General features: G+C 47.1%; 1 protein-coding gene across 1 annotated transcript; it reads right to left on the bottom strand.

Annotated features, from left to right (window-relative positions):
- Positions 1-26,924: 26,924 nt before the first annotated feature.
- On the bottom strand, positions 26,925-43,619 carry LOC146862392 (gastricsin-like). Its single transcript, XM_085641582.1, has 9 exons — positions 43,464-43,619; positions 42,572-42,728; positions 42,160-42,277; positions 31,599-31,717; positions 29,843-30,042; positions 29,412-29,519; positions 28,293-28,440; positions 28,048-28,146; positions 26,925-27,517 (listed from the first exon to the last, which is right to left on the bottom strand). Exons 1-9 carry the CDS (start codon positions 43,517-43,519, stop codon positions 27,365-27,367), a joined length of 1,158 nt encoding a protein of 385 aa, XP_085497708.1. The 5' UTR covers positions 43,520-43,619; the 3' UTR covers positions 26,925-27,364.
- Between the last annotated feature and the right edge of the window lie 28,470 nt (positions 43,620-72,089).

Genomic DNA, 72,089 nt, shown 5'->3' with positions numbered 1-72,089 from the left:
AAGTAGGAGCCCGGAGGGAGGGTCAGCAGGGAGGCGGGAGGCTGGGTAGCCAATGGGCAGTGAGGGGAGGCGGGACTGCGGGGACCGGAACAGGGAAGCGGGAGGAGGGGAAAGAGTGACCGGGGCAGTGGCGGCGGAAACGGCGAAAAAGAAGAAAACAAGCAGGCAGCGAGCGGAGGCCGGTACCTGAGAGCGGCGGAAGGAGGTAAGTGGCGCCAACGGGGGTTGCAGTGGGTGAAAGGCAGCGGCAGGCGTAGGCAGCGGCAGGCGTAGGCAGCAGCAGGGGATAGGAGCGACCGCCTGTGGGTCACAGGGGGGTCACACTGACCAGCGCGGTGAGGATCCCTAAGTAGGAGCCCGGAGGGAGGGTCAGCAGGGAGGCGGGAGGCTGGGTAGCCAATGGGCAGTGAGGGGAGGCGGGACTGCGGGGACCGGAACAGGGAAGCGGGAGGAGGGGAAAGAGTGACCGGGGCAGTGGCGGCGGAAACGGCGAAAAAGAAGAAAAACAAGCAGGCAGCGAGCGGAGGCCGGTACCTGAGAGCGGCGGAAGGAGGTAAGTGGCGCCAACGGGGGTTGCAGTGGGTGAAAGGCAGCGGCAGGCGTAGGCAGCGGCAGGCGTAGGCAGCAGCAGGGGATAGGAGCGACCGCCTGTGGGTCACAGGGGGGTCACACTGACCAGCGCGGTGAGGATCCCTAAGTAGGAGCCCGGAGGGAGGGTCAGCAGGGAGGCGGGAGGCTGGGTAGCCAATGGGCAGTGAGGGGAGGCGGGACTGCGGGGACCGGAACAGGGAAGCGGGAGGAGGGGAAAGAGTGACCGGGGCAGTGGCGGCGGAAACGGCGAAAAAGAAGAAAAACAAGCAGGCAGCGAGCGGAGGCCGGTACCTGAGAGCGGCGGAAGGAGGTAAGTGGCGCCAACGGGGGTTGCAGTGGGTGAAAGGCAGCGGCAGGCGTAGGCAGCGGCAGGCGTAGGCAGCAGTAGGGGATAGGAGCGACCGCCTGTGGGTGAAATTGACTCTTTTTATTTATCCCGTGTGATGTATTTTGCCCCCCTTGCTTTTTATTATTTATATTGCTAACCCATGTCCTACCTTGATAAAAGCCACTAGTGATAACCAAACGATTGCCCACGTATTTTCTACCGGCGCTGCTTTACGCAGACGATGCAGCACTGATGGCGCGAACACCAGGAGCTCTTCGTCTGCTGGTGGAATCTTTTATATCATTTATGAGTGACTTCAATTTATGCACTCATTTTGGAAAATCGCTCACAATGGAGTGTGGACTAGGGAAAAAATATGTACATTTTAATGGTGAAAGGACAAACTTTGAGTTAAGTGAATGATTTTAACAATCTGGAGGTTGTCTTAAGTCACTCTGGTTCTATGCCTCCACAGATTAATCAATCACCACTAAATATCAGTAGGGCAGTGGGTGCCTTATTTAATCTCCCACAGGTAGGTAGTAGTGGAACATTCTTACCCTTTTTGAATATTTATAACTCTCAGTTTGCTCCGGCGGCATTTTATGGATCAGGGATATGGCGATAGCAGGATGTCCCCAGCCTGCAGACGAAGGAAAATCGCATTTGCAGGAAGCTTTTACATCTGCCCCCCCCACAAGCTCACTCTTATAGTGCACTCGGTAAAGCTAGCTCCCCACATATTATGGGTTAGTGTGTGGGCCAATACTGAGGCTAGTCTGTGTAGAGATATTATCATAGATTTCCTCAAAATGGATAGAGGTCTAACAATCCCCTGGTTGACATATGTTAGAAACTATTTTATGAAACAATCGTTTTTATTGGGTGGAAGTCCAAACAAAGGGACACAGCTTCCTGCCTACATCCATTGGTCGGCAGAGCGAGTCTTAGGTAGCACTACACAGCGTTTAAGCCAACAACCCGGAGGCCGGCCACGTAATGAACAAGATTGCTGTAGGTTAGAATGCAACTTCCTAATTTTAAAAGAAGCAAAATGAGAAAACAGCCAGAAAACCTGGCAAAAGGGAAAGAATATCAAAACAGAACCCCTCCTCAACCCTAACTCCCCCCCCCCTCACTTCCCTACCCCCCTCCGCACCAGTTATGGCCTCATAATTGATCGGGACCTGTAACCATTGATTGAGAGCGCAGAACGTTATCATGTCGCCGGTGTGTGGTCATTAGCTAACCTCGCAAAAATACCGGTGGGTAAAGGGGGGTCAAGGGGAAGTTTAAAGACCTGCACGGAAAAAATTCCCTAATCACTATATATCAAACAACAAGGAATCCTTGGGTCTAAAGCAACAATACTAAATACTAATGCCAACAAGTCTGGATGCTCTAAGAAAAACAGTCCTCATAAGGAGGACGAAGTCCCATCACCCACCGAGGTGGCATGCTTCATCATGTTGGGCCTCCTCTTAGCCACACCTAGTGTGGATAGGGAGCTACAACTCCTGCGTTGATGAGAAAGGAGGAGCTCGCTGATGTTTTCTTAATCTTAGCACCCTGGATGGACCAATCTATACAAAGACTGAAGCTGTCTAACGTGTGGTGGAACAGCGTGTAAAGTGCAGTGTGGATGAATAGTGTATTAAAATTGACTATCTAAAGAAAATTATGTTTATTCAGTATCCTTAGATGTCAAAGGATAAAAACATGGTCAACATGTTTCAGCCATTAACGATCACACTCTCTGATCATGGCTTTCTTCAGGACCAATTGTTACTACTGCAACAAAATTAAAGAATAAAGGCAGGGTGAGAAGAATCTCATCCCAAACTCAACGGGAACGATACCACCTACAGAAATACCTACTCATCAAGTAGTAAGTGGAACTGCAAGGGTTCTCGTGTGTCACCTGTTCAAAACAAAAGAGAAAAGCAGAACACGGGGAAACATATCAATACAGCAAATAGTCTTAAGGCATAGCATATAGTGACTCACAAGGTTGATGCAGTCAGGTCTGCAACACACCTGCTTACCCGTATTAAATCGGGGATAATCGCCTCCACTCCTGGTAGCAACTCAGGGCGTGAGGCAGCGCTCTATTGAAACAAACAAAGACAAACTAATGTAGAAAAAAGATCTCGTCGATAGTACTGCGATCTTTGACAAACAACGAAAGCTTGGCTCACTGCCATGTGTGTCTCCAAATCACTCAACAGAACTGATTTAACTTGAGGTGCAAACTGCCGAACTCGCATACCCCAAGGTCGGTCCGTGGTAAGGGCCAAGGCCAGTATAAAACCCAAAATGCAGAAGGGACTGTACCTAGGTACACAACATCGAGGTGTTGCAATGTAGTGTCACCACTAGGTTTACAGTAACAATTCAACTAGTGAAACGCCCGGATATAGGCTGCCACCTATAGAGGTGTGCACACAGTTCAAAAAGAGTAGTTTTCTTACATAAAGGGCGTAAGTATAAAAAACTAGTATTCTGTAAATACGTCTGGGTGCTCAATAAGAATAGAGCAAGCCAATCCCGGTCTCAGACGCGAGGCCTGCTGAAAGCTGAGCTCAGTATCAATCAGCAACTCAACAGCAAATACAAACGCGCAAGAGTTATAAATCTATTTGGCCACAGTATTGTAAGTTCTCAACGGTACTGAACATGCTGGAGATAAACTGTTGGCCAAGAATACACGTATTTAATGGCCTACCTGGCCGTCGCTACCCCGGGCGGTCTTCCTGGTTGTACCAAATGGTACTGGGGCCATGTCCACCGCATCGTAATGTAGCCAGCAATCAAACCGGAAGCTAGCGGGAGGAGCGTCGCAACAGGAGGGACCTCCTCACGTGATCGGAGTAACGCAGAGCTGCATCCGGTACTCGCGCTCCCTGGGATATGTAGTCTAAGTCCCGCGCTGCTTAAGCTCACCGTCCTTTGACATCTAAGGATACTGAATAAACATAATTTTCTTTAGATAGTCAATTTTAATACACTATTCATCCACACTGCACTTTACACGCTGTTCCACCACACGTTAGGCAGCTTCAGTCTTTGTATAGATTGGTCCATCCAGGGTGCTAAGACTAAGAAAACATCCGTGAGCTCCTCCTTTCTCATCAACGCAGGAGTTGTAGCTCCTTATCCACACTAGGTGTGGCAAAGAGGAGGCCCCACATGATGAAGCATGCCACCTCGGTGGGTGATGGGACTTCGTCCTCCTTATGAGGACTGTTTTTCTTAGAGCATCCAGACTTGTTGGCATTAGTATTTAGTATTGTTGCTTTAGACCCACGGATTCCTTGTTGTTTGACATTAGCTAACCTCTCCAGTGGTAGCAGTTGAAGGATCTGCAAGTATTTAGGACAGGTGACTTCTCTCATGCCTTTTATTAACAATTGGACGAAAGGTGCCCAAAGTTTTGCATACTCCTTCCCCTTGCCTTCCACACCAAGAGACATGCGTTCCATAGCCAAGAGGTATCACAGGCGATGTATCCAGGACAGCATATCAGGTGTAGATGTTGTGTCCCATTGTGCTAGAATGACCTGTCTAGCCGCCAGAAGCGCCAAGGCTATCTGCCTACCACGTAAGGATCTTAGTGGAAAGCCCTTGGGGTGAGGGAGGCCAAGTAAGGTATATTCGGGGGAGCAGGGCAGTGAAGTATCAAACGCTTCATCTATGTTGTCCAAGACCTCCGCCAAGTATCGCTGCAGCTTCGGGCAATGCCATAGCAAGTGGGCTAAGGTGCCAGACATCCCATAGCCTCTCCAACCAAGGTCTGTTTTACTCTTGTCCCAGCCGTGGATTCACACAGGAGTGTAATACCAATAAGAAAATACTTTAAAAGCGGACTCAGCTCCAGCTGTATTGTGAGCAGTGTGATGTGTCCTGTAGAGAATGTGTTCCCATTCCTTAGGTGATAGTGGTCTGCCTATTTCAGTTTCCCAGCGGACCTACGTCCTAGTGCGCTGGTCGGTGGGGCGCGCAGTGAGCATAACATATAATTCTGAGATAGGACGGCAGTCATCGTGCTTGCGGAGTAACCATTGTTCAAATGCGGTAAGGGGCCTGGACATGAGAGGTTTTGTGTGATGCAGAGTAGTATGTGTAATCCTGTTCTGCAGGGTGCTGCAGGTGCTGTAATCCAGTGGTATACTTGGCCATAGGGGTATGCATCTTGTGCTAGTAGGCCATAATCACGCTTAAGCGGTTCAAATGGAACCGGTCCTTCAGTGTCAAAGAGGGACCCTACCCTTTTACAACCCCCTCCCGCCAACGCTGAAACACCGCAGATGCCTGTCCTGGAGGAAAATCCAGGTTATCCACGATGTGGTTCATAGGCGAGGGAAAGGAAGTCCAACCTTTCTTAAGAGCCACCCTGTCCCAAACCCTGCGAGTCAGAGAAGTAACTGGAGAGGAGTAGAGACCCCAAGCCCTGTGTTTACGCGGTAACCACAGTTCCCTCCAGATGTTGACGCAAGCGACGGCCTGGTCCATGAAGTTCCTGTGTTTGCTGGACAGTGGTCTGGTTTATTCCACCAGGTATCGGAGGCAGGCTGCCTGATAATAGCCTCCGATCAAAGGTAGACCCATGCCGCCCTGGGCTTCCGGACATGCCATTTGAGCGAGTGAGAGACGCAGATTTTTCCCTCCCCATACAAACTTGTTGATGAGAGTTTGCAATTGTTTTATTATCCGAGGTGGGGGAGACATAGGGAGCATTTGAAAAATATAAAGAATGTGTGGCAGGATCGCCATTTTCACTGCCGCGATCCTACCAAACCACACTAGACGTAGCCGCAACCAGGCATCCAGCGCCTTAGTCGTCTGTTCCATTAGGAGCTTGTACTTGAGCGAAACCGTTCGGGCAATGGTATGGGCAAGCCTGATACCCAAGTACAGAATGTCGCTCTGCATCCATTGAAACGGGAATTGCAGCTGCAAAGCATCCGCCAAGTCTGGGGGGACCGACAGATTCAAGATAAAGTGTTTACCCAAATTGATCTTAAACCCTGATACGTCTCCAAAAGTGGAGAGGGCAGCAAGCAGGACGGGCAGGATTGACTGCGGCTGCGTAAGGGAGAGGATCACATCATAAGCATAGAGGCTTATTTTATGGACATCTGCCCCATATTTCAAGCCGACTATGCACTAGTCCACTCTTATACGTTGGGCCAACGGCTCCGTATAGAGCGCAAATAAAAGCGGGGATAGAGGACATCCCTGAGGCATCCCCATAGAAATTGGAATGGACGCCGACCTACTCTCGTTGACCCTCACGAATGCCGTGGGTGCACAATAAATTCATCGGATACATTTAACAAAGTTCTCTCCGAACCCATAGCATTGCAGGCCCTCGAAAAGATAAGTCCATCCCACCCTATCAAATGCCTTCTCGGAGTCTATAGACAATAAGAAAGCCAGTCTACCCGATCGCTGCACGCTATCTATAAGGTGGAGAAGCCGTTTCGTGTTGTCCCCCCCTTGGCGCATGGGAATAAAACCCAACTGGTCAGGGTCAATCAGATCAGCCATGAGAGGATTTAGCTGTGCCGCTAGTATACCCGTGAAAATGTTCACATCTATATTAAGGAGGGAGATAGGTCTGTAATATCCGCAGTCACGGGGCTCTTTCCCAGGCTTTAGGATGACGGAGATCGCCACCTCTGACATGGAGGGTGTTACCTCCCCCGTGTCTAAAAAAGAGTTAAACAGTTTGGTTAAAAAGGGAGCCAGCTCCTTACAGAAGGTCTTATAGAATGAGGCCGAGAACCCATCGGGGCCTGGCAATTTGGCCAGTTTCAATCTGGAGATAGCCGTGATCACCTCCTCTATTCTAATTACAGAGTCAAGCTCTGCCGCCGTAGCCTTGGGGAGAGGCGTGATCCCACAGTCATCCAGATAAGCACATGGGTCCCGCGCCGGCGGGTCCTGCCCAGTGTATAGAGTATCATAGAACATGGGAAAGGCATCCATGATCCGTTCATCTGCTCTCTGCTCCTCCCAGGAGTGATCCCTTATTGACTAAATCTTATCCGCCTGCGTTCTTGCTCGCAGTCTATGGGCTAGCATTTTACCACATTTATCAAGGTCTAGGTGTTTCAAGAGGCGCTTGCGGTTCTCCAGCTCCCTCCACACCCTCGGGGCCCCAGTGCACTTATGGAGTGATACAAGTTCCCCTACTTCTTTTTCTAATGCGATGTGCTTCTCTTTCCGGAGTTTGCTATATGTTGCAGAAATAGCACCTAGTGACCAATCCAATTTCAGGGCCTCCCATATGGCCGACAATGGTGCAGAACTCACGTCATTGAGCATTAAGTAGTCTTCTATCGTTTGCCTAATTCGCTGCACCATATACTCCGAGTGTAAGAGGTTCTCGCGTAAGCGCCACCCGGGGGGGGGGGACGCCCACGAATGCTGCGCAGGGATGTGAACAGCAATAAGGGCGTGATCCGAGAGAGAGCGGGGTTCTATCGTGGCCGTATGTAGTTGATGCAATAGGGATGTAGAAGCCAAAAAGTGATCTAATCGCGCATAAGTTTTGTGTGATGCAGAGTAATATGTGTAATCCTGTTCCACAGGGTGCTGCGTGCGCCAAATATCATGCAGCCCATTGTCCCCCAACCACTCCTGACCCTTTAGGGAGAATGCCCCCATTTGCTGTGTGCGTTGTCCAGATCTGTCCAATTCTGTATTCATCACAAGGTTAAGGTCCCCTCCCACCAAAATCGCTGCATCCGGAGACGTGAGAACCTCTGTGAGGGCTGAGAGGATGAAAGGTTCCTGGTGTGTATTTGACGCATAGAGTGACGCTACAGTAAGGTAAGTCCCACCCCATTGCACTCTAATTGCGAGCAAGCGGCGTTTTATCTCGGCGATACTCGCCATCACTTTACCCGGAAAATATGCCCCAATCAGGATAGCTACGCCATTCTTTTTGGACGGGTCTGCAGACCGAAATTGGTGTGGGAAGCACCTAGTGCGCATACGTATGGTACCTTTGGAAAGAAGGTGTGTTTCTTGAAGGAGACATATGTCACCCCCGGTATTTTCAAGTAGGGACAGCACTGCTGCTCTCTTTACCGGATTGTTTAGGCCTCTAACATTGAAGCTAACTACTTTAAGGTCTTTCCCCATCTAATGGGTGTGGTGGAATATCTTTCTGACGCATCTACAGTCTGTTTATCAGGCCTGCGCAGAAGCAATTTCTCCCCTGTTATTCCACAGAGGTAAGGCAGAAGTACAAGCTGGTGCGGAGAACCCCAACATAAAACCCCAACAGACCCAAACCCAAACCCAAATGACAAACCGGCAGGCAGAACAAATAACAAATCCCAAACATGACCAAAGTCCGTCAAGGCAAAAGGTGTCCAAGGGGTTATGGCTCGAGCAGCCGCCCGGCCCATATCGGGCCTAGTTCGTACCCGCCCGCCCACGGAAGGGCTGTTACCACGTCTCCTAGGACAACCCTCCCTGTCCCCCCGACACCCATCTATGCGACCACTCCGGTGCAGCTAGTCGTATACCTCAAGGGGTGTTCGGTCGTCCCGACTGCTGTAACAGTGATGAGATCACGGCCTCACGTTCTTTGTCTCTTGCGGCTTGATCAGGCGTCAGGACGGGCACCGCCTTCCCAACCCATTGACACCTTGCCATGAGGTGGACGTTTTGATCCCTGGGCTGCTCTGTGTGTGTCGCAGGTGAGGTATTCTCCAGGCCAAGGACCTCCATGGCTGCGGCCAGCGAACGGATCTGATGCAACTTTCCATGGTGCTTGAAAACAATGCGGAAAGGGTGGCCCCATGAGTATGGAATACCTTGCTAGCGCAGATGTGTGGTGACCACCTAGAATTCACGTCGTTTGAGTAATGTAGAGGCTGCTAGGTCCTGGAAAATGGCCGGTGTGTAGCAGCAGAACTGAATTAGTTGGGCCTCTCTCGCCTTCTAGATAATGCGCTCCTTTAACTGAAAATCGTGGACACACACGAGGATGTCCGGTGGTGGGGCTTTATTACCACGGGGAGGCCCACTCAGTGCACCCTGTCCATTCAAATGACCGTCGCCTCCTCCTCCACCAAGACCTGGTGGAACAGCGCCCCTCCGTAGGCTCTAAGGTCATCTCCTTCTTCACACCTCTGATCCTCACGTTGTTTCGCCGAGAGCGGTTTTCTAAGTCTTCGGCATGCGCCTGAAGATCAAGATACTGTTCTTGGAGGCGCAGCATCTCTTGCTGCAGTTGATGGAGGTCCTCTTCCCTGTTGACATCATGATCCTCTAGTGTGGGTACTTAGTCTCCAACCTCATCCATCTCCCTCCGTATCTCCCTGAGGTCAGCGGCAAGTTGGCCCCTGAGTTCCTGTATGTCCTCTTTGATGGCCGAAAAGAGTTCCACCATGAAGGCCTTGGTAGCAGGGGCATTGTCACCATCCGTCAATCTGGGAGTACTCATGCCTGCCGAGGTGGTCGATCCCGACAGCTTCAGGAGCAGATCCTGTAAGGACTTGCCTCTCTTGTTGCGTGCTGCTGCCATGGCTCAGCTCCCTGTGACCTGCACGTGTTAAAGGAGCCGCCGGGCCTGGCCCCTCTCACTTCCTAGAAGGCCTGCTCACTCGCCTTCTGTGTTCGCGCCAATGGGGTTGCAACCAGACCTCAATTGCCTCGGGCCTCTTCAAATCTCAGCACCCATAAGAGTATCACCCCCACTGCTCTACCTCAGTTCATCAGACTGCGGGCGCATGGATCCGCAATGGTGGGGCACTCAAAATGGCGGTTCTGTCGGTTCCGTGCACCCAATCGATGTGCCGGCAGCGGTTGCCTCTCCTGCTGCCCTGACGCACCCTTCTAGTCCGCACACTGGAGGTCTTCTCCGTCTCAGCGCTCACTGTCTGCCGATTTGCAGACTGTAAGACGCTGACCAGCAATGGCTGTCCAGCCGCTGTTACCCCTCCTCTTTTACCACCGTGTCGGGGGTGTCGGCCGGTTCTTCTCTCCCCCGGGCAGGAAACTCGGCCCTCGAGGATTGCCAGTCCACTGTATTGTGCTTGTCAGTGCCCTCGTACCTGTGGTCTCTCCATGCCGCTAACCTGCAGAGGCCGGGTCTGTGCCACCTGTTGGAGCTCAAAGTCGGCCAGGGCCCCAAAATGGTGGCTCTGATGGCACCCGCCCGCCAAAACCCGCGCTGATGATCGCTACCGCCCCTTCTCCTCTGCCACTCTCTGCCGACCAGCCTCTGGGTATGCACCACTCCTGCAGCACTAGGGGGCTACTAGCTCCGGACCGCCGTGCACCGCCACCAGGCCGCGTCACGGCTCCCTCGATTACAGTCCGCCACTCCTCACACTCGCGGAGCCGCTTGGCCTCCTCTCCGTGTCGGTGCGACGGCCGCTAATTCGTAGTCTTTGGGCGGGAGACGCGTCCCGCTGGAGTTGCTTCACTCTCTAGAGGCAACCGGTCCCCGAACGCGTTCTGAAGGCACCGGGAATGGGCGCTATAACAATGCTTTTGCGTTGCGGTGCCGGAGGGACACAAACCTGCATCCTACCTCTCCGCCATCTTGGCCAGGCCCTTGCCGCCATCTTGGCCACACCCCCAGAAACTATTTTAAAGCACCAAATCTACTTGATTTATTTGATGCACCACACACTTTAAAAAAAGGGAATAAGCTGTTGGTAAATCGTCACTTTCTAGAGCACTGTTACTCTCAGAGGCTACAAAAGGAGTCTAGTAAAATGACTATTAGGAAGTACCTTAGCCTGTTTACATCTGAGGAGACAGTTCAATATCTGGCTAATTCTCTAACTTGGTGGGTAGATCCTTGGTATTTCATTTTAGGGCTGATTCGATGGTGCAGCTTTTGACCTTCCCAGGCTGTGGTGGCTCTTTGGGGTATCCAGCTCTAGTTTGCCCTGCGGTGCACTATCTAACAAGATTATAATGCACTCTATGATTTTTTGCAGATTTTATCAAATGTTTTTTATCTTATTCATTAATCCTATTTTAAAATCACTAAAGATATGTAAGTATAAGGATGCTGTATATTCTCTTCAACATTTCAATAGTCATGATGTCTGTTATGGTGCTTGTGCATTTTTTAAAGCAGCGGCGACGAGCAGAAAGTCAATGGAAGGCTAGATGCATTATGATGGCATGTTCATTATGGTGGGGTCAAGGGCTGAAGAAGAAATTTTATTTGTGCACTTGACAAAGTTCCTTAATTGCGGTTTTAATGTTGATGTGGTATTTTGTACATGATACTGTGATGTTTTTACTTGTGGACCATTTAATGCTCTTTTGTTGTGCTGAATAAAGTATATTTAAATTGAATTGAATTGAATTGAAGTGGAAGCAGTCAAGCAGAAAGATAGGGGCCAGGAAACTTTTTCAAAGAAATACAGCATGTTTACTGCTTACTGAACTATCATACAAGAGAGACATGGAGTGACTCATGAAAAAAAAAATATTTCCCTGCAAAGAAAGCACTGTTGGACGAATATAGGGACAAATGGTAAACAGGCTATGTTCCACAGGAGGGACAAAGTCATGCTGGTTGGTCTAAAACAAATAAAGTCAGTGAACAGAAACCAAGCAAATATGAGTTACAAAACACTAAGCCAATGGTAAGCAATGGGAGGAATTCATTTCTAGGTACATTTTCAGCATGTCCCCAGTATATCTTTGCAACCATACAGCTGTGCTGTCTGGTAGGCTTTGACCTAAAAAGGAGCACTCACGGGGAAAAAAATGCAACCATTTCTTTATTCTAATGCTTTTCAGCTGTACAACCTATTGTTTTGTAGCTTATATTCATGCTCCATTTTCCTTTCAGGCTTTTAACTTAGCATCTTTTTCTAATTGTGATTTCCACATATGTGTCTGTCACAAGAATAGCCTTTGTACATGTTTAGCATTGATAGGCATTGTCGCCCTGCAGTTTGCACATTTAGTTCCAGGGTTGCACAATTGAGAACATGATGCATCGTTTTCTTTTGGTAGTTGGAGATGACTATTTCTCCCCAGACAAAATTAGACGCTGTTCTGCAACTTTGGCATAGTTAAGATTGCCATTTTAATATTTAAACGGTGTCCATGCTGAAATTGTTGAGAGGTTCACTTCTGCCGGAGTCCTTATGGAACAATGCTGTCAACCGTGTCCAAGATACAGTCCTGCTGTCCCCTACATTCATGTTGAGAAGGAATATAGCCATGCCATCCTGCACACACAGACGCGAATTCCTTGATACACTAGGATTGACTTACTGACATGTTATACTAAGTTGTGGGGTTGGTCATCCCAGTAGGCCTGGCAGATGGGAACATCCGACATGCTCTGCTCGGTATAGAAATATTAGCAATAGGTAGGAATAACTTTAGTAATCTTAGTGACATGGTTGAATTGTTTGCGTTTTTCACCATTCTTATAATGCTTATTACAATGATGTGTCTCATCGTTCTGATAATCGCAGTTCATGTTTTATTTACAAAGATTAGAGCTTTTCAATAAACATTTGAAAATGCAATATTGTATCTTTTCTTTATGAATGAGGGGATGAAAAGTGACAAACGAAAGGATAAATCTGTTTCCACAAATTTATTGGTAATTTAGAGTCATGTTAGAGATTACTGTCTACATCTATAAATCTGTCAGGTTAGAAGTTTATATTTAGTACTGTAAAATAGGCAAACAGCCCAACAATTACTGATTACATATGAAGTATTCTTGTTCCAAATATACAGTCCTATTAGATTAGCATGTTTTAGTATTTTATTGCCCAAAATGCAGCGGCATAAAATACCATATCTCACAAGGAATCATGTAAAATGGACAGATGCGTCACTTTCCCTGCTCCACCCTTAGAAACCCTTTCGGCACCATAGGTGCCCCGTATTTACAATACGTCGCATTATGGCGCAAGGATTGACAGATGCGTCCGAAATTCGGACGCATTTGTTGGCAGAAAAGTCACGCATTTGCCGGAGTCGTGTCGCAAGCACGACGCAACTGCAGCAATGCGTGTTGAGGCCTATTCCCACTACACTGCATCACCACTTATGCCTGCTTGAAGCAGGCGTAAGGTTTTGACGCAGTGGCGTCCTAAATGTGGCGCAGTGAAATCTTGTAGATTTCACTGAGTAACTTTTACAAGGCCTTCCTGCGTGGGAACGCCCACCGTGCATACATTATACCTGACGCAGGTATAATGTGATGCAGGACTTTACAATGTGACGCATCTCTCTAGATGCGTCACGTTGTAAATAGGCCGCATTGTTTGCGCCGCTGTTGCATCAAAAAAGTGACGCAACTGCAGTGCAAAAGTCACGCAAGGGGCTTGTAAATCTGCCCCAAGGTTTTCATCATCATCATAACAGCCTCTAAACCACTCTGTAGAGCCATGACATTGTCATGACTAATAAGACTTTTCAGTTTTGAGGGCCAAGTTATATGGCAAGGTTATCTAAATTGAGCTGCAAAAATGCAAATTATTCAGCACAATACTATTATTTTATCCATTTCAGGTAGAAACAATTTTTGGGTGAAATTTGCAAATTATGTAGCAAAAGCAGTAAATCAAAAATCATGCGGCAAAATGCTACAGAATGGCATAAATCTGCTGACCTCACCTTTGCCCCCTATTTATTCAAGTAAGTTAAACAAAACCTAAAATTCTACATTAAATCAGTGCCCGTTGTTAGCTGCACTTTAAGTTAAACAGTTCTATATTGCAATCTTGTAGTTCAGGTTAGATTTACAAACCACTCAGCCTTCAGCTTCATGGTATATAATGTCACCAGAGCCTATCAAGGGCAATATTTATGTCAGGCCAAATAAAATACATGTAGCCCAATAGCACAGTATTTAGTGCAACTGTACTAGTGAACACACATTTATTACTACAGTGGAAACTCAAATTCCAGATTATTGAACATATGTATGTATGTATGTGATATTTCTAAGCATAAACCCAGTCTAAAGGCAGAGGAGTGCGGTACAGGGTCAAAGACAAATATAAGCATATAAAGTCAAGAAGTGATAGGAGAGGTGGCTGATTGTAGACTGTTGATGAAATGTGATGTGGTGTTATTTAAAGAGTTAATCGTCACCATACACTAACATTGAAATGATAAAAAGAACAAGTTACTTAGCTTCAGCATCAATTTTTCTAGTGGATACTCTATTGTCTGTGGAATTGTAGCACATAAATGTCATATATATCTCAATATAAGGGGCAAGCTACACAGGTTATTGATAAGAAAAACCACAGTTTACTATTGAAATTGGAGCTTTGCAGATGGGAAAAGAAGATAGTCAGGAGGTGTACACCTCCAGAAGGCTAGCCACACCCCTAAGGTGGGCTACCTGGTCTGTACATCCAAAGAAGTGTTTTGCCATTTTGAAAAGTGGCAGCATAGAGGGCTCTGGGTAGAAAAGCTGGCACAACTGCCTGGATGTGGTCACTTTAGTGATGGATTAGCCGCTGGGGCTAGTAGTCCATTGGCTACTTACATCCACACCACTAAATATAGGATTGAAGGGGCCCCCTGGCACCAGAGCCTCTGAAATGAAGCAACTTGCGATGAAGAACAAAGAAGAGACCTGAGTCTGCGACTTCACTACTTGAAAAAAACTAACGCATGATACCCTGCACCTGTGGCAACCACCCAGCAACTGCACAACAGCGACTCATCCCGGACCAGAGAGTGGCTCCAAAGTCATGAGGAACATCTCTCAGTGCCAAAGGCAATTCCAGAACTCCCTTGGACTAAAGGTACTTGTCCTCTGCAGCCCACAAAAAAAGCACGCTCCCGGAACAAAAGAATCATTGGCCATCGTGCCCGCTGACGGATCACCCAAAAGTAAATGATCTAGTGAATTGTGGGAAATGTAGGCCTGACCTCCACCAAGTTTCAGGCAGCTATCATTTCCCCCTGGACTCTAGAATGTCGACGAGGCTATACTTGCCTTTTCCAAGGTCTGTTGGTGGTCAGGCGGGCTACGACTTTCTTTGTTCGATGCTCTGTCTTGAGGGAACTCTGCTGCATCTTCATCTGCTAACCTCAGTGGCCACGTTGTCCGATTTTTGCATCCATTTTTAAACCAGCACAGTCTAAGCGGTAAAGCCAGCATTCTTGCAGCTCCCGCTTCAGCACCAAGGACAACCAGGACAACTCTGTACCTGTACCTGACCTATCTTTGGGGTATTTTGGGAGTATTGCTTAGTGAAGCCTAACTAGCCTCACTACATAATACTCCACTTTCCTACATTGGTGTTACAGTGGTGGTATCCTAAACTTGTGTTTTGCCTTCGCACTTGGTAATAAGTGATATTGTTGTTGTTGTTGTATAACTTTATTCGATATAAAAATATCATAAAAGTATGTACATTGAGAAGCATCCTAAAATCCATTGATATACAACAAACATTTAAAAGGTTCAAAAAAGATTATATGCAGGCAATAAAACATAAAAACAATTCGAGATATAGCTGGGACGAATGCTCATATATCTCCAGTAGCCGGGCACTTGTAAGATTTTAACAGTTTGGAACGGGTCAACCAGGCACACCCCAGAAATTTGGCTACCCCGCAAACCACCACCATAGAAGAGGCATCAGTTGAGAGGTAGCGGAGTGCCACCCTGTAGTTCTCGAAACCCAAGTTCCTACAAATGGGACTGAGCCACTTCCTCCTGGCCGCCCTGTACATTGGGCATGCAAAGAGAAAATGGGGAATAGATTCGCTAGGGGCAGAACACCCAGGGCAGTCAGCAGATGTTGGAGACTGACAATTCCACCCTGCAACCCAAGAATTAAGTGGGAGGGTCTCAAACCTAAACTCCATGTAGAGCGTTCTATCGCGGGGGCATTGAATATAATCAAGATATTGCTCAGATTTTGCCACCAGCTTGTGCTCGAGGAACAGGTTGGTGAGAGAACCTCTCTTAGGGTTTCTAGCTTCCTCTCCCTTGACCCAGACCCAATATGCTTTTTTGATGACTTGCTTTGGCGGTGGGGCCTGGTTGAGCCATGCCTCACCATGGCCAATGTCAGTCACCAATCGCTTGAGGTTGGATATCCATTTGAACTTAGTACCTGTATTTAACTTAATGATCTCGTCCAAGGCGTCGGCATAGCTAGCCAATTCGGGGGTGCGTCTCAAGCGAACCCAAAAAAGCAATGGGCGTAGTCTTGCAATGTCTCTAATGGGATGTTTGCCCAGATCCATACGGAGCGGTAGCAGGGGGGTAGAGGGAGGGAGAGAAACCAAACCTCTCAAGAAGTGGTTCTCTGATTTCTCCAGATCGCATAGGTTCTCAAACCCCCATAGCTCCGCTCCGTATAGAGCTGAAGGCAAAGCCTTCCCGTCATAGATCTCGAGTGCCGGGACGACTGGTCTGCTAAAGGAGAGGCGTTGTTTTCTTAGAATGGCACCCGCCACCCTCTTATGGTTGAGGAACATTTTGGATATATGATCGCTCCATTTCATCGACTTATTGATCCTGATTCCCAGATAGTCAAAGGAATCTACGATGTCTAGTGGAGTGCCATTAAGTGAGATCTTATTCTTAAATTGTTTGGATGGAGATAGTGTCATAAGTTTAGTTTTAGAGGTGTTAATTACTAAGCCTCGTACATCACAAAACTGGCAAAACCTATCAAGCAGCTTTTGTAGGCCGCTTGGGCTTTTTGACATCAAGAGGGTGTCGTCGGCAAAAAGGAGGGTGGAGGTTTTCTCCCCTGTCAAAGTTGGAGCATCAGAAGGAATCTCTCTCAGATAGTCAACCACCCCATTTATATAGAGAGAGAACAGGGTTGGGGCCAGCACACAGCCCTGGCGGACTCCACTGTCTACCACCACCCTATCTGTCAGCTGGCCCTGGTTACCCCACCTGATCCTAGCATAATTCCCCTCGTGGAGGCGCATGATGATATCCAGAATCAAGGGAGGGAAGCCCAGATCAGACAACACTGACCAGAGTTTGGAGCGAGTGACCAGGTCGAATGCGGTCTTTAAGTCAATAAAGGCCAGATATAAGCTGCCTTTCCCAATGACAACCGCTTTCCAGTAGATCGTAAAAACCGGAAGACCTGGTCCATCATGCCCACCCTGTGTCTGAAGCCCGCCTGGAGATGGGAAAGCACATTTGCTTCGTCCAGCCAGGACCTGGCCCTAATAAGGAGGACCCTGACAACCACCTTCTGGATGACGTCTATTAGGGTTATCGGCCTATAGTTGGCAGGCTCCTCCCTATTCCCCTTCTTGAATATTGCTACAACTTCGGCGCCCTTCCAAGAGTCCGGGACAGGGTGACCTCTAGCAATTAGATTCAGTATAACAAAAATGAAATCTGACCAGATTTTTGGGGCGCAAAGAAGGAGATCGCCCAGAATGCCATCCGGACCAGCCGCCTTCCCGGATGACAACCCTGAGATGGCGATAGAGACCACATTGAGCTTAGACCTCGGAGGGTGTGGGGAGCATGTCAGATGTCAATTGAGAATGGCAATTAGCCACACTATACAGCCTAGTAAAATGCGTGTGCCACTGGTGGTAAGAGATGTGATTGGGGATGGGAGCCTCGCCCATGCGGCTACCCTTGTCGATAAGTTCCCAAAACAACGTAGCATCCCGCAAAAGAGCCGCGGAACGAAGATCCTGCCAATGCGCTTCCTCCCATGTACGCTTGGCTAACACAATTGTCTTGGCATATTCTTTCCTCGCATGCCTAACCATAGTGATGTTATTACTTTGGAGGGCAGCTGTTAGCTTACGTCTCATCACCCTGCATTCCCTAGAGTACCAAAGGTTGGAGGACCCGCTAATAGGTTTGTAAGTGCAGGAATCTGGGATACTAAGAAGAAGACCCATTTTATCAATAAAATCTTGGTAATGATATATAAAAGGGGAGTTCTGTGCACCCATAGGAGGCTCTAGGAGTAAGCCGAGCTCCCTAGACTTCTGCTCTACCAAAGTTTTTATTTTGGACAGTTTCTCCTCATCTTGTGCAACCTTATGCCATTTAAGGCATCTGTTGCAGTGAGAGGGGACTACCTCTTTTGTTGTCAATTTTATTGCATTGACAGGTTTAGAGACCGACCAGGAGTTGGTTAAAAGCATACAATGCGGGTTGTGATCGCTATCCTGGGAAGGTAGAATTTCCATGTCTATTAAGTCTTGCCAGAGTCGTAAGTTCAGTAAGATATAATCTATCCTGGACGGGCAGCTAGCTCTGTTGTATGTATTGGCCCCACAATTATCAGAGCGTGACCTGCCATTAACGGCTCTGAGATTGTGCTCCAATGTAAGGGCGCACAATTGTGTTGCCCTTTGGGACCATTTCTTGATTGGGGCCAAGCTAAGAGGGGGGATGGCATATTTGGTATCCTGGTCGTCGGTACCCAGGACATCCAGGGTGCAAAGAGGTTCGAAAGTGCAATTAAAGTCACCGGCCACAATAACTGCTGACTTGGGGTTGAATTTGGATAACTCTCTCTCTAATAGTGATATAGTTTGAGAAAATTGACCCCCAGGCGACCCTCTGGCATAGACATTAAAAATGTCCAAGTTGAGATCTTTTTTTGGGCCTTTTATCGTCAGATGCAGAATATCAATCGAGGCGGTTGGGTGAAAAGATACTACCCAGTTAAGATGAACATTAATCCAGATGTGGAGTCCCCCCGCAGGACGGCCTTTCCCTGATCTAGTAGCTGGAATAAAGTGGGTAGCAAACCCAGGCTTATGAAGGGGCACCATGCTCCAAGTTTCTTGGAACAGGCAGATATCCTGACCGTCTATAAAAGTGTTCCACTCGGGGAGCAGCAGTTTTTTTTGTAACCCCGCGATGTTCCAGGAAAGGAAACGTAGTGGTCCTTGGAGGTTGGCTACAGATCCGGTACCACCTGCGCTTACATCACTGGAGGGGTCATCCGGAAAACTCCCCCTCTCTGCTTACCCCTCCCTGCTAGCTGTTGAAAAGGACACTAAACCATCCTTTTTCCCCCCTTTATTGATGGTGTCGGGAGCTGAAGATGAATTTTTGTCCAGTCAATCAACTAGGGATAGACCTGACTCTGTTGCTTCCCCGACTATTGACCATAGTGGAAAGTTGCGGAACTGAATTGTCGAGAGTCCTGGCGGGGAAGTACGAAACTCGAGTGCCACCAAGTTTCCGGCTAGTTCAGCAATGAATAGCTTAATCTCAATGCAGTCTGTCCTGGAGCCCTGTTTTTGTATCCTGACTACCTTTGCCAAATCCTCCCGTATTACTGACCTACAACCCCTCACGTATCGTATCCAGTGGATTACTTTGTTAAGAAGAGATTCATGGCTTTCGTGGCTATGAGAGTTTGGGAGTTTAGGGACCCTATCATAAAAATTGTTCGGGTAGGGCCCCTTGGATGTAGATTACCTAAATTTGGCCCAGGATAGGGTCGGAAGGGCTGCTCTGGTCGCGGTTGGCTTCCAAAAGGAATGGATTTATTGAATCTCCTCTATGACCCTTTCTAGGGCCCGAATCAGGGTGTAGATTAGTGGTGTGGATGGGAGGGATGGGAATGGGAATGGAGGGCCAAACTTTAATCCCTTGGTCTTTCCCTGATCCCCGCCCAGCCTCTTCAAAGCTATTTCCCACTGGACCCTGACAGGGTCGGGAGCTGGTCGCTTTAGGGGGAGGGAGAGCTATGCCAGAAGCGCTACTCCCAAGCAGATCTAGCTTTTCCCTCAGCAAAGCCAGTTCTTTTTCCAGGGTTTCTACTCTCAAGCGGAGGGCGTCATTCTGGGGGCCACAGACATTACAGCATGTAGAGCTAGAGAGTGGCATAGCAGTCTCTGCTTTACTACAGGTAGGGATATCAATAGACTCTGCACTAAAATCAAAAATGGCATACCTATTGGAGCAGGGTAATGGGGCAGACATACAATCACTATTGGCAATTACAGGCACACTTAAATCAGCGTTTTTAGATGGAGATAAAGGACCATGGATGCTATCCGCTAGGCTGTGCACCTCGAGCGTAGAGTGTTTATGTAATGGCTTCTTGGAGAATATAGCTGGAATGTGTCTCTCGTGTGGAGGTGGCTGTGCCGGAGCAGCCACAAGCTGTATTCCATCAACGACGGGTGTGGTGTCAGTAGAGGTGGCCAAAATCTCCTCACAGTCCTCCACTATACCCTCGATCCTTGTTAGGACACAGTTGCTAGCGGCATGGGCAACTTTTTTGGCTTTTCTCCCTCTTTTGCACACCAGTAGGCCCCCACCCTCCATTGACTTCCTTTTCCCCATTGTAGGTGGTCACGACATTTCCACCATATGAAATGCAAAAAGAAGTAAAAATCCTAGAAACTTCATTGTGTATGGTTTTGCTTTTCCCTTTGACAATCCGTTCCCATAAAAATATATGCCATTGAGCTTTTTCATTATCAAATACTTTTTACATAGTCCACGTGAACCATTGTTCCTTGCTGCTCAATGTAATGATTAGCAGCTGAGTTGACCTTGCAGGCCCCGGGGTGCCATCTCTGTAACGTTGCCTGTAGTTCCTTGCATTAGCCGCCACCCCGGTTTTTAGGTTGAGCATTCGAGACCTCTTGTATATACTTTAGTATATACTTATATGTGTATGTACTTTGTGGGCTCTGGAGATCAGCCCCAGGACATGTCTGCTTCCGCTTAGGGACTTTTTTCTGTTCAACTGCCTCTATTTAACTGTCTTGATAGAAAACGACCAGTAGAGGTCAGTAAAATACCAGAATTGCTTTCTGCTTGTTCAACTGCCTCTATTTAACTGTCTTGATAGAAAACGACCTGTAGAGATCAGTAAAGTACTAGAATTGCTTTCTGCTGAGGGACTTTCCTTTTTTTAATTTTTCTGGCCACTGCCTCTATTTAACTTTCTTGATAGAAAACGACCAGAAGAGGTCAGTAAAATACCAGAGTCCATAGAAATTGTCTTCCACGAGCACCCGTAGACAATAATATATTTTTCAAATCTTGTATTTTCAGTGATATGACCACAGAAGGCCCTGATTCTATATTAAAAACAGAGCTTTGGACTACACCATTTCCCGCTGAAAGGCAATATTTCTCTCCATGTGTTCCCATACCTGGCGTGTCAAGCAGTTTGGTGCTTACTTATCCTCCGTGTTAAAGAACAGTAGATGTTTCAGTACCCAGGCTAATGTGCTGCAAAGCTAAATACAGATAAGGTCACAAAGGCGAGACCGATTGCATTGCAAATTATTGTTTCTATAATCTCCGGTGCCAGAAGGGGTCCGCTTGCGCCTCTCAAGTCGGTCGCCTGGACACACTCTAAGTGTCAACAAATAATCAATGACACCAGAGAGGGGGGACTAGGCCCCTTCACGCATAGGCTTTAGCAGGATGTTTTCAATTTTCTGCTGGCCCAGACCCCCCCCCCCCCCCCAAATAGATGCTGCCGCCCCATTTTAAGGTTGAAAGAACAACACTTATCTGACCTCGATAAGTGTGGCTTCCCTGTTGAGGGGTGAGTGGTGAGTTCTGTCCGGTCAAGGTTGGATCCGAGAGCAGGTGCTGTCAGAGTGTCTTTGAACGTACACATCACAACCTCCGCTCCATAAGCAGCTCTGCTCGTGTGATACAGACTTAAATCTCATTAACACTACAGAAGCTCTGTCTGCAGTAAGGTTTGTGACAGTAACTCACAGAGACCCTTCAGCAACAACACATCGGCAGAAGTCTTTTTCCCCCTGCTAGGTACAGCTGTAGGTAGAATTGTTGTGACTCAGACACTTAGGTAAGTCAAAAACAAAGGATGCTGTAATTAAATGTTCCTGTTCAAAGGTCGCAGATTTGTCTACTGGCAGTTCAATCTGCATGTTCTATCGCAGAGGGTTATTATCCCTGCTGCAAAGAACATCACTCTACCATGTAAAACTGTTTATGAGGATCCCTGTGAGTTACTGGATACTATGTTAGTGCCCTTCCATTTTTGGTGCTGTGCAGCAGTTTCAAGATCTAAGTTTCTTGTTGCTCAAATGGGTGCAATTTCCGATATTTATGTGTTTTGCTTGTCTTCAGTGCTTAATTTTGCTGGGGAGAAAGTGTCACTCATACTCATTGAAATGTCACTCATAATTACACGGACATTTTTTAAATGTCACACATAGCAATCGGAAACCTTGGCAGTTCTGGGTGTACGGGGCCCCAATGCAATAGACTGGCCAGGTCAAGAGCCAGGTCCCGCCCCACAGTGACTCGTCAGCCCCACACTGCTAATGGCGGGGTGGCAGTGTAGTCTACTGGTTTGGGGCCCAGGCCACCACTGCAGGAGTCTGCCGGTCGGAGTTAAAGAAACAGAGTTGGCAGGGCAGCTCCCCTGCACCTCCAGCGTTAAACAAGAGTTTGAGGGCACAACTTGGTTGGAATCCCATTCAACAGTCGTTTGCCCCACCCTATCCACCAGTTCACCCGTTACGCATTAGATCACTCCAGTCACCGCTGCCGTTAGCCCAACGTGCTAGGCACCCGAGGGGTGGAACTGATCCCGGAACCCACCTCCCTCGTCCTGCAGCCCCACCCTCGTGCAAGGTGAAGCGACACCTATTTGTAGTGAGTCACCCAGTTTGACCCCAACATTGTATAACAATCAGCTTCCTGGGCCGGGTGCAGGCAAGGTAGTATAAAATAGAAGTAACGTCAGCGCTCATGGCTGACTGCACAGAGCAAGTACTTGGTGTGGCGTGTCTTCATTTACTGTGCATGCTGTAGGCCTGTAGCCGACCTGATTGCCCACCCAGTGTTCCTAGTAATGCCCCGCTACATTGGTGATGAGGCGGAAAGAACCGGTAGCGTGACAGCGGGATGAGCTTACCGACTGAGCGAAAGCAGCATCCGGTGGTGAAGCATCGATCACATCAGCAACCGTGAGGTGAGGAGTGGCGATGAAGAACATCGGGTGGATCGAGAGGCAGGAGTTGTGCTAAAAGGCTCGCTGGCAAGGTGCGGTGTCTTGAGTGCAGGCGAAGCAGTATTTGCCCCGAAGCAGGCCCAGCGGGTGAGTGTGTAGCAACGCAGGAGAGGATTCAGCGAGGCACGCCACTCTCAATAAGCGGAGCCGGCCTTATTTCCTCTGAGGTGATAAGAGAAGGCAGCTGGGAGCGCATGAGGTGGCAGAGACAGTCAGCGGTCCAGCGCAGCCCAGAAATGAAGCAGGATGCACGTGGAAACTCACACATTGAGAGAGAGGCATTGGCTATTCGATGGGCGTGTCAGCACTTCGATATCCACCTCTGTGGGCACAAGTTCAAAGTGGTAATGGACCACAAGCCACTGGTACCACTGTTTGGAGGGACTGCAAGAAGCAGAACACCACGCAAATGAGCGGTCCACATTACAACTTTGAGGTAGTATACTGGCCAGGAGTTAACAATCCAGTGGACTACTTGTCTCGCCATCCCCTGACGGTGGATCCTAGTTATCAGCGAGAAGTGGATTGCGGTGCCAAGTCATTTGTCAAGCAGACCACAGAAGCTGCATGTCCTTGAGCACTATCACAAGAGGTGACAGTGGTGGCATCCTGGCCCCTGTGGGAGAAGCACAACAGAATCAGACCTCCTGGTGCATATAGCGGATTCCCTTGTCAAGGTGCTAGGAGTGTGGCTGGGACCAGTCATGGGCAGAAACAAACTGAAAGTGGTGCCAGGCATGGCGCAGGCTGGCTCCCCACCTTCAGAGACTTCCTCCATACAATCTCATTGGACTGATGATGAGGTCACTTCACTCCCTCCTGTTGACAAGCTGGATGTGATACTCTAGGAGATCCGTGAATCTCGAGCCGCCATAGTGCAACAAAACGGCCCTATCTACACCAAGTTAAATTTGTAAAAAGGCGCAAAAAGAGCAGAAATAAGAGGAAGTGAAAAAAGCAATTATGGATAAGAAAAGTAACAAATAGATAAAAAGTAAGGTGAAAAAATTGCAGAGTAGCAAATAGACAGTGAGCAGCAGCAGAGCCGAGATGCTCCCCACTGGACCACCAGGGATGAGGTGCAGGCAGGTGCCTGCAAGTGGAGGAAGGCCTTGAACTTAGCACCTGAAAGTGCACTCCTCCCATCCTGACTTTTTCAGTGGTGATGAAGTATAATATAAGGCTCCATGCAATGATTTCCTTGCCAAATCCCATTTCTTTCAACAAATGGAATAGATAGCTAAAGTTATGCATATAAAATGGAACGTAATATTTAAGGCAAATATATTTTTGACTGTCAAATTAATTGAAGTTAAAATACATTATACTTAAATAGCATGTTAGATAACATAATTTGCATTTATTTTATGTGTATATTTTTAATTCTTATTAATTTTTGGGTTCTGTGTCCTATTGGGAGATTCACGGGTAATGCTATAAATTGATTTATTTATTTACGGTTATTTAAAAAGCACATTGTACACTCAAATCTCTTGGTGCTATAGATGATGTTCTGCGCAAATAGAGTTAGAACTGGATTAGTTGAGGAACTGCCAAGCTTTTAGGGCTTTACTAAAATGTATTAAGGGAATCAGAAGATGGATGTTCAAAGGATTATGATTCCAAAGTTTAACAACCCGGATCCGGATGGCTTTTCTCGGAAAAAGAAATCTCTCCTTAAGCACCATCAATCACTTTTACTTGATATTAAACGGTTGGAACATCAATATTATACTTGATCTACTCCTTCTAATTTGCAAGAGCTTGTTTGTGCAAAATATCAGTTTAATAGGATCTCTATGGAGAAAGCCTCCTCAGTTTTACTTTGTAGTAGTGCTCGTTATTACGGTGGTCATAATAAAATGGGTAAGCTTTTGGCTAATGATATGAAAATTTGTAAGCAGGGTCACATGTTAGATTCCGTAGAGAACGATATAGGCCTTCCTGTTTTTAAAGATTCTTGCAGAATTTGTTAAATATTACCAGTTTTTTTACACGCCTGAATCATAGTGATCTTTCATCCTTAGAAGCTGACGTTTCCCTATCAGAGATATTTCATGCACTTCAAACCCTTAAGAAGATCAAATCCCCTGGTCCAGATGGCTTCACGGTCACATTTTTTCTTCACTTTTCCCAATCTTCTCCTTCCTAGGCTGTTACAACTTTTTAAATTTTTCTCTGCATCTGGTTCCACTGAGGGCTCCTTCCAAGAGGCTACCATCTGTGTTATCCATAAGGACAGTAAGGATCCAACCCTTTGTAAAAACTACAGGCCTATTTCGTTAGTCAATGTGGATTATAAAATCTTCACTAAATTACTTGCTTTACGTCTTGAACCCCTCCTTCCTTCATTGATTGGTAAGGAGCAGTCCGGGTTTATTAAAGACAGATTTACCTCTGACAATTCTAGATTCATTTTTAACATTTTATATAAGGCAGCTTCTCTTTCTCGTTCTCTAGCAGCTGTCTCGATTGATGCTGAGAAAGCATTTGATTGAATTGACTGGTCCTTTTTGCTCAAATCCCTTGCCTGGCAAGGATTTGGTCCTCATTTTATTTAGTTTGTTTCCTTACTCTATCAATCCCCCAGGGCATCAGTTTTAGTCAATGGTAAGATCTCTAGTTACTTCCCGTTGAGTCATGGTGTTCGTCAGGGTTGTTCGATATCCCCGCTTTTATTTATACTTGCTTTGGAACCTTTCCTGTCCCATATCAGTAATTACACCGAATCAGGTATTCTTTGGGTTAAAGATTTATTCTCTAATAATGATCCTTCCTTTTTCACAATTTCAACTCTTATTCAAGTGCCCTCGTTCCTTTTTACCTACAGATCTACTTCTCATAAATATTCTTCATTCCCTACCAGATGCTTCCCCTTCTTCCTCTCCCCATTCCCCACTTGGTTCTATTCTTACTTCTGTTCCTAATGCTTCACCTATTTCTAGACTTCTTAGCTCTCTATCATATGTTAGGTCCAAAACTAAATTGGAGTTGCAGTGGGAATTGGATTTGGGATGTACTTGAACTCTCCTATTTTGGAATAAGATTTGGGATAACATCTACAAAATCTGTAGATCAGCTTCTACTTCTCAATCTTTGTTTTTCCTCTTTTATAGATTATACCTTACCCCTTCCTTAGTATCTAGATTCTCCATGGATTCCCCTCCTAAATGTTGGCCCTGTGACCATCAATTTGGTGACCTTATGCATATGTTGTTTCACTGTCCCCCCTACAGTTTCTTTCTGGGGAAAGGTCTGGCCTCAGTTATCTTTATTACTTCATTTAAAATATCCACTAACTCCCCTCTTACTCTTTTTGGGCAGCTTATCTGATGATCTCCATTCACCACACAGCAACGTATGGTTGCTAGACCTTATGCTAGCTCTTGTTTTCAACAAATTTCTATCAATTAGAAATGTGCATCAAATATTTCTTTTTAAAGCCTGGTGGAATAATGTTTGTCATTATCACAGATTAGATACTGCCTTTGCCTCTTTGTATTCTCCGTCCGCTAATAGAGTTTTATATTGGTTGCCTTTAACTTCTTTTTTAGATGATGTAGCCCATAAATCTCCTTCATGTACTTTATCTGAAAATTTTAAACAACCATGATTTTTCCTACTTCTCTGCTATGGGTATTAATTTTGTTACTAGTTGTTCGGCTTCTTATACTACATTATATTGCTATTTTTCCTTTTAGATAATGCTCTAAGTTGTGGTTACCTTGGTCTTCCAATATGCATTCCCCCTCTTTCCCCTCTTCCCTTTCCCCAACATATTTCAAAATTGTTAAACAGCTTCAATTCTTTATGATATTAATGTTGATCTAATTCTCGCAATTTTGCAAGTTCTTGTAATTTTTTTCTGCTATGTTATTATTTTTCAAAAGAAAGCTGCTTCACCTACAAACCAAAAAACATCTTACCGTTCTTTTGTTGTCTTTTCCAGAAAAAAGACACTTGCCTCAACACTTTGCTGTCTTTCTGCATCTCCCACCCCAGCCTCTTCACCCTGCAAACCTCTTGCCTTAAAGAAAAGGAGACTTAAGATTGCTTCAGAACTTTATTTGCAGGAACAGTAGGAATAATTCCCTTACAGAAAACAGGTCATCAAAGTATAAGAGTAAAGCGAACCCATTTGCATCTGTCTGGTAGCTTCCAGCATGAGGCCCCCACGCACATCCCAAACATGCCCTGGCAGCATGTGTGCGGTCAGCACGCGAGGATATGAATGAGGTCAACATGCCATTTGACGTACACAATGGAAGATACTCAGCCCATTAGAAGGGCTGCTGTCTACCAACGAGCAAAGTTTTCGTATCAAGTATTCAAGAGATCAACAGCTGAGGAAGGAGAATTGCAATGTCAGTATCCTGCTGCCATAGTGTGACATCACCCTCTGGGCCTCAGACGCGCCTGCGAGGTCAGTGTTAATGCTGGCTGGGAAAGCTGGCCGGCCTCAGGGGGTGGGATGGGCCGCGGTTCTGGTCTATGCGTACTGAGCAAATCCCATCTGGTTGTTGCCCATGTCGTATACAGAGTAGTACTGGCGGAGGAAGACATCACCCAGGATCCAGAAGGGCTGGCCGTTCTGAGAGGGCAGGTAGGTGACCTCGACTCCGACGGAGCAGTAACCGTTGTTCTAAAAAGAGATGAGGAAGAAGTGGTCAGTCAGAGCCTTAGTGCGGACATTTGATAATTCCTTATTTGTGTCGGATTTTCAAACCATAAATAACCATTGCCCCGAGTTTCAAAAATGGAACCTTAAAGATCACCTTGCATGGAGGTGTTACCGACTTTATAGAGCAGGCTATGCCTAGCCCGGTGACCCGTGAGAAGCCGCGATTTAGTGGGACGAATCGGAGCATATCTGGGAAATCTTCTCTCCGGAAATAGTAAGTGCTTTAAATGGGCATCATGCCAGGCACTAGGGTATTTTGATAGTAACGAGAGGCAGCTTCTGAAATGTTGGTAGGGCTGGTGCTAAGTCAGTGCCTGAAACGTAGCTGAGGCTGCTCAGCCTTGTAGCCTTCTAATAAATCTTACAATTTTTCTAGATCACAGTATGCTTTTGGACCGCTGAAAGTGGCCATTCCATTTCTCATGGCATGAGCAATGCTTCATTTTCCTTCTTGGATGAACTTGGCATTAGATTTGGTTGTGCAGACTTACCTGGAGAATGTAGGCTGATGGTGGGAGCGGGAAGGACACGCCATTGATGGTGAAGCTGATGGTGGGCAGGTTCTGCACGGTACTGCAGTCCACCACAAACTGTGAAGAGCGAAAATTAGTGTTACACAAGAGCAGTGGTATACCTTGTTCCCTTAAGTGCATCTGGTTTTTGTTCATAATATCTGCTTCCCTAGTTTAGGGAGTTCCAGATTTCAGTAGCCATATCGTGTGACCTTTGAACCTACCTCTCCCTCGCTGGTTTGTTGAGCTCCCACAGTCTGCAGGAATGATCCCATGAACTGCTGGGGGATAGTGAGGAGGGAGGTTCCAGTATCAACCATTGCCTGGCAGCCCTGGCTGCACCAGCCGGTTGCCTGTCCATTGATGGTGAACCTGTGGAGGGAATCAAGCACAAATTTGTTTAAATACTTGTTTAGTAGACTCAAAGTCCGGATGTTAAATAAAAGCTACGTTTACGATCTAATCCAGTGGACGCTATATGGTCCTGGGCTTAGCATATAAATAACTGGTGTTCTCACATGACAGACAGGAAAGGATCTTTGGCACAGAACAGTTTTGGTTCCCTCACTCTGTGTCATGATGAATACACAAAATGTAGAACTTTTGCAAGTTTTTTTCCGAGGACTTGGGCTGTTGCCCATCAAGTGTTCACCAGTTACTTTACATATGACAGCAGTTTCATTTCATGCAGCTCCAGGCGATTGAAAACATAGGGAAAAGTTTTAAAACTAAAATCATCCTAGAAAGTATGTTCTTTTCTCAAACACCCCCATAACCATCCTTGAACTGCCATGTACTAAGTTCTTGCAGCAGTGACTGCATCAGAAGGATGATGAAGGAGAGAAACCAGGTGTAACCAGCCAGGACAAAACATCCCACTCTCCTCTTGCCCTGCAAACTAATAAGACATTGAGGAGCGAGGCTGCCACACATCACATTGTCCGCTATTTAGGAGTTGCTGCCTGGAACTCCCTCATTTCCACTTCTGGATTAAAGTTGCCAGTGCATTTGTACTCACTAGCACGGTCTTTCACATCTTTACACTGAACTGATGTCTGGCTGCCTGCCATGGGCTAGAAGCGTGGTACGAAGTGGTGTGACTGCAGGGCAGAGGAGTTTTCCAATGGGCCAAGAAAAGGTAAGTTGTGAAGTTGCTGTTGTGAAATAACACATTCGGAGAACAACCTTTTAATGATGTCAACAGCTCAGCAAAACCCATCACTGACAGAACAGGATGATTGTGAAAGATATGGGAGATAATTCCACTCTTAAGTGCATTGTTTATTAAGAGAAGTTTCAGCCACAGACCTAGATGTGGGGAGAGAGTGACAAGGCACACTTACGCATCAATGCCGATCTGCCAGTAGAGTTCCTGAGTGACGGGAGCCCAGTAGATCTGACCAGTGTAGAGGCTGCTGTCCACACCCCCGAAGATAACCTCACCAGAATTACTGGGGAAAGAGAGTGGAGACACAGAAAAAGATTACTTAGCAGCATATGCTTCATGACTGTGAAAGTACATTGTATGACACCGTGAATGACTTTGCCACATTACTATCAGTGTCTCTGAGTGGGATAGGAGACTGAGAACCAACCCTGACCTCCCCCAATCCTCATTGTCTTTCAGGGGCACCAGTGTGCCCCAAAAATTGATTTCTCTCTACGGTCAGTCTGCAGGGGACTTTGTGCACCAAAGCTGGTCTTCTTGACCTTAGAAAGAGCACACCTGCTTGTTTGACCTTCAAAATGACATAAGACCTTCTTCACTTCCTACCTGCCCATGGAGACGCTGAAGATAGGGTCGGTGAGTAGGTTCTGCTGTAGCATGCCTTGCATTGGAGTGGTAGCGCCTCCTGCTGACAGAGCAGGGTAAGCCATTCCGAAGATCCCTTCAAACTGGGCGTAGACAAAGTTAGTTCCGGGCTCGTTCACACTCAGACCCAGCTCCTGGTTGGTGATGCTGAGGCCCTGGACCTAAATTGGATATAAATAAAAATGGATGACAAAGTAAACACAAGGAATGCAGTGTTTCTCAAAAGTACAAAAGTGGTCAAGGTAAAGGGGTTAGAACATGCAGACACCCTAGTAGGTGGGTCAATGCGCTTAGCATCCTTCGCAGATGTATATGTAGCCCACAAGTTACTTATCAGCTGTCGATGGGGTTGTCACCGCCTTTCAAATTTCTGAGTAATCATGTAGAATGTTAGGGAAAGTGCCCGATGTTGAAGCTTGTGGCAGTAAGTACTGTTTAAATATTACATTACAATTTTTACATTTGAGGAAGTGTTTAGAACTCTCTTGATCTTAAAAAGCCACTGGCAACTTTGGACCGAAGTTATAAGAGACTGTTTGTCATATCCAATGCTCCATAAAGGTAATTGCCTTTTAGTTTAAAAATGATCTATGATCTTAGGCCATTCCTTGTCAGGTTGAAGGGTCGTTTGGCACATCTCCGCCCCAAATAGCATATCTCATGGAGAGCATTGCCACTCAGTAACCTATGGACGCCCCTCCTTATTGGTTTAATGGCATTGAAGAATCCTCAGAGTGAGAATAGACTGTGGGAAAATGACATAGTATGGCAGCCTGTCAGGCTTTTACAAAGCTGGGTTACATATGTACAATTGTGTAGAGTTTCTCATCACATCTAAATACCTTGACAATGCGTATATTGTCATGGTATTTAGAGCCGGATTTAAGAATAGTAAACCTATATATTCTAAACTTGATGGTGTGTGGTCAATATTTTGTGTTCAGTATTTTTGTAGGCCAATGTGGAAACCTTGATAAAGTTGTTGAACTGGCAGTGCAGAGATCCCGACAAGTCAAGTCCCCTGAATACAATAGAGGTTCTGACTTGCCATACCATCCTCTGAAAAGACTCCTGTCTATTGATAAAAAAGTCCCTATTTAAATATGCACACATCTTTAGGCTTCAGGAACAGAATAGTAAACTCCACATCCATTATTTAATGAAAGACTAAATTAGGTTGACTTGATTGGATGCTTATATCGCTTCTCACCTCACACTTCCAGGGAGGGCATATCATGTGGGATTGATGGAAAGTAATCTTCATCTCCTTTCCCAGTACTCTGGGGAGGAAATATTGTATTGGGTCGATGATACAGAAAGCGTATCCACTTCCCCATCCACCCTCAATACAGATAATATGAACCATTTGGGGTTAGAGTGTACAACCCGAATTAGCTCTACCAACCAATTATGTCCTCATAGAACATTCACCATGCATTTGAAAAGACAGCTCATTGCTTCTGCACTGATTCCAGTGGGAAGCCATATTTCATGAGACTTAAGATATATTAGCCTTATCTTTACACAGTATTTTCTCATTCAGGATGCCTCTTTGGCTTCAGGTGATGCCATGCCTTCTTCAGGATCTACTAGGAGCGCCCTTGTGATCAGCAGCTCCATACCTGACAGGCATAGCGCTGCAAACCTCTGGTGGACGCACACATTATTAGCCCTACCTAGTTTTCAATACTGCACTTTCCATGGTGACTGCACTTACGGTCACTGTGTCATAGCCGAAAACCCCGGTGAGGCTGCCACTGCCATAGGACATGGAGAACTGCTGGTTGTTGCTGGTGTAGGTGGAAGACTGGCTGGGGTTGAACAGTGGATGGTTCTCTGCAGTAGAAAAAAGACTTGTGTTAATTCAATCTTAGCCCTTGGGTTGTTCTTTTGTCCAGAGGAACATTAGAGTCTGTGCAGTTCAGTAGTGGAAATAGAGAAATTAGAGACTTCCCATTCAGTTGAGTGTAGCAGGTTATATGAGTATAGCACGTCAGAAACAATAGAGAATATGGTAGCCAGCTCTGAGAAGCTACAGGAAGACCTGCAGAATTGTGTTTAATTCCGTGTTGAAAATGTTTTTGCAGACAAGGTTTTTTAGGAATTTTAATACCTGTTTTGGTGTTTGACCCTGCCTTCCTCTTTAAGAAAGAGGAGATTGTTGATGCCTGATCTATAGAGGGACTTAAGGGTGAAAATGCATTTTTTCAGTTATGTGAATATTCAGATCCAAAGAAAGGATGGATTACATAAAATAAAAATGCACGTTTTACAACTAAAGCATATTTTTTTACTGCTTAACAGTACGCCCACAGTGAAAGAGCAATTCATTTTTACTACACAGGAACATATTTTACTTCAGTTTTCAAGAAATGGGGAATATAATAATATCACTTCAAATCTGTATCTAGGGCCTTTGTAAGAAAGGTTCAATTTTTTTGGCATGATTTGCTACAAATTAAACAATTTTGAGGCAGAAGATTTGCAAGGTATGCTAATTATTGGACATCCAGTGACTAGCAATGTTCTTCTTCAATACAAGATTGGGAGTGAAAGAGGAAAAATGAATGATTACTAGTGGCTTGATGTGAATAGTTTGTGGTGAATAGCTTGTCCAATTGTTCTTTTTTGTCTAAAATGGGGCTACATGAAGCAGAGAAGATAACTGATCGCCTCTCTTCTCAGGAAGAGTAGATCAGATCATATTTGGAGCCGGAAATGTTGTGGATGATGTAATTACAGGGGTCAGTCACTGAAGATTTCCCTGCATTGTGCATAGGACTAAAACTATTTTACTTCTACAGAGCACTAACATTTGAACTTTTATTCCACGAGTTCTGGAACTGGCTGAAAAGGCAACCTCAATTGTTTCTGTTTTTACACACAACGGCCAAAATGGGAGATTGAATATGCTAATTTTTTCAAGGTTTATAAATAACATTTTTGCTTTCTTTTTTTTTTAAAGAAAATCACTTTATACGTCTTTGTATGCTAAAACTCCAGATCCATGGAAAAAGGTTGGGGACTTCTAATTATGCCAGATATTGTTTGACTGTGATGAGAGATATAGATAGAGGTAGAAAGAGATTTAATAATAATGATATATATATATAGAGAGAGAGATGGAGAATGAGGGGGAGAGAGAGAGAGAGAGAGAGAGAGAGAGAGAGAGAGAGAGAGAGAGAGAGAGAGAGAAAAATAGGGACAGACAGAGAACGAAAGAGAGAATATTAAGATATAGATAGAGAGCCATACAGAGTGAGAGAGATACAGATGGATAAAGAGACAGGGAGCTAGCTAGACAGATAGATATAGATATCGGAGTCTGTGTGAATGGTGGCCAGATGCTGAAAGGCAGAGACTCTGAGCAGCCAACATTTCAACAGTTATGAACTTCCCTTCATCGCCTATACTAAACAAGCATTTGCAATGCAATAGGTCTCGCAGTTGTTAAAAGTTTGAGCTATTGGCACTGTAAATGGCAATGCATTTTATTTATGTGTGGGTTTTTAAAACATAAATAAAAGGCATTGTCATTTACAATGCCAATAGCTCAAACTCGTATAAATGCGAGACCTATTGCATTGCAAATGCTTGTTTTTTATTGGACCCAGGCATTTAAATGAGTTAAAGTTTTCAGAAGTGCTTTTAGTATTCTGTCCCATTTTAGTGGTTTAAGCCTAAAAATTTTAGCTGCAGGAATTGCCTTAGCCTGGATATGTACATATGTATGTTTTATTAATGTATTTATTTGTCAAACAGCTGTAGGCTAAGCGTTTGGTATAAACATGCATAAATCTATGTAAATGCATGTAGTTTATTTCTTGTTCAGTGTAAAACTGAGCTTTAAGTAGATTCCTAACACCCACATTTATGTTTTACCTTCCCTGCAATAAAGACCGCTCCTAAACCGTGTTATTGTTAAGAGTGTAATATACAAAAGCACCACTATTTCATGCATGTATCTTTTTGTATGGGAGAGTAACTTTGAAATACACAGCACCCTCATCTTTTTCGTACGGAGAAGGCAACTTCGCAACCTCGCAGCACACTGTAGTTAGCCTGCCTGCAACTTGCAATGCTGGCTTCAATGTAGCATGGAGGCAAGGTGCGGTTTAAAAACATGATAGGTCCAGGGCGAAACGGCCGATGTTTATGCGCACAATAAATCACAGCGAACAACAAACAACAAGCGCGCACTGAAGTTGACGAGGAGGGAGTGGGAGGGGGAGTGGGGGCGGGCACAGTGGTGCGGGACATCAAAGGGGCCGCGAAAGTGAAAGGAAACGAGTGCTTTCAGGCTGCCAAATGGTGCGCACGCCCGGGGCACATGCACTGTATTTGGAGGCCTGAAAGCACTCGTTTGCACTTCCAAAACTCGCTTACTATAAGTCTCGCCAGAGCAGCGCTAAAGCGCTGTCTCAGGCGAGACCTAAAAACTAGCTGTACTGGGGGGGGCGTGGCTTGCGGCCGACAGGAATGGTCACTCCCTGAAGCAGCTCCGCAACCCTCGCCAAAATATCTGTCACATCTCCGATCACAGCGCGATAGATTCCCCCTGTTCCACGGGAATCGCTATCTGCACCGATCTAGCAAACAACAGTTGGACACAATCCGAATTCCTCGGCTGGTGCGACGCGGAAATGACCTCCGACGAAGAGCCCTGGAGTCTCACAAGATGGCGATCCACTCTTAGACATTGGTGGAAATAGCCGGATCCTCGCTGGTGACCGGCACAGCATGGACACGCCGCTGAACATATGAGCAAGGGGTCTCACTGCCCCAACGCTGGGGAGTCTCCGATCAAATGACATCGGTGAAAGATGGGAGCATAACTGGGGCGAGAAGAGCGGGTGGGGTGGAGATCGGCTGCCCTGCGCCGTGAGGTCCCCGGCTCTGCGGTCCTCCCGCTGACACACCAACGTACCCCTGAGGAGAGGATGCACTACAGGGGCCCCCCAGGCACGAACTGCACTGATCCATCATCGTTCCCAGCAGTATGGGAAGCGGTGCGCTGTGCGTCCTGGCAGCCGGAGGGTGACTGCCTGGGCGGCACGGCCCTCTGCCAAATCGAGGCCCCGGCTTCGGGCCTTCTCGTCTCATCACTGGGCCCAACATCCCTACACTTGTGGAGGCAGTCACGAAGGGGCTTATGTCAGACCTCACTGACTGTGGGAGACTTATCTGCTGCTGTATTAGTGTGCTGTATGCTGTGTTGGGGAGCCCTAGACTGCAGTGCCGGTGGAGGGGGAAGGAGCCATTGAGTTGATCTGTCATGGCGGGCGCTGTAGTGGGGCACACCTAAACTCTGCAACATAAGCTGTTTCGGACCCTGAAAGAGATGCTGAAAGAGAAGCTGCCTGGAAGCGCCCGCACAACCCTGCACTCTAGTCACCAGCAACAGAGGCGGGTGCTGCGCCCAGCGATCGTTGCCACCATTTTACAAGCGTAATACAAAAACAACAACCCTAAGTACACGGTGGGTGTGACTCAACCTGTCGGGCCTCCCCCGGATGAGGCTGTATGCTACACGAAATCCCATCTGGGCTCTCCTCACTCTATAACTCCAAGGACAACGCTGTACACCGCTCCTGCCCGCTCTATACCATAATCCTCACCGCACCGGCGACGACAACGCCCTCCCCCGAAAACAGCAGAGTGCACAGATAGTGGTGGATTTCTGTTTGATTGCCAAAGTGCTCACGGCTGGTCAGGCACCCTCTTAAGGATGGGGCAGGCGACAGGCACTCTGGCTTGTTGGGGTGTGGAAAGTTGTAATTCCACGGGCAGGAGGGCAGGGAGGGGGGGTCAGGGGATGTTATGGTTATCTCTCAACAGAGTATTCAAAGGAACAAGTATTTGAAGGTGACAGATTCTGCTATACACAGTAGCTAGGAAAGGAAAGAAGAGTGTCTGCCAAAATAGACCGCGCCACCCCTCTCGGGGTAAGGCGATATCTACGATGCTATTATGCATCTCATCTATCCCCACAGCTTTCTGCTACCACCCACCATGACAGACGCAAAAATTACAAAGTTATCCATTATGGAACGTTAATGGATTGGGCAGCAAGATTAACAAGCATTGAAAATGCAATAGGCCTCGCCTTTGATTAAGTTGAAGCCATTTGCTTTGCTAATGGTATTGTATAGCTAAGCAAATGGCTTTAACTTAATAAAAGGCTAGACCTATTGCATTTTTAATGCTTGTAAGGGCTGCCACTACAATGGTAGCTTAGTGAGACACAGTTAACTTATAGCCCATGGATAAATGTATAGATCACTTTTTATGTATTTAACGCTTTGTGAATTGATGGCTGTGGTTGGCTCACCAGCTAACCCATCTATATAGCACACTCTCCTTTTATGTAAAAGTGTGTATATTGGAATTTATTTCAAATGTCAATGATATCTGGGTGCGCCAAACTGTATAGGATATTTAAGAAGGTTTTAAAGAACCTTTGTATATTTGAATTGGAATTAATTGTTGTAATTTTTTTTTTTTTTTTTATTGTTTTAGAAATTGCGGGGCTACTCAACTATTGTAAAAACACAAGAAATGAAATTGTATGCATTTTTAATGCAAAATAAAGTTTGATTTTGATTTGACTGTGTCTGATTGCATATGAAGATGTCTTATTAGAGGCAGAATAAATGAGTGACAGTGTCTGATTAGAGACAGGTTAGACGGTGGGGGTGTCTAATTAGAAACCAAACCGATGGTGAAAGTGTCTGATTAGAGGTGAAATAAAAAGTGACTCTCTGATTATACAGAGCAGAAAGAGATGGACAAAGGTGTCCAGTTAGGATAAAGTAAATGAGTGGACGCATCTGGTTAGGGACAGAGTAGACAGATGAAGGAGTCTTAGAAAAAGAATAGACAAGTAAAGGTGTCTGATGGAGGACAGACTGTCTTATTAGAGACAGAGTCGACGGTACACCATCTTTGATTACACTTCGAAGGAATCGACAGAGGTGTCTGATTAGGGACAGAATAAATGAATTAATGATTAGAGAAAAAAGGATGAACAAAGGTGTCTGATTGGGGCCAAATGGATGGAGGTGTATTCTGATTAAAGAAAGAAGAAACTGTTTGGTGTCTGATAGGAGACAGAAGAGACTGCCGAAGATGTCTGATGTAGAGACAGAATAGACGGTCAAAGTGTCCTTTGGTTTGGGGTGGACCACAGCAGAGGGGACCTCCTCCCCGGAGGTGCTTGGCAGGAGAAGGCGCCGACCCCCGCAGCGGACAGGTGAGAGACATCACGGGGGCGGCAGAGCCCGAGCGCTTAAAGCCGGGCCCTGTCAGAGAGCAGGGTGCCAGGCTGGCACCTATCCGTGCAAGCCCCTAGAAGGAACCACTGGAAGAGATTATTTCCTCTTCCTATTTTCCTTCCTCTCTTTCCCTCCACCCCCCTCCTTCCTTCTTTCCTTCCGCTCTCATCCACTCCCCACTTCCCCAGGGAGTAACTGTTTTGTTCTTGGTGCCTCCCTGATTCCGTAGTGTGTGTGGTAAATGCTGTAATCGTGGTGTTGTTCTTGTAACACTGGTGCTCATGAGTATCACAGTGCTGTCCATGTTATGAGTAGTGCTGTTGCTGTAAGTGCAGCTGCTGCCTGCAATCGTGCATGCACGACTGTAGCACTGGTGCTGCTGGCGTGACAGCGGCGCTTTTGTCTGTAGCTGTAGTGCTGCCGTGCTTTAAACTGAGTCCCACTGTATCATGGCTGCAACTGTTTGCCGTGGTGCGACTGTTTTAACAGGGCAGGGCAGGCCTTGCAAGTTGAAATCGTGGTGTTGTTTGTGTAACACTGGTGCTCATGAGTGTCACAGTGACAGCATCAGTGTAACATTGGTGTGACATGGTGTCACACTGGTGCTGTCCATGTTATGAGTAGTGCTGTTGTTATAAGTGCAGCTGCTGCCTGTAATCGTGCATGCACGACTGTAGCACTGGTGCTGCTGGCGTGACAGCATCACTGTTGTCTGTAGTTGTAGTGCTGCCCTGCTTTAAACTGAGGCCCACTGTATCATGGCTGCAACTGTTTGCCATGCTGCAGCTGTTTTAACAGGACTGGGCAGGTCTCGCAAGCGCAACACACATTAACACAGATAGAAGGAGGACTTAAGCAAATAGTGCTTACAGAGTAATTGAAGGAGGCCGTGTCCCTCTGCAAGTAAACGATCCAATCCCGGTGGGCGGGGCCAAAAGGGGACAGGGTGGCAACCCTCAGTGTAATGATTGATCCGGTGCAATCATTACACTGTGTTTTGCATCAGCCATGATGCAAAACGACGCGCACCAATGAAAATTGGAGGCAGAGCCGCGAGACGACTTCTGGAATCGTATCGATTACAAGAAGCCTCGTAAGACGAGAGCAACGCATGCGCTGCTTACGTCACAAGACCTAAAAAGGGGATAGTCTTGCAATATCTCAAATGGCAACTCCCAGACCTTGTCTTACTCCAGGAAACGCACCTAGTCGGAAATAATTGCAAGGCTCTCAATAGATGGGGATACACACTTCTAGTCCACGCAGGTTTCACATCAGGATCCAGAGGAACTGGTATACTTATTCGTAAAAACCTCACTCTAACTCCCACTAGGAGTTGGAGTGACCCACAGGGTAGATTAGATTTGCAGTGTTAGAGGGGGTATGGGAGGGCAGGCCGCTCAATGTAATCTCAGTATATCTTCCGCCCTCACTGGGGAGGGCTGCACTACAAGACCTGGGCAAAATTCTGGTGGATCTCCCCCAGGGTACTCTCATAGTGGGTGGTGACTTCAACATGGTGATGGATGAGACGTTAGATAGACACCCCCAAAGGCAGTCTCCCAGGCAGGCCACGCACATGGCCGACTTCGCCCAAACACTAGGTCTCACCGACATTTGGCGAACACTGCTCCCTAGTGCAAATTATTTCACACACTACCCCAATGCGCATAAAAGCATGTATCGCATCGACTAATTCTTTACCTCGGCTGCAGACATCGGATTGTTTAAACACCCCCATGGCCTCCCGAGAGGCATATCTGACCACTCGCCCCTAGTAACTGACTTTACCTTTTACCGACATAGAGATCGTGGCTCCTCACGATACCAGATATTAGAGACAACCTTATTGACCACACGGAATACTATTTCAACAAGAATGTTGGCTCTGTCTACTCAGCCAATACCATCTGGGAAGCTTATAAGACGGTGATCAAAGGGCGCGCACTGACACAAAAAGTAGGATACATTAGAAACCATAAAGCCCAATTGACTCATTTGGAAGATGAGTTACTACATCTTGAAACCACACACAACTCCGCGCCCTCTGAACACACGGCCCTTACTCTCTGCAATAAACAACAAGAGTACAGCACTCTCGCCAAGAAAAAGCTCAGGCTAGAATCCTCCATACACGCCATAGGGTATAGGAATTAGGCGAGCGAGCCGGTAAGATGCTGGCGTGGCTAGAACGTCGGGATCAGGCGGCCAAGTGGGACCCAGAAATCCTGCTTGAAGATGGGAGGCTAGTTCCGGATCCGCAGGAGGTGGCGGACTCATTTGCCGACCACCTTGAGCTGATATATTTTTCACACACGGCTGCCTCCGCCAACGACTCCAGTCAGTTACTGGAAGAAATGACCCTCCCCACAATTTCAGACAGTGACAGAGAGGCCTTAGATGCTGACCTAACCACAGAAGAAATTTGTAAGGCAATATTTGCTGTTAAATCCGGGAAAGCTATGGGACCCAACGGGATCCCAATTGAATTCCTCAAAGCTGTGGCCCTCAAAATAGTTCCACATCTAAAAAACATGTTCAATGAAAGCCTGGAGCAGGGTGCTCTCCCCATGGATCAGCGACTGGCGTCGATTGTCGTTATACACAAACCTGGTAAGCCAGCGACACATTGTAGCTCATATAGACCCATCTCTTTAATCAGCTCGGAGGCCAAGGTTCTGGCTTAACTCCTTGCTTCACACTTGCTTACAGTTCTCCCTTCCTTGGTCCATGATGACCAGTCCGGCTTTCTATCAAGCCGTAACATGGCCCTCAATATTCGTCGAGTACATAACGTCCTGAGCCGACAACCATATTTGCAAGAAGATGCAGTAATACTATCATTGGACGCCGCAATGGCGTTTGATTCAATTGAGTGGCCCTACTTATTTGAGGTCCTGATGAGGTTTGGATTCGGTCCTCAATTTCGTCAATGGATCGCGCTATTGTATACTGCTCTATTGGCCCAAGGCCGAGTCAACAACTGCACATCGCGGGTGTTTGCACTGCAGAGGGGGACAAGACAGGAATGCCCCCTGTTCCCCCTCCTGTTTGCACTGATTCTGGAGCCGCTTGCGCACTGGTTTCGACAAGATGTTTCCATACATGGCCTGCGTTGGAGTGAAGATATAGTGGATAAAATATCACTCTACGCAGATGATATCTTAATTTATATGGCATCTCCACGAGCCTCAATTAATAGTCTTTTTAACGTCATCACCAACTTTGGTAAATATGCAGGATATACTATTAACTGGTCAAAGTCGGTGCTGTATGTCCTTCATGGCCCCCCACCTAGGCTACCACACGGCTATGACGTTGCCGTAGTTACCAACGGTTTTAAATATTTAGGGATTTATATTACTACCGACCCCAAAATATTCTATGACCAAAATCTTCATGGCCCCCTTCGAAAGCTGCAAAATTATGTTCAATATTGGAGATCACTACCCCTGTCCCTCCTAGGCAGAGCAGCCTTATTTAAAATGCTTGCACTACCTAGGTTTTTATATGCCCTCCAGAACTGCCCATTCCCCATTGCTGACACATATTTTGCTGCCATAGAGGGAGAGATCCGGACTCTATTGTGGGACAGCAAGGCACCTCGCATTGCCCTCCGCAAACTGACGAAGGGATGGTATGATGGGGGAATCGCTCTTCCTGACCTTCGTCTGTACTATTGGGCCACACAACTGGTGGCCACAAACCACTGGATACACGGCTCTCCATCGAATCCGGCCTTTCATCTTGAGAGATATCAGATGGGGAGGGAAGGCTATATCGGCACCCTCTATAGTAAGGCTCGGAGGGGCCGTTATCTTGGACCTATGTCATTGACAGTGGCCATCTGGCTTCAAGCAACCAAACGTCTAGGATAGGCGGATAAGCTTACGAAATCCACACCGCTTTGGTCCACGCAGATACTGGGGCTACTCTGCCATCATGTGGGCTTCGATAAATGGGACATGATCGGTATCACAAATATTGGCGACTTGGTATATAGAGGCAAACTCCTCACATTTAAAGAACTGCAAACAAAACAGAACCTTGCTTCAGGTGAAATTTTTCGGTATCTGCAAATTTGGCATGCCCTTCAGACTACTATCCCTGATCTGTCCTCTATACCAGATTCCTCTCCTTTGGAGGACGGCCTACTCTCTGAACCGCATCTAAAAAAGTCGGTATCCCTAACATATCGCAAGCTTTGTAATAATTTCACCAACCCCTTCTAGACTCTCCGGGACCAGTCGCAGGCAGACATAGGGCCTATAACCGAAGAAGACTGGCAGACAGCGTTAATGTCCCCCAGGGAAACAGATATAAATCACCGCTTCCGTCTCATTCAATTGAAAATCCTACACCGCTCTTACCTCTCAGGAATACTCCTCGCTGAAATAGGCCGTAGGACAGACACACTATGCCTCAGAGGCTGTGGTCGAGAGGGTACCTTTTACCATGTTCTCTGGACATGCCCCATGATATGCCCCCTTTGGGACAAGGTAACCCAAAAAATGAAAGACACGTTAGGAAAGCAAATTGACCTGACACCAGGGTTGGGGATCCTGAACATTTGGGAGGCCACAGATTTGACTGAAATAGAACAACAATGGGTGGCATTGGGGTACGTATTAGTGAAAAGAGCTATTGCAATGTCCTGGGGCTCCGCCACGTGGCCTCTAATAGTTAGCTGGGTGGCAGAATTGGATTGCTGCATGATAGCAGAGAAAGAAATCTATAAAATGCGAGGCTGCCCTAAGAAATGGGATCGGAAATGGAAACACTGGAATTCCTATAGGGGCGAGATTTGCACATCACCAACAGACGATCTGGCAATGCACAGAAGAACAGAACAATGAAGTCTTTGCTGAATGTAATGAGTGACAATTACATGTTAATTCACTGTACCCTCGGATTGATATGTAGTTGATTTGCACTGATAACTCTATGATTTGATTTAATAAAAAGTTTATATAAAAAATAAAAAAAACTAGCTGTATCACTTACGGCAAGCCTGGCTGGAGCAGTATGTCGATGCCACCCACAGATTGGAGGACCCAGTGTCAAAGAGGACCATGAAGTTCTGGGGAGGAGTTCCAACGCTGATCTGTCCATAGTAAGCTGCCTGGAAATGGAAAAAGAACAATTGATGTAGGAGAGTTTCCTGCACAGAGATCAAAAATAATACTGGTGCAGTACTTGTGTTTTTGCTGATAATTAAAATGCATATCGAAACCCAAAAGCAGAGGCGGGGTAGGCCATGGGGAAACCAAAAGATTTCCTGAATGGTTGGTGTCTTTGAACAGTTGATGCATTTGGGGAAGAGTCAGGCGCATGCCAGGAATACACACTTGCCTGCTCTAAAACTCTCCCATAAACCTGCTTGGTCTTATAGAGAGAGAGAGAGCTTGATACTCACATCCATGTACATGGGCTCGTAGGCAACTGCAAAGTCGGTGACCTTGTTGAAGTTGTACTTGATGGCTGGTTCCCTCTTGTGGGTCTTCATGAATTCCTTAAGTACTCCATTCTCCTTCATAGTCTGACGGATGCTCTTAAACTTTTTCAGAGGGACCCTGCATGTGTGGAAAATAGACTGTCAACATGAACTGGCTGGAAACTAGACTCTGTGTCCAATTCAAATTCTGCTGAGGCTTTCTATTTTCATTTTTTTGCTACATCCAACTTTAATCCTATGTCTATCATCCAAGATCTGGCTTCATGCAATTTCCAAGATCAGAGATCTCAGATACTTATATCTTTTGGGTAATATATATGCCATCTCCATAGAACAGTCATCTGAACATATGACAGGATGTGAAGGACATTACAACTCCCCAAAAGCAACCCTTACTTCGTCAACCTGTCTGAAGCCTGGAGGTAGACCATTTACAAGGACAATGTATCCTGACTAGTAGCCAAATGGCCTATAAGGATCCTATTGGTAAGGGGTTCACTCCACTGAACCACAGAATTCGGTGGATATGCCAGCCTCTCCCCCCAGAAGCAATACTCACCAAACAAGACCTTCCAAGAGAATTGTCACTGTTAGAATCAACCATTTTGGGAGACTCGGTTACTGTTGCTAACGAGCTATCTTCAGAGAAGTGCCTTTTGCACAGCACTTTGGATCTTGAGGGACCTTCCAAACAACCAGCTGCAATACTTAACTAAGAAGCCTGAAGCGCCTGTCTATCACATGGGTAACTAGACGACTATATTTCCACATGAAACAGGATGCCCTAACAGGTGCACCCTATGCACATACATTTCTAAGTCCTGAAGGGAAGGACAGCTGCTACCGTACTCACCTTACGAGTCCCTCTGAAAGATGGAGGCAGACCATCGCTATGACAAGCCACTTCATGATGTCAGTTTCCCCAGCCAATGTCTCCTAGGAACTGATCAGCGCTGTAGGACCTGAGCTCAAATCTAAGAGCTGGAGCTCCTGCCTTATATTCTCTCACAGGTTGCTGACCACTCCTTACTCCTTCTGCCCTGCCCAGGCCAGTCTGATATCCTTATCTTAATGGGCTCTTTGTGCACATTCTTTATCCTACTTCAGCTGCATAAATCATGCCCTCTTTCTGCTTTTTCCATGGCAGAACAAGGCGCAAGATTAGAAAGCAGGAATGTAAACAAAGTTCGTAAGCTTTTCTGATAATACGAAGCATACAATAGAGAAGGACATATTTTTGGTAGATAACCAAATGGCTTTGGGAGCAGAAGGCAACATTCAGTGCTGAGGAGAAACCTATTAGTAGCAGGATCATAACATTGGAAATGGGGGACTGAACTCTTGGTAATGCTATTTCAATAACCCTTGACATCGGAGGGTTGACTTCTTTAAATGCGTTGATAGGATTTTTATTAATGAGAGGTCATAGCATAGGTTTATGGAAATTGTTGGGGTGAAAGTTCCTATGACTGTCCAGCTGTTACAGCCCTCCTCAGCTTGTGTGTTGTGACCTCCTGTGAGGTTTGTCTCTTCCATTTCGCATCTCAAGGCCCCTGGAGGATGCTCCATATTGATTTGGGGGCTTTCTGCACAAAGCCAAGGCTGTGTATGAAGAACAGTCTGGAGAGGCACTTTAAAAGGGAATCCAGCCCAAACCAGTTTTGCGTACTCAGAGAGCGCCCACAGCAGCCCAGTGGTTGAAATCGTACACTTTAAATTCAGTTAACAATATGTGCGTGTTGCGCTGTACTCGAAAAGAAATCAACAAAAAAAACGTACAGCCTTTCCAGAGACAGGAGAAAAAGAAACATTTACAAAGGTGCGCTTCAAACGGAGGGTGAGAGTGGGCAATGAAGTGTGCCACTGCCCTGATCAGCAAATGAACATACCATTCGGAGGAGGACTGCATTGCTTTTACAGTGGCACCGGAGGATTAATACATCTCCGGTGAAAGTGTCACACAGTATCACCATTCTTTGGTTGCATCAGGGCATATGCCACCCATTATACGCCTTGGCAGCCGAGAGAACCAGTCTCATGGTGGACGACAACCCTGGACATTGTTTGCACCCTAGAGGACTGCTCGTGGCACTGTCTGTCCCCTGTTCCATGATGAGCTGAATATATAAAATCATCCAGAAATGTAAAAGCGCTGTCAGGGCGGGAGGCGAAGCATCTTCAGCAGACTCACTGTGGCTGCTCATTCTGCGCTTAGAGGGTTGATTTTTCCCATACGTCATCGGTACCTCAGGGAGCCTCACACAGGGACTTTTCAAGGAGCCCCCAATGTGCCTACTCTGCACCACAAGCTCTTCCTTGAGGTGCCTGTCTACCTTTGCACGTCCACGTACTTATTATGAGCATGTTCTGTTTATAAACGAAGGAAAGGTTGTCACTATATGACACAGTGGCGTAACGAAACTTGAGCCCCCCCCCCCCCCCTGCAAAGTACATTGAGGAGGCCCCCCGAACCTGGCCCACCATCTAGCACTTTTGCTGAGGGGGGGGCGGGGCCTGGAGCTCAGGGTACCCTCCCCCCCACACCGCCCGTGCTGCGGGGGCTTATGTTACACCAATGAGCATGTCCAATGAGGACATTTCAAACCCTGAGAAAAATGCCCATTAACAACCTCACAGATTAATGCAGAATCCTTTGTGTGAGAAGCTTTTTCCAAGCCCCCCCCCCCCATGCATCTGCTCTTAACTACTCTGACATCCTAGCCTCCAGGCGAGATTTATAGCTTCTCCTCGTGCACAGCACATCACCTTTAGTGTGTGGATTGGAGGAGAGGGCTAGTTTCAGTCTCCTATGGTCCGAAGTGCAGACATGATTAAATCAGCCAATTGGTGACCATCTTTTAGGAGCTTTATTCTGCCTCAACCCTTTATCTATGGAGATACATAAGGTCCTAAAAGCATTAGAGATAATCTCTGAGGGGCTCCTCCTCCAGGGTGAGTGCTGATATAGCTTCCCTATTCTCCATCACTAGTTTTTGCAAAGAAAGCATCCCTATCCACCCTTTCCCATATTACCCTCACACCCTTATTGCGTGAGTGAAAGGGGGCCAAACCCTTCTACTTCCCTAATGCCCCCAACAAATGAAGGTCCAATAATACAAATAGGGGGTTGTGATGATCGCTGATACAGAAGGCAGGTACATTGTAGTCAAATTAGTTAGATCACGGGGTACCATAATAAAATCCATCTCACCTTTCGAGCACCTTTACCCCCTTATACGTAGCGGGTAAAGGGTCTCCCAGTGCCTTATAGTCTTTAGTAAATACTAAACAGCTGGTGGTCATCGCTCTATTCAGAGCCTCTCCAAAGGGGGTGTTCTGGAAGTCTTCCCCATCTGTTGTCTCCATACTGTAGGCAGAGAGACCTCTGTTCCCACACAACCTCGTGTTGAAATCCCCCGGCCAAACTATCAATGTCTCCTTATTAGAACTATCAGAAAGGCTAGCTAAATCCCTCCCAAGATCTTCAATGAAGGTGATCAGGTGAGAGTCAAAAAAAGTTGTTCTGCATATGAACCAAGATCACAAGAAAGAGTCAATTAGTGGACAAATTGATGCATGAGCATGGAGACGAGTGAATGAGTGTATGGACGGACAGTGGCGTAGCAAGGTCAGGTGGTACCCGGTGTGGGAAATTTCTTGTCACCCCCCCCCCCCCCCAGCTTGACAAAATGGCAAAAAAATGTGTTTAAAACACATATTTTTGCCATTTTGTCACCCCGCCTCAGTGATGACACTTGTCACCACCGGCTTGACAAAATGGCAAAACTATGTGTTTAAAACACATAATTTTCCCATGTTGTCACCCCCCCCCCTCAGTGATGACACCCGGTGCGGCCCTCACCCACCGCACCCCCCTTCCTACGCCACTGTGGACGGATGGATTAGGGACTGCATTGACCGAAGTATCCATTCACTTTCAATTATAACCCGATCTATTGTCTTTGCCAATGTATTTTAAGTTGAAATAATTAATTCATATTGTTTAAAAAACATGGTTTTCCGAGTACTCAGTGTACTCATTTCTCAAAGTTTTATAGTCCGTGCTTATAAATGTGTATATGAGAGGGGTGTGAGCATGTAAGTGTGCATGTGTGTGAGTTTGTCTGTGTCTATGGGTCTGTGTGAGTGTGTATGTGTTCCTTTGTGTGAGGATGTGCATGTGAGCACGTGTGTGCGTGTATACCGTGTGTGTCTGTGTGTGAGTGTGCAAGTGTCTATGTGAGTGAGTATGTATGTGTGTGGGCACATGATGTGTGAGTTTATGTATTTATGGGCATCAGTGTGGGTTTGCTTGTACATGCTTTTATGTGTACATCTGTGTGAGTGTGCACATGCATGTGTGAGAGCGTGTGTGAGTGTGTTCATGAGAGGGTACATAGCCTGCACCATGGAGACCGTTGTGATTTCTCTGACACAGCCTGATATACACAATCTGTGTGAGCCAGACGGAGGACCGGCGTGAGGACATTCGAGACAGTGTCTCTTTTGGAGTAAGTGTGACTACAAGAGCACAGTCCCACTAAGGTCCTGGGTTCAGAGAAGTACTCGTGAACTCTTAAATATGATTCCTCTTGGAAATTTCCAGAGTTTGTGACAATTGGACATTATCTAAAGCACAAAATAAAAAGGTAAAACACCCGAATAGGGGTGAAGACCATAAACTAGGGACCAACACCCTGACAAATGTCAGAGCGACCCGGGTTGGGCGCAAGAAAAGCTGGCAGAAACATGTTGGTATTTGCAGTGGGGATAGAAGGGTCGTTACCTTCCCTAAATACCCCAGATCTTAGGTTTTAATCCTACCAGGGGTTAACAAAAATAAAAAATTGAGTGTTGACCACTAGGTAGTTTTAATTATATGTATCTGCACTCTTTGGTCCCGTCTCTGAGGGGAATATATGTTTTTCCTTTTAGTTGTGTCACGCTTTTGCGTTTTGTTTTGTGTCTCTTCACATTTACTCTACCCTCACCACTATTCTTCATTAAAAAAGCTTGCGCTCCATCCAGTGTGTTGGTCTGCACCTGGATGTATGATGTGGCCCTATGATGAAGCATGACACTGTAAAGTGTGTGTGGGCAGTATTAAGAAATTTGTTGTCTTCCCTTGCATTGTTTTTTTGGTAGGGTTGTACGTGAGACATACTATCCCACTGTGGGTAGGTGGAGGATTTTTAGTATCTCCCTGTCCCTCAATCCGGGGAACAGAACAATCCTTTTTTTAGCTCTTCTCTGTTGAGTGAGATTTAGTCCTTGCAGTTTAACCAACAGCACTTTGCTTAGTTAGATTTTTATTAAAAAAAGATAAATACAGTTAAAAAAAACTATCTTACGCTTGGCAGCCACGGTTTAAACACGTTAGGTATTTACACTAAAAAGTAACCCCAAGGTAAAGCCAAATAACAGACAGGGAGGTGAGGAGCATAGGACACACTATGTTTTACTTTTATTGCCGGCCGGGCATCTCTGACATCACAAGCTGGCTACTCGTTTTTGGCCCCTGAGAGCTGATTTACCACTGGCCTACCATGGGGTATGCACACGTAGATTATAAATCAGACTCTGGAACTGCATTCCAAGGCTGTGTACATGAGCACACACCGGGCTTCCGGCACTGGTTCTGCAGTCCTTAGCCGAGTGTGCCCGCGCACACCACACACAGGGCCTCGTGCGCTGCCTCTGCCATCCAAGCCTGGGTGGCCGGAGAGTGCAGCCCAAAAAGAGATTAAAAAACTTGAGGTAACGTGAAAATATTTTCCCCATTCCACTCGTGAGCCAGGAAAGATTTAGCTTTGAGAAAGAAAAAAAAAGATGTAAGCTGGATTTGGGATGGTAAACTGGAGCATTCCAGAGCGAGCTGAGTGCCCATAACTCGTCCTGCTGTGGTGGAAGTGGCAGTGCTCCCCGCGTTAACGCTCTACCTCTTGTTGCAGTCACTGACACCATTTTCACACTGCAGATGAATGCATTGTTTATCCCACATTTTATCAGCTCACTGCAAGTACATGAATCCAATACAACCTGCGCAGGGACTCTCACTGCACTCTCACAATGCACTCACCTACCGGGCCCCACCATTGATGCCCTCCCTGAATTTCAATCCAAATTATCTGATTACCGCCCGCCACCCACTGATACTCCGTCTTCGACGGTCCTCGCCACCACCCACGGACACTCCTGCTACTAGGCTCAGCCTCGGATGCAGACTCACCTGACCTGAGGGCTGGGCCTGGCCTGCAGCTTCAGTGTTAGGAGCGAGCGATACGGGCAGATGGCAGGGCCCAGGGCAAGGCTAGCCAGGCAGACGACAGGGGCTGGGGGGCTAATAATAACTTAATTTAAATTATGGCCGGTGACGAACTTCGGACAGTCCTCGTAGGAGCGTGGCTGGGTGACTGGTCTTCTTGGGATGCCAGACCTCAGTCAGTCTCACGCGCACTTTTAATTGCGCATGCTCAATGCGCATGTCAGGACAAATTCAAATCAGGCCAGGCATTGAATGGTGACCAGCCCTGCCCCACCCTGAGGAATGCGCAGACGCCCACCCTGACCCACCATAACCATTTAATCTAAAGATCCTCAGAGGCCCCGGCCAGGGCGGGCCGCGCACCATTAAGAGCCTCAGGAGCCCCGGGCCAGGGATGCGACGCAACTGTATGTGACCTCATGGTCAAAGTTTTGAATCCAGTGAGCCCACTCTGCCTTTCATCCTAATTTGGTTGATAAAACGCCTAGCTTTAAGTTAGGAAACACTAAACATCTGCTGTGCATCAATAGTGCTAAGAGGCCTCTTTGGCTTGTTATGTGAAGCAAATACATTTCACAATTTGTAAATTTGTGAGTAACTGTATTGTTTTCCAGTGTTCAAATGTATGGTCACTGTTTCAAATCCAGTGTGCCCACTCAGTCCTTATCAAGTCAATAAAATGCCTAACCCTGAGTTAGGTAATACTAAACATCTGTTTATTTAGCCCATCTACTTACCGTAAAAGAAACGCCATCCGGGGAAACACCCTGTCTGAGAGACTGAGGGCCCTCACATCTGAAACTCGTCTGCACGAAACTAGACAAAGGAGCATTTCCAATTTGGCTAAAAGCTCTTTTCGCAACAGAAACCTCTTTGGTTGCAAGGATAGGAAAAGGTTCAGGACCAGGTTAACACCTCACAGTGCCATATAGTGGGGTTGCGATGGAAGGGAGAGTCGAATCCCCCTGAGCCACCAGCAAACCTAAGGATGTTGATACACTGGGGCGCAGTCGACAGGGGCATGCCCCCCTGAAATAGCTGATCATAAAGCATTATTAGAATGATATGAAAGCCCGTCCTTGGCTAAGCTGGGCAGAAAATCGAGCATCAGTACTACGTTTACGCCCATGAGATCCACACCCCATCACAAACACCAATACACCTATCTCATCCAGCTGACCAGAGTGCATGGTCATGCTGTCTGCTAATGCCCTAGAAAGGAGGAACTCAGCGTGTCGCGAAAGACCCTGGGAGCGTCCAGCATTACCTATAATCTACCACGCCATCAGTTGCAGAGAGCCGTCTGTCCCCAGCCGATGCGGCGTGAGATCCAGACTCAGAGTGTAAGGAAAAAGTGGGAGTCTGATTGGAGAATCCCAGGAAAGTTCCAACAGCACTGGAAACTACACTTGAGACATTTATATGGGCGTTTTCTTGACCACCTCCACCTGTTGATGCCCACCTGTGCTAAATCTAGAGTGATCATCGAGAACTGCAATCTTGGAGGAACGAGTTGGTCACCACTGCCTAAGGGTTTGGCCTCCAGCTGAAGAACCAGGAACGCTGGTGGTCGAGGCGGGGGGCAAACAAGTTTATTGAGAATGGGCCCCACCTGTCTGCGAGTATTAGAAAGACCTGCTGGGTCCATTTTCCACAGACTCGAGTCTTGGAGATGGTGAGAGTGCCAGTTCACCACCTGGTTCTCCGGGCCTGGAAGACATTCTGTAGTTACGGAGACATTATCCTCCGGAAAATAATGCAAAAAGTTATTCGCCGGGTCTGCCAGTGCCTCCCAGGTGATTGATATTTTGCACCACAGATACGTTGTCCATGTGTAGAGGGACATAAGACTGAATCCTGTCCTTCGTCCAACAGTGACCTGCGAACAAACCAGCAAGGAGCTTGATATGCAAGCTCTGTTCTTGTGGTGACCAACTTCCTCCTGTGCAGAAGTCCTCACACCTGATGCACCAGCCTAACCTGTTGGCGTCTGACTCTATCACCAAGTCAGAAGTGGAAGCAAAGATTGCCCTCCTGTTCCTTGCCTCTATGTGGGTACGCCACCAGTTGATCTCATCTGTTAGTGGCACAGACTGGGAGTATGTTACACCTTTCCGCAGGTGGTGCACTTTGAGGCGCTGGAGAGCCCGATAGTGGAGAGGGCCTGGATAGATCACTTGGATCGAGGAGGAGAGGAGACCCACTAAACGGCCACTCTGTGTGAAGTTTGGCCAGAGTTTGACGTAGTTTGTGGCTGATCTTTGCTATCTTCCAAGATGGAAGGCTCAAAGAGGACATAGAATATATCACAAACCCTAAGAACGTTGTTGTACCAGATTCACTGCTTTCTGGAGGTACAGGGTGAGTTTCTGGGGACACTGGGCCAGTAGAGTATGTCGTCTATGTAGACTGATTAGCTGATCCCCTGCGCCCTGAGTTACTCTTCCATCGGTTTGAGAAACTTCATGAAGCACCAAGGCGCCGATGACAGGCCAAATGAAAGGGTGGCAAATTCAAAGGAATGGGAGCTCCAGACGAACTGTCGGAACCGACGGTGAGGTGGGAAGACGGGGACCATGATGTCTGTATCTTTTGGATCCAGGCGTACCATACAGTCGGAAGGAAGCAAAACATTTTTGATGAGGTGAATGCCTCCCATCTTGAAGACGCAGTAAACCATCCACTCGTTGAATTGCCTGAGGTTCATTACTGGTCTCCCTCTGCTGTCACTCTTGTCTACCAGAAAAAGATTGCTGAGAAAACCATTGGGATGTGCCCTTTTTTAGGAGGGCTACGATCTCCTCATCATGCTGGGAAAAAGCTATGGGTCGCGACCGGGATATTTGCTGAGGGCACCCGTAAAACTCGACGTGGAAACACTGTACTGTTTGTAGGACCCATGTGTCTGAGGTGATAGAGACCAATGCTGAGAGGAAATGTGCCCTACCCTGAGTTGGGAAGAAGGGAGAACACTCACCTTTTCCAGAGGAGTTGCTGGCCGACACTTGTATTCACCACGTCCATGGAACTGCTGTCCTCTCATGGGGTAAAAATTGTTGAAGCGCGCTTTATTTTGCCAATGGCTACACCTGTAACCTTGCTCCCTGAGGGGAGGTAGAGATGAAAAGTGGCTGATTGAGAGGCCTCTGCCACAACTGGCCACCTGGAAAACCACAGAGGCGCGCTTAATATTGGTCTGTGCCTTGTTCAGCGACGTGAATGTCGCCACAAATTTGCCTAGCTCCTTCACAAAAGGGTCTCCAAACCTCCTTGGGCTACTGCGTACACCTTCGAAGATGCGTGGTCCCCCAACTTAGAGTCGACCTTGATGAGTAAGGAACGACGGCGCTCCATAGACTGCAAGCAATTCTCGTTCCCTAGGATTATAATTGTGTGCTGTGTCCACCCTGAGATTACATCAGGGGGTATGAGAGAACCTGAGGCCTTGGCCTCCTCCGCTATATCGAGGATTTTTGTCATTGGACCTATGGCAGCCAGAAGTTTGTCCTGGGATGAGCGCCAAGACCTATCTATGCCCTTCTTAGGGTCCTTCATAAATGTGGTCATGAAGGTGGCCATCTGGGAGTCTACTTCTGGTGTTAGGCCGACCTTTCCATTCCATTCCATTTCATTTGTAAAGCATGTGGCTACCACCCACGGTGGGGACTCCACCTGAAGACAGTTGCAAGCTTCTTTCTCTAAGCACTTGTGAAGACCCCCACCACGTACTTCACCACCTTATCTGGCACTTGTATGGCACTTGGGCCAAGAAGGCCTTCTTGAGATGCGTTAACGAGTTGGGATCAACTCCTGCCTTTCATTTCCTCTTCTGGGGTGGGGTCCACCAGGGGCATCTTTGGGGGGGCTTCTCTGGATCCGGTGGGGTAGGTTTGGCAATTTTGGTGCATTCACGTGCAGTCTGTTCGGCGAGGCGCTTTCCTAAGGGGCCCATAGCCTCATTTACTGCCCTGTAAATGGAGGCATCTACCGCCTTGTACAATTCCTCATTCCAGTAGAAGAAGGACCGCGTCCTTCTCATCATATGTGGCTTGAGAGGATTGCATGACTTGTTAGGCCACCTTGGGGCTACCTGTGGATGTATGTCGTTACAACGCACACTTTTACAACGCATGCACTTACAACGCATTTTTTACAACGCAAAATCCATTACAACGCATTGCATTACAACGCATGACACTACAACGCATTTTTAAAAACTACCTTTACAACGCATTCCATTACAACACATACTACCTTTACAACGCATACCATTACAACGCATAATATTAAATTGCATTTAAGGTAAGTATTAGATAGTATAGGGGTAAAAATTACTTTTCTAACTCCAGGGGGTGCAACAGTAGGGTAAGTGTTGGATAGTATAGGGGTAAAAATTACTATTCTAACTCCAGGGGGTGCAACAGTAGGGTAAGTGTTGGATAGTATAGGGGTAAAAATTACTATTCTAACTCCAGGGGGTGCAACAGTAGGGTAAGTGTTGGATAGTATAGGGGTAAAAATTACTATTCTAACTCCAGGGGGTGCAACAGTAGGGTAAGTGTTGGATAGTATAGGGGTAAAAATTACTATTCTAACTCCAGGGGGTGCAACAGTAGGGTAAGTGTTGGATAGTATAGGGGTAAAAATTACTATTCTAACTCCAGGGGGTGCAACAGTAGGGTAAGTGTTGGATAGTATAGGGGTAAAAATTACTATTCTAACTCCAGGGGGTGCAACAGTAGGGTAAGTGTTGGATAGTATAGGGGTAAAAATTACTATTCTAACTCCAGGGGGTGCAACAGTAGGGTAAGTGTTGGATAGTATAGGGGTAAAAATTACTATTCTAACTCCAGGGGGTGCAACAGTAGGGTAAGTGTTGGATAGTATAGGGGTAAAAATTACTATTCTTACTCCAGGGGGTGCAACAGTAGGGTAAGTGTTGGATAGTGTAGTGTAATATTATGCGTTGTAATGGTATGCGTTGTAAAGGTAGTATGCGTTGTAATGGAATGCGTTGTAAAGGTAGTTTTTAAAAATGCGTTGTAGTGTCATGCGTTGTAATGCAATGCGTTGTAATGGATTTTGCGTTGTAAAAAATGCGTTGTAAGTGTAGTGCGTTGTAAAAGTTGCGTTGTAAAGGTTGTTCCCCGCTACCTGTACACTGTGCTACACCCTGGGTCACCAGTGGCAATGGGGCGAGAGCTGAGTACGATTTGATTAATTTTTGGGCTAAGCCCTCATAGGGTACACGCAGATATGGTGCTGGGTGGAAGCCCAGGAGATGTGGGTGGGCAGAAGGCGCACAATCGCGCTGGCCTAGGCCCTGGGGGCACTCTCAGCTCACAAATCCAAAGGAGTAAGCTGCCATGGACAGTGTCCCACAACTTGCCTGCACGGCCGTACAAAATACAGACCCTGCAGGGCTTAAGTATGCACAATATACACGCCCCGAGGGGGTGTCAAATGAATACCAGGGGAATACAGACTCCTAAACATGGGGCGTCACCCGGGCAGCAAAGGGACAAGGCTCGGCGGGTGAAAGACTCCATTGGCACGCACCTAACTTCCGCTGTGTGGGAGACGATTGTTGCAATGCAGCCGACATATGCCTGTTATAGCGGCCTCTAGTGGGCGCACGACTGTACCGTGGTCATGTAGGATCAGAAGTCTCATAAGGAGCGCATTAACGGTCCCGCATCTACATTAGGTAATCTGGAACAAACAAAGGCGTCAACAATAAAGTACCACTTAACCAGACCCCAGCAAATTCCGTTGATAACAACATTCAAAGTTTGAGATAAGAGATCATAGAAAAACAACTTAACTATGCTGCTGAGCAGCAAAGAAAGAGGGCGCTCAGACAGCGACGATGGACTATGTTGGGACCACGCTGCATTGATTGGAGGTTGGACTTGTGTTTTTTCCCTGGTGTTTCTGTAAACACTTAATCAATTTAGAGAAAAGAAAAAAATCAGCTCATTGATGTTCTTTTGATCTGTTGGAAACATTCCACTCGAAGACGTCCAGTAGAGTGTGCTCCATCACTGGACGAATTTTGAGCAACATCGTTGGGGGCTAAATTCAGCAACACCCAGGGCTGGTTCGCACTGCCGGAGCCGAGCCGGAGACCAGCAGGGCCGCTCGTGGCGACACTGCAACGTGAGGCCACGGTTGCGGTCTGGAGCTGGCCTACCCTGCAGGTGGGAGTCGAGTGCCAACACAAGTGGCGGGCCGTCAGCCCGCAAGCTCTGGACCGCGGCGGGCCCGGCAGGGGGAGCGCAAAAACCAACTGTGAGCCCCGGTGAGTACCAGCTGCAAGTGTACCAGTGCTCCGTAATTGGCGTCGACGGCTCCGTGATCGTCCCGGAGGGCTCATTGTGAAGGGGGAAAGCAGACCTGTGGACCAGTAAGGTTCACCCAGTGCCTGCACAGACAGTGGATGACCACGGGACCGGACACCCGCCGAGGCACACGGCAGACTTTGGGGAACAGCGTGACCGACCTGGGAGCCCAGAATGAGGTGAGAGGTCCCCCCTGTGGTGGACACACCAGGGATCTCTATCAATCCTGTTCCCCTCTTGCACAGGGGAGAGTTCACCAGTGGACGGCCATGTTTGCCCACGAGGTGGTGTGGGTGTGGACGTGGGCCGCGGGATATCCGTTGTAGAGTGGGGGCGCCCTGTGGCTGTGCTGTGGACTCCCGCTCCTCTTCGCCCCGGCTTCCACCCCCACTCACCCACATCCCCGTGGCTGTCCAGTGGTGCCGTACATTATCTCGGACACGAGACACGGCTCTTGGCTCCCAGCAGCGGCCTCCTACAGATAATCGAGTGGAGTTGCATCCGCCAAACCCGACAGGCCGGGTGGAGGGATTCACCGCAGGCGGATGTGAGTAGTGGGTGCAACTGGATCCCCCCCATGTGGCGACGGGCCACAGTGGGAGATCGATGGCTCAGACCAAACTGGAGAAGTTTGCATGGCAAAAGCAGCAGGGCGAAGACCGTGAAGTGGCCGTGGCCTCGAGTGACAAGGCAGAACCCACATATAAGGACTTACTCGCGGCGATCACAGTGGTGCGCACCTCCCTAGAGACCCGTATCGACACAGTCGCCACTGAAGTGACCCTGATCAGGGAGGACATGCGACGGATGGCAGTTGAAACCAAATCGACTGAACTAGAGTCTGACACAACCCTTTTGAAAAAACAGGTCTCGGAGCTACGCACGTCCCACAAGGCCATTGTCCTACAACTCGATGACTACGAAGGTAGGATGAGGCGTAATAATGTTTGCATTATTGGTATACCGGAACGGGTGGAGGGGCAGGCCACAGATCTCTTCATAGAGGACCTTATCCTGAAAAAGCTTTAGCCACGGGGCCTGTCCAAGTGCTTTTCCATCCAACGGGCCCATCGAGTACCTGGGGGAGACCTGAGCCTGAGGCTCCCCCCCGTCCGCTCCTGGCTCGTGTATTCAACTTTAGAGACCGCAACGTGATCCTTCAGACCTCCAGGGCTGCCCCCCCAGTGACAATTGAAAACAGCCGGGTCACATTCTTCCCAGATTTCACGCTGAGAGTCCAGAAACAAAGCCGTAGCTTTTTGGAGGTGAAGCGAGCTCTCAGAGAGCATGAGGTCAAATATGCTATGATGTTTCCAGCTAAGCTCCGAGTGGAATCCGAGGGAAAACTATGTTTTTTTACACGCCCGGAGGATGCTTGGGACTGGCTGGATGGTTGGTGCACTGTGGGCAAGAAACCACTCAAGTCTCCACCTACGGTGACCGCACCTGGCCAATGGCGACAGCAACGGAATTCCCCGCCGCACTTGGATTTGGACTCTCAGGGACCCGAGGGGTGACTATGACCACTGCTTTGCTACAGGGGCCTGATTAATGGCACGCTGACTCCTCCAGTCCAGTTGGGTCCTGCTACGGCATTGATGGGGTTCATTTAGGTACGAGTAGCCGGGTGTGAGCCCCTGTCTGCCACTGATTTTGTAATATTGACATTACTGTTGATACGTGCTTTGGTATTTACGAAGCTGTCTGGGCCCCTAGTACAGAATATTGCATCAGTTGAGCCCATGGGGGTCTGGAGGTCAGGGTGGATTTTTCGGAGTTTAGATAAATGTTCTTGGGGAGTGGGGTTGCCCAAGTTCCCGTTGTTGATTAGGGTGGGCGACAGGCACTCTGCTAGTTGGGGGGCGGCGGGCAGTTGTAGGTTCGCTAGGCAGGGTGGCGGTGGGACTGGGAGGGAGGGGAGGGGGGGTTGTTCCTTATGTTTATGTTTCTTGCATTGGTCAACTATGATTTTTGGCATGTTTCGATCACACATCTCCCTGTATTCAGCTGTGCCTGGGGTCGCAATGAACGATGTCCGGTACACCTTGTTTGCTGGTGCAGTACCTGGAGGGTGGTCCGCCACGGTCGCCTCCGGGTGGACACATCCGATTTGATACTCCCCTCATCGAAAAGGACAGATGGCACCGAGGACAGGACTTAGAGTAGTCACTTGGAATGTAAATGGCCTGGGGGACAGGGTCAAGAGGGGCATTGTCCTACGCTATGATAAGCAGCAGGAACTCGACTTAATAATGCTACAAGAAACTCACTTGGTTGGAAACTCATGCATGGCCTTTAATAGGAAAGGCTACAATATGGTGGTGCACTCAGGGATCTCCTCGGGTTCCATGGGGGTGGGGGTACTCCTCCGGAGGGGTTGCCCGTTTATCATGCACAACACATGGACCGACACTTTGGGCAGGTTCGCCGCTGTCTCGTACATATGGGAAGGGCACACCCTTAATATAGTCTCCGTCTACGCCCCCCCAGGGCTACAACAATTGACACTAAGGGACGTTGGGGCACTATTTCTGGATCTCCCAGTGAGTACATTACTACTGGGATGAGACTTTAACCTAACAATGGACGGCACGTGCGATCGTCTCCCACCCCGTGTTGACCCACCACGAGGCTCGCAGCTCCGGGAATTCGTTAATGCTCTGGGGTGGTTGATGTATGGAGGTGGTTTAACCCAGCACACACTCACTACACCTTTCATTCTGGAGCACATGGCAGTCAATCCCGAATTGATTATATGTTTACCCACGCTCAGGACTTACACTACTTCTATGATGCCCGATGTTTAGCAAGGGGAATATCTGACCACTCACCCCTGACAACACGCATTGTTCTGCCATGGCCCGGGCGCACAGGCACTATTAAGATACAGCCATGGGCACTTAAAATACCTCACATTAGGGAGACCCTCCTGCAGAACACCGATTATCACTTCGAAGAGAATGTGGGGTCTGTAACCTCGGCGGTGATGCTGTGGGGGGTGTATGGGGAGGTGGTTAAGGGCAGAGCATTATCCTTGACGTTGGGCTACCGAGCAGAGCACTCCCGATGGGTGGTCGACCTACAAACTAACATGATGGCCTTGGAAGATGAACTCTCGAGAGCCCCTGATCCTGACACGCAGCACTCCCTCCAAGTCAAAAAACTGGACTATAGACAGATCCTATTGGAGGAGGCCACGATGCGTTCCCTGGCCACCAGGCATCTAATTTATGAACAGGGTGAGCGCAGCTGCAAGCTCCTGGCATGGCTGGAATGTAAAGAGCAAGCGACACGTTGGGTCCAAGCGCTCAAGGGCCCCGTTATAGAGCTCCTTAATGATCCTCAGGACATTGCTAACGAGTTTGCCTCCTATTTTGAGGACGTTTATAGGGTCCCGGATACCTCCCAGGCTTCGCTGTCGGCAGACCTACTGGCCTCAATTCCAATGATATGCCTCCCCCTGAAGGATAGGGAGGCCCTAGAGGCGGACATAACGGGGACAGAGATACAAAAAACCATACTGGGGGTACGCTCCGGTAAGGCAATGGGCCCCAACGGCCTCCCCATCGAACTCTTCAAGCTCATGCCTGCCAAATTAGCGCTCCATCTTCTAGGTCTATATAATGAGTGCTACCAGTCAGGGCTCCTCCCTGAGGAGATTCGCACGGCGGCCATAGTAGTCATATACAAACCCAACAAACCTGCGGACGAATGCAAATCGTACCGCCCAATATCCCTGCTCACAGCAGAAGCCAAAATCCTGGCAAAGCTCCTGGACAATCGACTCCTCCCTCTCATTACCGAGCTCATTCAGCCAAATCAGTCCGGCTTTATGTCCGGTAGAAACACTGCTAGGAACCTCCGGCGAGTACATGGCGCCCTGGGTAGAGTGAGTACCATAGAAGAGGAAGCAATCCTGTTGTCCCTTGATGCCACAATGGCGTTCGACACCATCGAATGGGACTTCCTCTTCGCCGTGCTGACTCGTGTAGGATTTGGTCCACGGTTGATTCGCTGGATTAGGCTGCTCTATTCTCAACCCACTGCATATGTCACCGTTAACAATCACCGCTCTGACACATTCTCCCTCCATCGGGGAACGAGACAGGGGTGCCCACTTTCCCCACTTCTCTTTGGTCTGACGTTGGAGCCACTGCCAGTCTGGATCAGAGGTGACCCCAAGGTGCGGGGATTCAAATGGATGCAGGACCACGAGGACCGCATTTCTCTATATGCAGACGATATCCTCCTCTATTTGGCCTCCCCGGTGCCGGATAAACTGGTCCAAATCCCAGATGTAAGTAATTTGGGGTGAGCCAATGTCCAGTCCTCAGGGGTATGAGATACCGGTGGCCACTCATGGCTTCCAGTATCTGGGCATATTTGTCACCACAGACACAAAAACCTTTTACGAGCGAAACCTCTTGGTGCCGCTCCAACGCCTAAAATCAGACGTCCAACATTGGCGCTCTCTCTCTTGGGCCGAGCTTCCCTGTTTAAGATGCTCGCGCTCCCGCGCTTTCTCTATGTACTCCAAAATACTCCATACCCGGTCCCAGACTCTTACTTTGCCTAGATCGAAGGTGCAGTGCATGGTTTGCTTTGGGAGGGCCGGCCGCCTCAGATTGCCATGATAAACTCACCATGGTGTGGTACGACGGGGGGATTGGTTTGCCGGATATGCGGCTCTATTACCAGGCATCCCAATTGACTGCGATCAATAGCTGGGCATTCGGGCCGCACGGGGATCCCAATTTCCGAACAGATCTCTGGCTCATGGGGGATACAACAGGGCACTGTATACCAACCCCTGCAGGCTCAACCTGATGGGCCCCACAGCGCGCACAGTTGAAACATGGCACGCAATCACGCGAAAACTGGGGTGGCACAATAGCCTCACAAAGGCTACTCTGCTATGGGAGCCAAGTATTCTGGGCCGTCTCAGTCACTATCCCTGGTTTGATAAGTGGGACACCATAGGAATTTCTACGGTGGGGGACCTGTGGGTGAAGGGAAACTGCCCACGTTCTCCGACCTCCTGGCCAAGTACCGCCTGGAGCCCTAAGAGACGTTTCGCTATCTCCAAATTAGGCATGCCATCTCTGCGGCCCTGCCAACGGGAACTCCGCTCCCTGACTCTTCCCCTTTGGAGGATAGGCTATTATTAGATCCAATGGAGCGCAAGGCCATCTCCCTCACATATAAAAAATTGGTAAACAATCGGACTGATCCTATGATTAAATTACGTACTAACTGGGAATCTGAACTAGGTGCTATGGAAGTCGGAGACTGGAGAGACGCCCTGGCCTCTCCGAAAGAGGTAGCCATCCCCATGCGTCTCTGACTAGTACAGCTAAAAATACTCCACCGGACATATTTCGATGCTAAGTTACTATTCCGACTTGGGAGACGACCAGACCCGCTCTGCTTTCGAAATTGCAACCAAACCGGCACCTTCCTACACATATTATGGGAATGGACACACATACAACACTATTGGGAGGGGGTGACATGCCAACTCACCAGAGTGGGTGACAAACCCATACATCCCTCTACCAGACTCTGCCTCCTCAACATATGGGAAGCTACCAACCTCTCTCAGATGGAGCAGGCATGGGCCGCAATGGGGTGGATGATAGCGAAGCGTAATATCGCACAGAAATGGGGACAAGGTTCGAGTCCACTGTTATCGGATTGGGCAAAGGACATGGACTGTGCAATGCTAGCCGAAAAAACGATTTTCAAGGGTAGGGGTTGCCCCAGGAAATGGGATCAAAAATGGGGACGGTGGAACAAATACCGGGGGGACCTATGCATCTCCCCTACAGTGGAAATGCAGCGAGACAGGCAAGCAATAATGGCCCGCCTCATGATAGATGATGGACCCCCAGCTCCTGCGCCAGGACAGGTGGATTGATGTCAAGACCTCAGAACACATTTCTTAACGCTCACTGCGACTCTAGCCTGCAAAGGGGTGGTGGCAACACTTACGGCTACTCTGGTAGTGACCCTCCGGCATGGCACCTTGCTGGCAGTATGTATTAATTTGATGCTTATGTTGTGTTTTCTTCATGCTGAACGCTTACCATGTCTGTATATTTTGGAACCAATGTTTTTAAAAAAAAAACAATAACTAATAGCAGTGGACTAACAGGTGAACCATGTATAAAATGGACTGCAGCATGTGTAATGGCCATACATGAAGGTGCACTGTGAACAAGTCAGCTGGCATCGCCTTCCATGTTCATCACTATTTTCTATTTTGACTGTAGTTTGCATATCTATTCTGAGTGTCAACAGCTGTAAAGCAAATTCACACAACGCACCTTTGTCCGACTCAAACAAAAGTATTCTTGGCTTTCCAGATACTTTGAACTTCTAAGATGGTTTGCTGCACAGTATTATAAGACACTGACTTATAGTCCAGTGGGACCGTTACAACAGCTGTACTCACTCCTTAACAACCTGCTGGATTCAGACTTTTTGAAGATTTTCAAGAAAACACATTTTATTGAGATTCTTACATATGTTCGACAGCCAAGAAACATTGCAACACCATACAATGTGATAAACATGTAACAACAAGGCGCAATGCTTTCCGCATAATCCCCACCTACCGACAGCCCGTGGGCTTCCTGAAGGTGCAAGGAGGTATGTCCCAAAATAATGCCAGCTGCCATGTCAGTAGTTCGGACTACCATATGTCTGAACTTCTGTATCAAGTCTAGATCTGTAATACTTGGGCCGCATAATGGAGATCCCTCTTTAGTCAGCCCATCACTGCCAGATTTTAACGTATTTGTGAGGGCCTCCCTGGGCTTCCTATACTGGCCTTTCGCTATTCAGGCACCAGTCCAGGCCATGCTTCCAATCTGCAATCGGAGGCGGTGTCGTATCCTTCCAGTGGCGAGCAATATCCCTTTTAGCTACAGTTCGACTGAGCAAGAGGAAGGTGGTTGGCTATCATTCCTCTTTAAAGTTCACCAATATATGGAGAAGTATCGACCTAGGATCTTGCAGAATGGGGCATCTGAATACTCCAGTATGTTTGTATTACAGCACATTCCCACACAGTGCGCAGGAAGGTACCCTCTGACTCCGGATATCGAAGAAAAATGGGGAGGCGACCCTTTCCATTACTCAAAGTTTGTGACGTTTGAAATATGTGCGGTGGAGGTTTTTCAGCTGTATGAGCCATAAGTGGGTAGCAATGGCAGAGCACCTGGGGGATTCCCTATCCTTTGTCCAAAGCCAAAGCCCCGGTGTCCAACTCCCAGGCTGTACACAGTGCAGCAAATGAGTCGACCATATGGTGAATTAGGGACTGATATACCTAGGTGATTTTATGTGTGTCCAGTTCTCCTAGAAGTAATTTTGTCTCAAGCGAGTTATAGTCCGGGTGGGCCTTCAACCTGCGAATGTGCACGGTCAAAATGTGGCGAAGCTGTAAGTAGCAATAGAACCGACTTTGATGTAGATGAAATTCATCCTGCAGGGTGGCATATGAATTAAATGTAACACCCTCCATAACATCCCCTTGCTCGAAATACCTCAAGCCTCCCATTTGGAGAATCCTGCCAGCGCACCACCTGATGCAGCAACTCTCCCACCCACAGTGGGGTCTGCGCCGTGAGTCTCCTTTTCCATCCCATCTTTGCTAGCCCGCACCCCCAGCTCTGCAGTACCACCTGTGCCAAAGGGGGCAGTGGAAACTGCGCCCGTCTCCTGTACAGTAAGTGTTGGATCAGGGTGCTCTGGTGTGCCCACTTTTCCAATGCAAATGCAGGGTCTTCATGGGTATCGTACTACCAATCACTGATAATTATTAGGTGGAATGCTCAGGAATAGGACTTAATGTTGGCTGTGGCAATCCCCTATCTTATGTGGATTTAAAATATATCAGGCCACATGTATAAAATCTTTTTGCATTCGCTAAAGTCGACCATTTGCAAAATCAAAATAGCCTTTCAAGATGTACGAAAGGCTTTGTAGTCACAATTTTAGGCCATCACAAAAATTGCGATTACCTAAAACTGCAACTACGAATAGGGAATTGCAATTTCAGGGGGTCTTGAAATTCCATTACCTAATTTGCGATTACCAATTAGGTAATCACAAATTAGGTATTGCAAAACCTTTTGCACCTTTAGGCCCAACGGAACAAATTGAGTAGTATTACCTAATGGTGATTACCTAAACCGCTTTCTACCATTTTCAATGGGACTACACTTCCCACACCGCCCTGCTGACCAGCGCGCCAGGAGGCGCCGTCATTCTCTCGCGCCCGGAGGCTCTTAAAGGCTGGTGCGGCTTCCGCTTTGCGGGAACCGCTTTCTACCATTTTCAGCGGGACTACGCTTCCCACACCGCCCTGCTGACCAGCTCGCCAGGAGGCGCCGTCATTCTCTCGTGCCCGGAGGCGCTTAAAGGCTGCTGTGGCTCCCGCTTCGCGGGAACCGCTTTCTACCATTTTCAACAGGACTACGCTTCCCACACTGCCCTGCTGACCAGCGTGCCAGGAGGCGCCATCATTCTCTCGCGCCCAGAGGTGCTTAAAGGCCGGTGTAGCTCTCGCTGTGCGGGACGCGCGCAAGCGCGTGCCGGACACAGCCCGGGCCAAGGGCCGGCCCGTTTGAGCCCGTCAGAGCCCGGATGAGGCCAGGCTGGCACCCCCTCTAAATCCATCCACAGCTAAGGTTAGTCTGTATTAGTCTATTGTTTGTCTCCCTGAGGGTACCCACACTTTGGAATCTTGCAGTTATTGTTCCCAACCCAGGATGAATATGCGAGAGGGAAGGGGGAGAGGCGCCCCTCCTGGTGGAAGCGTGGCGGGGACGCTGGACGATTTTTTTATTAGAGCTAGCTCGGTTATCGCCCACGAGATTTCTCTAACCTAGCGTCGCCTATCCCTAGATCCCCTCCATTCCAAACAATCATCATTGGGTGGCTTAATGTCTGCTTGTACTCCTGAACGAGGTTTGGCCACAGACACCAACCCCCACGTGTTGGCAGGAGCTGTTAGTCAGTCCCCGAATGTGCTATTGGATATATCCATTGTATCGGAAGTCTCTAACATTTCGTCATCTGCCCAGTTGGTTCAAAAGGACACAGCAAGCAACGCCCTTCCACGCATTGTTACAAGGTCTGTGTCTCAATCTAAAAACCAATCTCTCAATCCAATCCCGGAGCCTCCAACGAAGAGGAAGCGGGGGGCGGGCCCAGAGGCAGAAAAAAGCAAAATCGCAAAGTACAAATAAGAAGGGAGGAACCCCATCCCTAATACTAACATCTACAGTAGAGCCTCCGACTGCTCCCAGACTTAGTAGGCATTCCCTGCCCCAAGGATATGAGGCTATGTGGAATAAAATGGGGAATTTAATTTTAACATCCTTATCCCCAATCTTGGAAAGATTGACATTGATTGAAGAGAGACTAACTAACTTTGAGTCCAATTTTTGTACAATCAAAGGTTCTTTGGCTAAAATTGATCGGTCTCCTGTAATGACAACAAACGAGGTGTGTAATCGTGTAACACCTAAACCCACACCTGCTAATCATCCAACAACAAGGCCATTGCTTTCAACACTTAGGAGTAATAGCATGGCAGCTATCGATTATGATGCTGATGCTGTGGTAATGGGTGGTAATATGGGCGAGACAGGGGATATGTCTGGTGAACGTGCTCAGTTTATCCCGAGTACTCTGAGGAGGGAGGGAAGAAGATCTTATGTAAGGACAATAGGCAACACTGCACAACTCCCCACCACCACCTATGACCCTGTAATTCAGGCCAGTTCTGTACTGGGCCAAATGTTCGTGATCCCCCTGCTAGGCACGCTAGATTGACTTGCAGTTCAGCCCCAGAAGGATCCCCAGCCTTACACCTCCCACCGTCTGCCGCCCCTTTGGTGGTGGTTTTGACAAATGTTCCGGCCCTTCAGGCTGGGCAGATCGAATGTACTGACCAGTTAATGGCTAAAACCATGCACTGGCTTACCACTCAACTGAAGGAAGTCGGGGTATGGGACCGGGATATTTGTAACCAGTTGATAATGGCTAGGCGTTCAGCATGGATAGGATACTCCATGAAGCACAGGGGGTGATTGTGTTGTTGCTAATTTTAAGAATTAGCATGTTGTCAGATTTCTCTTGGACCTTCTAGGTAATAGAAACCAAGGGCATCATCATGGGAAAATCTCCCTTTTGCCCTAAGGCTTCTTTTATAGAGCCAGCAATCCCACAACGACAGGGGGGGGCGTTTCATGCGTACCCCATACATCCATACATTGACCTTTTGACTTGAACTTAGCTAATAGATTTGCCCCTCTGTCAGGCCTAGATGCTTGTGACTGACTACCATCTGTAGCTTTATCTGGGATAGTGATCCCTGTAATTCAGCCCGTATTTCCCCCTATGGTTGACTTAAGTCCTCAGTTACTAGCATCTATCCCTACGGAGAATACTGGGCATCTGTCACTGACAGAAGGGGGAGGCGGTACAGTCTATAGCTTACTAAGTATAATATCTTGGACTATTGCTGGCCTTAAACCAAAGACTATTTCCTCTGATTGGTCAACTTTCATGGAGAGCTATGACATCATTGTCTTTCAGGAGACTTGGTCATTGAGTACGATCTTCTGTCCAGGCTATTTGGCCTTTGGTAAACCAGCAATCGTAAGATCCAAAGGGAGACCATCTGGGAGATTGATCATCTGGGCCAGACAGCAGGTGGGCTTTCAGGTAGAAGAGCTAGCGATTGATAATCCGGATATTTTGGCTATCAAAATATACTGTGAATATGAGCTTGAATTTGTATTGGTCAATGTCTATGCAAGAGGGATGGTGGGAGGGATATCCTTACCAACCATTTCTAGCCTGGACTCCTTTATTAAATCTTTAAAAGGGACAAGTCATCGGGTCATCGCTGGTGATTTCAATTGTTCGTTCGAGCCATTTGAATTAGATGACGGAAGTCTTACCAGTGATGAGGATGAGAGTTGGGGTATACCATCCTTGACGCTCCCCCCAATTAATAAATGGACAGAGGCAGCCCTCCAATTAAAAGGCCTATCTTTGGAGAGGGGCTTCAGGACTGTTAACGGGAGGTCGAAATCGGATAGCGAAGGTTCCCATACTTTTAATAATGGGTCAAGAAGTAGTAGGATTGACTACTTTTTTATTAATTTAGAATTATGGACAGTGTTAGGGGATATGGAGGTTCTTCAAAGATCAGAGAGTGACCATGATCCTTTGATATTGAAATTAGAGGCAAAGGGCCACCCACTGCGGAGGGTAGGAACGGAAATCGCAACGGCAGATGTAATCATGTCCCAAGATCGCCGAAGATTAAAATGGGCACAGGTCTCAGAAGATGAGGGCACCATGGCCTTGATAAAGTAAACCCTTAAGTCCTCAGTTACTAGCATCTATCCCTACGGAGAATACTGGGCATCTGTCACTGATAGAAGGGGGAGGAGGTACAGTCTCTAGCTTACTAAGTATAATATCTTGGACTATTGCTGGCCTTCTACCAAAGACTATTTCCTCTGATTGGTCAACTTTTATGGAGAGCTATGACATCATTGCCTTTCAGGAGACTTGGTCATTGAGTACGATCTTCTGTCCAGGCTCTTTGGCCTTTGGTAAACCAGCAATCGTAAGATCCAAAGGGAGACCATCTGGGAGATTGATCATCTGGGCCAGACAGCAGGTGGGCTTTCAGGTAGAAGAGCTAGCGATTGATAATCCGGATATTTTGGCTATCAAAATATACTGTGAATATGAGCTTGAATTTGTATTGGTCAATGTCTATGCAAGAGGGATGGTGGGAGGGATATCCTTACCAACCATTTCTAGCCTGGACTCCTTTATTAAATCTTTAAAAGGGACAAGTCATCGGGTCATCGCTGGTGATTTCAATTGTTCGTTCGAGCCATTTGGATTAGATGACGGAAGTCTTACCAGTGATGAGGATGAGAGTTGGGGTATACCATCCTTGAGGCTCCCCCCAATTAATAAATGGACAGAGGCAGCCCTCCAATTAAAAGGCCTATCTTTGGAAAGGGGCCTCAGGGCTGTTAACGGGAGGTCGAAATCGGATAGCGAAGGTTCCCATACTTTTAATAATGGGTCAAGAAGTAGTAGGATTGACTACTTTTTTATTAATTTAGAATTATGGACAAGGTTAGGGGATATGGAGGTTCTTCAAAGATCAGAGAGTGACCATGATCCTTTGATATTGACACTAGAGGCAAAGGGCCACCAACTGCGGAGGGTAGGAACAGAAATCGCAACGGCAGATGTAATCATGTCCCAAGATCGCCGAAGATTAAAATGGGCACAGGTCTCAGAAGATGAGGGTACCATGGCCTTGATAAAGTCAACCCTTGAAGACACTCTCTTAGCCCTCTCTCATCTTGAAATTGATGAGACCACTTGCCCTGCACTTACAAAGGCCCATGAGGACCTGTTTGCAAAGTTGAAAGCTCTTTTTACAAAAAATGAAAAAAGGTCTAACAAGCAGCTGATTCAAAAATCTGCAAAATGGTATGATGGGGAATGCAGGCTAGCTTTCAGGCACCTTTCCCAAGCTATTAGGTTAGGAATACCCCAGGAGCTTAGGAAAGCAAGGTTTGAATACAAAGAAACCCAACAAAGGGAAAAGAAGACCTTCGATGAAAATAGATGGAAGGATTTGCTACATGCAAGTAATGGCAAAAACTGGTGTCAGTTCTGGAAAATAATTAAATGGGGTAGTGGTGATATAGGGCCGGTACCAGTAAATAATGTCCCACCAGAAGCTTGGTTCGCGCATTATCAGACTAAGTTTTCATCTTCCATAGATAGTCCTAGACATTATCCACGAGCAATTTCTGATTCAGTCCTAACCTTAAATCTAGGGGAAATTGAGAGAGCTTTGGATGGTGTCGCAGCAGGCAGGGCCCCGGGCTCGGATTGTATCCCGGCGGATATTTTTAAAGCTGATAGGCAGAATTGGCTTAAATATATTCTTATTCTAGCCAATCGTTTGGCTAGAGGTGGCCCCATACCACAATCCTGGCGTGGAGCAGAAATCATCCCTATCTATAAAAAAGGGGACCGTGCCAGCCCAAGTAATTATAGGCCTATAAGCCTTATAGACACTTTGCAAAAGATTTTGGCTAGATTAGTGCTAAGTAGGGTAAATAGGTGGATGGATGATAAGGAAAATGTATCCACCTATCAAGCAGGATTTCGCTCCCACGTTAGCACTATTGATCCAGTTTTTAGATTCATTATGATATATTGGAATACAGTGGTTTTAGCAGGGGGGACTCTTTTTGCAGCATTTATAGATCTTAAATCTGCATTCAATTTAGTGCCCCGCTCCAAGTTGTGAGACACACTTAAGGAAGCTGTGATGCCCTCTGAGATTTTATCATTTATTATTAACATCATGCGTCTACTTACGCCCAGGTTCGGTGGGGACAACAGGGTGAGAAAACAGATTGTTTCCCAGTGAACAGGGGAGTTTGGCAGGGGTGTGTTTTGGCCCCTACCCTTTTCGGTTCGAGGGTTCCGCTTTTACTGTTTGCGGACAACACTTTAATTCTGTCCAAAACACAATCTGGTCTGCAACAAGCCCTTGACAGATTCACTATATTTTGCAACGACCATGGCTTGGTAGTCAATGTTGACAAGACCAAGTTCATGGTGTTGCATAAACATAAAATAGTGAAAGCCAGAGTACAAATGAATAATGCGCCTTTGGAGCAAACAGATTCCTTTACGTACTTGGGCGTTACTATGGGTAAAAAGATGAATTGGAAGCCACAGATAGAGTCATTAGTCTTAAGGCACAATCAATTGGCAGGGGCCCTTTTAAAAGAACACCGGCTATCCCTCATGAAACCAGTTGGACCGGCACTCACTATTTACCAAGGGAAAGTTAGGGCTTCAATAATCTATGGTGCAGAACTCTGGGGTTTTGAGAACTTAGGCCCATTAGTCCTAGCCCAGAATAAGTTTCTGAGAGCACTGACCGGTCTCCCTCAATCGTCCCCTCTTAAACCTCTACTTTTAGATTTGGGATGTATTTCTTTTGAGGAGGCTGCGGGTTTTAGATCTCTTGCCTATTGGCAGAGACTTTGGACAACCCTGGAGCTAGCTCCATTTGCTAAAGCACTTAAACATATTAGAGAAGCCGACAAGTCTTCAAAAATTATATGGCTACAAAAGATTAAGGGTACACTAATTGATATGGGGCTCAGCCATCTGTGGGAGGACCCGGAAGGGAACTTGTTCCCAACCAAAAAAGATTTCAAAGCTTTATATAGGGATATGGCTTGTCAGAAGTCCCTGTCACTGGTGAATAATGCCTCCTTAACAGGCCTTTTTTTAGATCATAAATACGACCATAGGCTGGAGGCCTATTGGAATCTTATTACGAGACCCGGTGACAGGAAGCTTTTTCACCAATTTAGAGTGGGTTCTCTCCGCTTAAAATCATTTACGGCTAAGTGGGGTGATGACTTATACACAAAATGCCATAGGTGCCCATCCCAGGAAGAGTCTTTAACCCATGTCTTGTTTGTGTGCCCTGCATACAAGGGCCCACTTCACAAATGGCTTAAGCCGATCTGTCAAAAAATTGGCACAATATCATGCCAATCTGCTTTACGAATTCTAAAGACAGATACTAGTGAAGTCGTAGTTATAGCTATGGCTAAATATTTGAGTTGGACATGGGCCCTCAGAAGGGATATCTTACAAACAAATGTAGGTTTGCAATGCACCAAGTAACCTGTTTTATAACGTGTGATGTCCTCTTCTTGTTGCCACCCTAGGTAAATTGTTTTTAAAAAAAAATAAAAAAAAATAAGTATGTATTGCCTACATTTTGTGTCATCATGGTTTTAAATCTCCTTTCACAATTTTTATCTCCTTATCACAATTAATTTTATTATAAGTATTGTTATCGTATGAAATTTTGATGGAAGTCGTTTTAACCCATTTCTAATTTTATTGACCTTGTCTTTTAAAATTGTTATGATATTTTATTATACTGTATGCATATTATATGTCTTTAATGATTGAAAAAGATCGAATAAAGACTAATTTGACATTTGATTACCTAAATGCCAATCTTTAGGAATCACTGTTTCGGTAATCACTATTTTATTACATACTAATTTGCATTCCTTAAATAGCACTTACCTAAATTTCACTATTTAAGGATTGCATAATGGATTTTTGATACATGTGGCCCTTAGTTAGGGCTGTGTGAGGAGTGCTGTGATTCCATTTGGAACTTCGTAAAAAGGAATATGTTGTCTGGAAAAAGGTACGCAGTAGGGGGTATGGGTAGTTTTGGAGGTGATAAAGGAAGCGGGTGAGGGAAACTATCTTGAATATAGCTGAGCAGCCCATGAGGCACAGATGAAGGGCAGACCAAGTTTTGACATCTGCCAGCAGTACATCTAGAAGCACCCGGATATTCATCTCCCATGGCCGTGAAGAGTAGGGACAACATGAACCTCCAAATATTTGAAGCAATGTGAGGCTATCTGGTAACCCATCTCAAGTCCCTAGAGTGAGGGGGAACCAGGAAGATGGTAGACTTTGTCTTATTGATGGAGGGAACCGAAGTCTCACCGATTATATCAAGGTTTTGGAGCACACTGAGGCCAGAGGCCTCCGGCTGAGTCAAAAAGATCAGGTCATCATCCGAGTAAAGCACAAACCTATCCACATATCCCCCTCCCACTCAGAATCCCCAGACCTGTGTATCTATTCAAAGCCATTCAGCCAGGAGTTCTGTGGCTATTGCAAAAAGCAGCGGGGACTGTTGAAACCCCTGAGCCGTGCCCCATCCAATGGATAAGGGTCTGGTGAGTGCAGTACCCACTCGTACATAGATGGTGAGATCCATATAAAGGAGTTTGATGTATGTTTGAAACTTGGGTCCAAAACATAGCCAGTGGAGAAGTGCGAATAAGTATTTACAGTCCACAAGTCACACACTTTATCAATATCCACCAGCAGTAGCACAGCTGGGCCATCCAGGTGGTCGGCAAGAACAAGCGCATTATACACTTTATGGATGTTATGCCTGTGGCCCACCTGGGCATGAAGCCCACCTGATCACGGTGGACCATGGAGGGTATAACCCTAAGCAGGCGGTTGGCTAGAGCTTTGCCAGGTTCTTGGCTTCCGTGTTTATAAGAGAAATTGGGCAAGAGGAGGAGCACTGGTCGGGGGGCTTCCCCGGTTTGGGGATCATCACAATATTCACAATAAGTAATCATGTTCCAGCCGCTTCTTTGAGGGCTGCCATCAGGGGGTTCCTAAGTTTGCTCATAAATAATTTGAAGAATTCTCTCGGGAACCCATTGGGGCCTGGTGTCTTACCAGACTGCATTTCACTCAGGGCAGCTGTTAGTTCCTTAGGAGTAATGTCTTCATCGACCGTTGCTCTATCAATAGGGTTTTGAGGGCCAGGTCCGACACAAAATTAATGATCTGTGTGTTTGGTGAGTGGAGCATACAGGTCTGCCTAAAAATTAGCAAATTGGTGCACCATAGTGTTATCCCCGGGGACTCTGGAGCCTGCAGAATCCAACAACTAGAGGACCAAGCAGTGGTGCTTAACATTGGAGCAGAGGTGGTGTAATAGTTTACTAGCTTTGTCCTCCCACAAAGAGATCCGGGACTGTCTTAGACTCACCGAAAACGAGGTATCGCAACTGGAATTTAACATGACGTTTATGGCTGAGTAGCTTGGGGTCATAGGAGCAGCGCACCTCCAACCCTCGGATTTGGGTTTCTAGAACCTGGACCATTTGCCTTTTTATCTGTTTCTGCGCAGTCAGGTAACTAATAATCTCCCCTCACA

This window comes from Triturus cristatus, chromosome 2_2 (assembly GCF_964204655.1).
Source record: "Triturus cristatus chromosome 2_2, aTriCri1.1, whole genome shotgun sequence".
Lineage (NCBI taxonomy): Eukaryota > Metazoa > Chordata > Amphibia > Caudata > Salamandridae > Triturus > Triturus cristatus.
The sequence above is the reverse complement of the archived record's forward strand: the minus strand, read 5'-3'. Positions and strand labels throughout refer to the sequence as shown.

Coding starts and splice junctions, on each gene's coding strand:
- LOC146862392 (XM_085641582.1), bottom strand. CDS start 43,519: ATGAAGTGGCTTGTCATAGCGATGGTCTGCCTCCATCTTTCAGAGGGA. Junction 31,718..42,159: donor CTGCTCCAGCCAGGCTTGCC/GTAAGTGATACA, acceptor TTTCTACTGCAG/AGAACCATCCACTGTTCAAC. Junction 28,147..28,292: donor AACAAACCAGCGAGGGAGAG/GTAGGTTCAAAG, acceptor CGCTCTTCACAG/TTTGTGGTGGACTGCAGTAC.